This window comes from Hibiscus syriacus, unplaced genomic scaffold (assembly GCF_006381635.1).
Source record: "Hibiscus syriacus cultivar Baekdansim isolate YM2019G1 unplaced genomic scaffold, ASM638163v2 tig00111220_pilon, whole genome shotgun sequence".
Taxonomy (NCBI): domain Eukaryota; kingdom Viridiplantae; phylum Streptophyta; class Magnoliopsida; order Malvales; family Malvaceae; genus Hibiscus; species Hibiscus syriacus.
In genome coordinates this window covers 1,056,938-1,129,026 of record NW_024063024.1, presented here as the reverse complement: position 1 = coordinate 1,129,026, position 72,089 = coordinate 1,056,938, and the positions used below count along the sequence as shown (strand labels likewise).

The window sequence follows — 72,089 nt, the reverse complement described above, 5'->3', positions numbered from 1 at the left end:
TGCACAGGTTCTCACTTGTGGCGAGGAGTATGATTTAGAGACAAAAAAGTGGACTGAAATTCCTAACATGTCTCCTGGAAGGAGTAGAGTTGAGGCAGATATGCCTGCAGCAGCTGTGGCACCCCCTCTGGTTGCAGTAGTTAATAATGAACTGTATGCTGCTGATCATGCTGACATGGAGGTTAAGAAGTATGATAAGGAAGCAAACTCATGGTTGACTATCGGAAGATTGCCTGAAAGGGCAGTATCAATGAACGGTTGGGGTCTTGCTTTCAGAGCATGTGGAGATCGCCTTATAGTGATTGGTGGACCTAGGGCTTTGGGTGAAGGTTTTATTGAGCTCAATTCTTGGGTTCCGAGCGAAGGGCCTCCAGAATGGAACTTGCTTGCCAGAAAGCAATTGGGTAACTTTGTGTATAATTGTGCTGTGATGGGATGCTAAGAGATGGATTGTGGTGGCATCTTGTGCAGTTGAACGGTATTGCACTGCCACCAGGGTCTGCATGGTTGCTTTTTTCTTCAACACAGAACTCCGAATTTTTACTATTGGTAATTTCCCCTTGTTTTTTACATCTTTTCCCTTTTGACCGGGAGACGATGGGGAAGAGTTTCAGATAACTCAAGATTCAATAGAACGCCTTATTGATAGGATGTCTTGAGTTTTTATTCCGTTTCCAAACCTCATTCAAAATTTCTTCCATTAAATTTGTGTCTTCAGTGACATGAGAACTTGCGGAGGCTGGCGTCATGTAGCACAGGAGTATGTTTAATAATTTGAAGTATCAACACATTGGTAGGTTGCCATTAGAGTTTGCTGAAGTTTTTTTAAGAACACAGAACTGGTCATACGGGTTCCTTCTTTAAATTTTCTCGGAATTGTCTTCAAGGGAGGAAATAAGTTCTGGAGGTGGTTATCTTTAGATGTTGGCTGATGTACTGATTACATTGATCATTACAATTCATGAACTGTATACTCCCAGAATTTTTCTTATGTACACTCTGGAATCCTTTATTGTTTTTAGTTTCTTTTGTTCAGTTGGATGGTGCCTGTTTCTCCATTTGCTCAACTTGCCAATTCATAAGTGATTCTTTTCGTGCAATTTTGTGGTTTTGTTGATGCCTCATAAAAGTAGTTGGGAACTAGTTTGGTGACAAGTGTAGTTTTAACCCTGTGTGAGACAGGAGGATGGATTACGTGGCATTTAATAGTCGTGAATCCCTGGTGCCAATGGTAACCTGCATTGAGTGTACTCATGATGGATATTTATCGACCATATTGAAATTAGACGAGTCCCTCGGGTAAGTTTGACCTAAGAGCTTACCCTACAAAATGTGGGCTCAAATCTTTCATTGCATCATGATGATGAAACCATCGTCCTCAAGGGTGTTAGGCCTACCATTATTATGTTTTCTCAGTTTCTGGTAAAGAACAATAAAATTTTGCTGTGAATGAAAGCGGTTGAAAAAGCTGATCCGGTCTGATTAAAAAACATGGAAAACAAAATGTTCGTCTTCTTGTGGTTTAGCAACGCACGTGTTTTGATACGATTGTACAGTCGTGGAATACTGTAAATCAGAATTAGGTGAAATGGGCTGAGAAATGTGTTTTACAAGCCATATTGAGTTGGGGGCACAAAGCCCGTATAGTTTCCTTCCAAAACACAAATGTCTTCTTCCCTTTAAAACTTCAAAGAAGCAGCATCTATCTCCATCAACCTTGTCAGGTGTGGGACTATTATCTCCTGAAAATCTAAAACGGCCAATGGTTGCGAGAATATAAGAATTGCAAATTGAGGTTTTGTTGAGTGCATTTTGGTGGGCCTAAGGCATGAAGTGCCAGCTAAAGGATTACTGAGTGGTGGTGGAGGATTGAATTATTCCCCTTTAACCATAATGGGATATCAATTATATTATATCCAAATGTCCTTCCACTAATTGCAATAATATTATAAAACAAGAAATGCATTCAAGACTTCATGTCGCCTTCTCTCGACCTACCTTTCAAGCTATTTACTTTCACTCCCCGTATTTTTAGACAACAAATATAATATCGATTATTGATCTCTTTTAATCTTGTAGATCAATAAAAAAAATTAATGAATTTTACAAACTATAAATTGGTTCTTTTCCTTGTACGCAGATTAGACAATTTAGAGGTGAGGATCGAGTGTTTGTAGCCATGTGTACGATACTCGTACATGACTAGTTTTTGTAACACTCCCAACTCGTACCCAACTCAGATATAAATCCGGTGTATCACATTAACTTTCCAAAACTTTTACTCTTTAAAAGCACATATAAAATTCAAACACTTAATATATTTGAGTGGTAAAACATTTATAAAAAAATTCTATTAAAATTCATAATGGAATTAAAACATTCGATAATTTACATAGATATAAATTTGTATGAATACAAAACGGATCAGATCATTACAATTTAAAATTTTATAATACATGCCAACAAAAATCACAAAATAAGAAACTTACATTCCAATTGTTCTGATATGTTCCTCTTCGATAGTATGTTGTCCTCTCCTAGCTTTAGTCCTCAAATTTCTTTGAAACTACGCGTGAAACATCCACACGCGAAGTTGTTGACTTAGTGAGACAAGTACGAAAACATTTCATAAGAAATTCAATTTACATTTCATAAGAAATTCAATGTATACTTTTATACATTGTTCAGTTTATATCACTTTGTTTTTAATAGCTCAATACATATTACTGAGAAGGTTGTGCACTAATGCAGTCACCATTGCTCACATAATTTGCACCGAAGTGCGACATATTTGTTCTGAATGACCACATAGGTTTGTCCCGAAGGACCACATAGGTTTGTTCCGAAGGACCACATAGAACCCTCGACTCTTGACATGCCAACTATACCTCTAATTCTCATACATATACCTTGGGCTTTAACCACATATTTATTTCTCATTTCATTATTCAAAATGTGTCTTATTCTCATAGAGTACATTCACATAAGCAATTACACATCGATCGTTTTCATTTATCACATTTTAACATTAAACATTTTCATATAAAACGAAACCATATACATATAAAATCAAAAACAATATATTGAAAATACACTTTATCTAAAACATAATAAAAATAATTGTTTCGATCAAAAACTTCGAGGTTGGCTTATCGCAAGCCGTCCTCATATCTTAATATAAAAATATAATTTGCACTCACCTTTGCCTCACGTAAGTTCTAAACGAATACTTTTTAACTATCGATAAATCTCTTTGTTATATCGCTTTTCTCGGTACGATTCCGATCCAAATCTACACATAGATATATCCAACATTAATAACGAATTTCCATTAATGGTTCATCAATTAGTAATTACATAAACGGAATAACAACTCCTAATTAAAATTTCAGACTGAACAATATCAATACCACTCCTACAGTACTGATACTTCTCTTCTATGGTACCGATACCCACTTCAGTATCGATACCATTTTAGCATTCTGGAATTCCATTTTCAATTACAATATCGATACTTTCCTCTTGTTATCGATACCTCCACATCAGTATCGATACTTTCCTCTTGTTATCGATACCTCCACATCAGTATCGATACTTCTTAAATCAGTATCGATATTGATCATCCGATTCATCTCTTTTCCAACAAATTACCTTTATAGTATCGGTACTGTTCTTCCAGTACCGATACCCTTACCCATAATTCATATTTTTCACTTTGAATTTTTCCAAAATTTCACCAAAATCTCATACTTTTAACTCCAAGTAAACCCTTAAACTTTTTAGCACTTATACCACACAACTTATGTCCATTAATCCTCTTATAACATCTAAATTTCTCCATAGAACACTTAGAACTAAAAATCACACCAAATATTCAAACATGTTCTTAATCATTTCTAATACTTCTAACTTCTTAATTAAACTCTTGACAAGTCAATTATGTCATTAGAAATCCAAATACTACTCAATCTCATCAAATCCCTTAACAACCCATTTTACTAATCCATTAATAATTCACTAATCCATTAATAATTCACTAATCTCTTAATTTTATTCAACCTTAGGCTTCTATATCACTTAAATCTTCAAAACCAAACCAAAATTTGAAGAAACAACCAATTTGAAATTAACTTACCTTAACAATGGAATTCACGGGAAGAGAAGGAGAAGAACCAAGCTTCCAGATATTTCTTTTCCCTCTCTCTCCCCTTTTCCCCACATGTTTTATCTCTTAAAAATGAATTTTAAATTCATTTTCTACTAAGAGACCTCTTTGCCCTTCCATTATTCCATATTTTACAATAAGTCTCAAACACAAATTTCTAAAATTAGTCCTTGAACTTTTCAATTTATTCCAATTAAACCACTAAATTTTAAATTCTTACATTTTAGTCATTGCCCGATGTTTGGGGTATTACAGTTTTGATTCGATTTGATTTTATTAGATTATTTTTTATATTAAAAAAACCGAATATAAGTTGGTTTGGGTCATACTTTTTGAAATATAAAACTTGATCGAGTTTGGATTTAAAATAAAATCTTTAAGCTAGTCCGATTCAGGAAAATAGAAAGATTATCTCTTATAAATCTAGATATATTTAAAATAATATCATTCTTTATATTTCTTTTTAATTAGATTTCCGTTGTAGCTAATAAAAATATAATATATATTTATGTGGGATCAAATCATGTGAATGTGCAGATTTTTATCTTCAAAGTCAAATTAGGTGGATTTTCCTTAAATACAAGTCACGTAGAATGGCAGATGAAAGGACATAATATTCGGATCAGATACGAAATGGCTAAAAACTCGACTCAACTAACCTATATCCATCTTTTAAGTGCTTGTTAGGGTTTGAACTTAATACTTTGATGCTTCACCGTTGTTTTCTTTTAATTATGTGCAATCCTTCTAAAGGTGTAGAATCGATCTACAAGACTACAACTCCTAGTGGTTTTTCAAATCAATGGGGTAAAAAAACACTGTTCCTCATTTAAAAAAACCCTTAGCCCACAAGCTTTTGGAAAATTGGCGTGTGCTTTCCTCCAAAGTTTTGAAGGACAACAAAATGGTTCCATTTTTCTCATTTTAGCAATAATTATGTGCCGAGAACAATCTTTTTTACGGTTACATCAATGATGTGTCTAAACTCCTTTTCTTATTCGATTTGATATTGTATACAGATTTTTTTTTTATTTTGTAGGTTTTATTTATAACTTTAAATATATAATTTTCTTAAAATAAATTTATAAAAATAACGAGTTAAAAATTAATAAAATAATTTGAAAAATTAAATATATAAATAACTATCACGGTCCACAATCAAGGATAAACATCACTAGTACTAGAGACGAATGTAATATTTTATGTTAGGAATGAACTTTTAAAATTTTACAAAATACGAACTTATAAAATTTTAGAGTGGAAATATATTATCAATTGAAAATACAAATGAGATATTTAAAATATAAGTTAATTTGAAATTTTCAGGGAGCAGATGGAGCCCGTCCATTGACAAGTATAGTTTATGATGTGTCACAGTACCTCAAAATTTAGGGGGTCATACTTCAAAAAAATATTTTTTTCATGATAAAATTTAACAAAAAAATCTTCTAATTTTATCTCTTATTATCTCAAGAATTCAATTGAATTTAATTTTTTCTAAAAATTCATCAAAGTTTTGGTGTTTAATGGGAAAAAATTATTGTTTATATCAATCCTAGTTTCAATCTTCTTAAATTTTGATATTTGACCATTTCATTTTATTATAAAATATTTTAAAGGCATCATTTTAGAAAAATAACACAAGACTTACATATCTTGTGGGATGGGTCTAATAACAATATAATGTTGGTGACAGATCTATAAATATTTTTTAGTTATGACACACACACACACACGCACGCACGCACGCACGCGCACGCACGCACGCACGCACGCGCGCACACACACACACACACACATATCAGCCACATAAAATTTTTGTAACACACACACACACACATATCAGCCACATAAAATTTTTGTATGGGATAACGACAAATAAAATTTCAAGATAAGTATAATTAATAAAATACATAATTATCTGATGAAAATTCAAATTTAATGATGGATATGTGCTCACCCTAAACCTTAGTGGATCTGTCATTGTATAACGTGATGACTTTATAACAATAAAAATAAAAGAACCAATACAAGACTAGGGGTGTTCAAAAATATTCTACTCGAACTATCTGATCTATTAACTTGCCGACCCGGTTAAAACTTACTAGGCATATATAATAAAAATACTCGATTTTAAGGGTTGGGTACCCGACCTACTATTTTTTCGAGTTTTCGGGTCATGCCTAGGTCACAAAATATCCTCTAATCGGGTACCCGCTGACCAGATACTTGATTTCTTATATAATTTTTATTTTCATTTTATATTATATTTTTTATTCTTAATTCTCAAATTATTTCACCATAATATTTTAAATTCCTAATTTCTTAAACTATTACACTATAACATTCTAAATTGTTAATTTTCTAAATTATTTCACCATAGCAATCTAGATTATTTCTTTTAACTTCAAAATATTTTAACTTTAATTGTATTTTTAATTATATTTTTAATAAGTTTCATCTTTTAATTTTATAATTTAAATTTTAAAAATTTACGAGGATATTAGTATTATAGATCTTTATATTTTAAAATTTTAGAATCTTTTTATGTAATTATTTGTTAAAAATAATATATTTAAAGATATATATATATATATATATATATATATATATATGAACCGACTACCTGTTACTCGAAAATACGAGTACCCACACTTAATGGGTCGAGACACGGGCCGATATTTATACCTGAAAATTTCAGGTAATCGGTTTTGAACACCCCTACTCAAGACCAACAACCAGTTGGTTTAGTGGAATGAGACACTAGATTTGTTAGGCAAAGGTTAGAGATTCGAGTCTTGACGTTTGCAAATTGAACAAATTGACTTAGGAGGATCACCATCGTCTTTGTCACTAATCAATCTGAATTAGTCGATTAATAGAAATTGAAAACCGATAGAAATAAAAAAAACTCAAGACATATTAAATAATTTTTTAATTATTTCTTATAAAAAGGTAAATTATCAACAATACATAAAACATACTATATTTTTTTTTTAATTTCGCCATTAAAATTAAAAAAATATAAGCCACATGTATATCAAATAATATTTGACAACGAAATAAAAAAGTGAGAAAAACTTGATTGATTCGAAAGTTGAACGTAATTAAAAAAAAGTTTAAAAAAATTAAAGGATAAAATATGATTCGTTAGCTCAAGTAATTTGAAATTTATTAATTTGATTAGATCGAATATTTATTATTAATTTACTCATACATTTAATTCATCTTTTATTTTAAGTCTATCAACTAAATTTTAATAGCGTGCCCATCTTCCGCCATATAATATTTATGTAATTTGAATTCTTATTTTTAACAATAAATGTATATTTTTTTAAATTTAGTCTCTCAATTTTCTAATTTATTCAATTTGGTTTTTTTATTATTTTTTTTACAATTTCTTTATTCTCATGAATTTTTTCTCCGAAATAACATTCTTTAATAAAATAAATTTATAAATAATTCATACTGTAAGTTAATAAATAATTATAACTAGATTTGAATAAAGACTCGAACAACTTGACTCGATTTGAATTTCGTAAACTTAATTGAAAAAAAACAAATAAAGTTTAACTGATAACATATGACTCATCAATTCGACTAATTCACAACTTTTTATCTTAGTTTAACTCGATTCAATCAAATACCCATCTATTCGATGTAAATAGTATGTTATCTTTCTTTAATTTAAATTACCATAAATTTCATCGTTTAACGTAAGACGTTTTCTTTCGTTATCTTTCTTTAATATATAATTTTAAATTTTAAATTTAAATACATTTAATTTGATTTTAGATAAATTTTTATCATTTAATTTATTAGCAGTGTATTGAGTATAATTCGTATGAATTATTACCCCGTTATAGGTTTGATCACAATACCTAAAAAAGAAGTGGAGTATGTTACAAAGTACAAAATGTATTAAAATAAACAAACTGAAATGGTCCATGTGCCGAGTAGTTGAGTCTTATTAACATTATTGAAACTTATAGCACAATAAGGGAATTTAAATCTAATTTGAGCAAAGTACACTCATCATTGAATTATCTTAAAATATTTTTTTTCGATCACTATTTCTTAAAAATTATAAAATAATCACTAGAGTTTGCAAACTGTTACAAAATAATTATTAATTTTACCAGAATTTTATAAAATGGTCATGTATCTAGCTTTTACAATTTACTACAACATGGAAGTAACCATATTATGGAAATTCGATAAAATCAATGATGAGTTGATAATTTTTAAAGTTTGGTGAGTAGAATGATAATTTGAGTATAGTTGAATGGCCCTTGGATGTCTTTAAATAATGGTAGGGTTGGGGATGGTATAGTGAAAAGCAGTGATTGTGGGTGTTGCCAGCTCAAACAATTGGGGCAGAAGCTATAAGGGGAAGGCGAAGAAGGAGCCATGCAAGATGGGAGTCCTAATTAGGTGGACGAACCACGTGAATGCCACTATCAACCCCACATGCTTTCTTTTCTTTTCATCATTGTAATTAGGTGAAGTACCACATGGCCTTCTCTCCATTTCTTTATTTTATATCTCAATTTGTGTTTTTATTATTTATTAAGTTGTTTTCTATATAATAATAATAATAATAATAATAATAATTAAATTACTTATATTTTTATTTTTAAATTATATTCGCCTCAAATAAATAATACCATCTAAATTCAACTCCATCAACATAACTCAATTTGAATGTATTGTTGAAGACTTAAATGTCATATGTAATTTAATAATACTACTCTAATCTACAACCAAAACTTAATATTGCACTCAACCCTAAATAATACAGTTGGATGTCTCTATCATCAAGCAAGTTCTCAAGTAAATCAAGGTTTTTTTAGGCTAAAATACTTTTCAGAATTTATTTGACGATTATTTTTTTTATAAAATAAATATTGAAAATTGTAAAAATATTTTACTTAAATCATAACTTGATGATTATTATCACAAGTGTTCCCTATTTTTCAAAAATGAACAAAGCCAGGATTAAATATTAACATAGATCGAAATATTAATTTTTAAAGAAAAATACAATGACTTATTAGGTATTTAAAGTCAAAATTCATAAGACAATATCTAATTTGTTTAATATTTAAACTTACAATGACATAAATTATTATTAGACAAAAAATTAAAAATATTGAATTATCCTTCTTTAGTTCAGCTCATACTTAATTAAATATTTATTTTTATTTTCTAATTTAAAGATTTATTTTTACATGAATTAAAATATTATTAGACTAAAATTTATCGAATATATAAAACTTTTACAATAAATTAGGCTTCTTTAGCCCAACAAAGCTCCGTCTATGGTCAAACCAATAAATATTTTAAGAATTTAAAATAATGAAACGGAGATCTCTGCATTATCAAAGACAGTGCAGCATCCACTGCGGGAGGTGTTTTCATTATACAATTAGTTGCAACTTCCTCTCTTATTTTTTTTTAGAAAAAAAAAAAACTAACATTTATTCGGTAAAAACGTGGCTTATTTACTTGAACAATACTAAAAAGTAATTTCTGAATTAACACTTTTTATAGAATAGCTTTTAAATTGATGGTGTTAAATAAGATTATGTTACGCCACTCGTATTCTTTAGAAACATAGCATTTTTTAACTTTTGTAACACAAAAAAGTATCAATTCGAAAATAATAAAAAACGATATTAATAGAATAACTTTTTAAGATATATATATTTTTATTAAAAAGGCAGAAACGCAGTCAACAAGTTGGTGTTTCTGCAGTTTCCTTTTTAAAAAATTAATACAAATACAAAAAGTATAAAGAGAAAGGGTTAGATCTCCATTATCAATATAAAAGGGGATTAGAACTAAAATTAGACCAAGAGTTCTTTAATTTAGCCGGTACACGAATCCCACCCTAACATGAAAACGTTAAAGGATATATATCACACCGTTTTTGTACAATTTCAAGTTACTTTTACTTTTTATATATATATAAATTTAAAAGGGATATAAAGTAATATTTGTTTAAAGATTCTAAATTATTTTATAATAAAAACTCATATTTTTGTATATATAGTGTTTAAATTCGATATATTAAGAGATAACAATAAATTATTTCACTATTAAAACTGTTTAGTTCATATTAAGTTACCATTATCTTAAATATTTTAAAAAATATTATATTGAATAAATTGCTTTTAATTTTGTCAATATTATGAAATTGAAGGGAATGTTTTCTTTTTAGATGTCTTTGGTTTAAGTAATTACGTTCGTAAAAAAGTGGACGAAATTATATGGGACGTGGGAGGCGCAACCCCCTACCCTCAACTTTGAAGGTTTAATTGATTTTAGGTCTAGTAATATTTTTAAAATAATTACATTTATATTATTTTCATTCCCAAATTTATTGGTTTAATTATATTTTAGGAAGAAAGTTTGACTTTCAATTTTTATGGTTTGTTCAATTTCAGAGAACCTGTTTATTTCGAAGTTAAACAATTTGCCCCTCATAGTTAAATCCTGCCTCCGTCCCTGGTAGAGTATATATGTTGTCAATGGTTAAAATAAATTATAAACATATACTATCTCGTAATAACCATAAACTATTAAAATACAACTTTTTTTAAAAAAAAATAAATTAGTAATTTTTTAAGAGAAAATAACTTCAGTGACCGAAAATGACCAACAAATTCGCAACGCGAACTCCAATTTCGCAAACCATTTTCCAAATTCGCAACTTAGTTTCTGCAATCGCAACGCGATTTCCAAATTCGCAACACGGAATTTCAAATTCGCAACTCGATTTCTGAATTCACAACGCAAATTTCTTTTTCGCAACAAGATTTTCTAAATCGCAACACGAATTTTGTTTGTGCAACTCGATTTTCGAATTCGCAACACAAATTTTGTTTTGGGTATATAAACTATGCAGCAGCAGTAACTCATAACCTAAATCCCTAAATCATAACTCATAACCTAAATCCCTAAATCACAACTCATTCCATCTCCATCTCTCACTCTCTCCGGCGACATCCGTTCCTATATCCAACGACATCCTTCTCCATCTCTAATTTTTTTAACATAATTTTATTTCTATATAATTTTTCAATGATTTCTCTCCCAAATTATCAAATATCAACTTAATAAAGGTATGTTTTTCTCTAAGTTAGTGATGATATCTAGTTTATAGCTCGTTTGTTTAGTAAATTAATTTACAATTTGTAGAATGAAATCATCTAAAGTTGGTCATGTTTGGATAGATTTGTGTTTTGGAGGGTTATGGGAGAATGTTAATGGTGTTTTACAATATATGACTTTACCCATGAATCTTCAACTAAAATTATCATTAAAAAAGTTAACTTATAAAACTCTAATGTTACGTGTTGCAAAGAAATTGAATTTAGAGCCTCTAAGTGGATTTAGGTTATCTTATCAGAGAAAATGTAAAGTTTATTTGTTAACCGACAATGAAGATGTTGAACGATTCATTGCTTATATTAGTGTTTCGCAAGATGATGTTACATTGTATGTTGTTAAACCTAGAAGTAGTGAAGTTTGGTCAGTAGCGGGTAGTAATCAACTAAGTTCTTCAACCCCGGTTTATGGTGCTCACAATGTACAACGTTGTTATCAACCTCAAAATTTAATGGTTTCACCACAATTTCATCACCAAGAAAATTTTGTTTCACCACATTTCCAATACCAAACACAATCTCAAAACCCACATCCAAATCCCAATCAACTTTCAGCACCAAATTCCGGTTTTCGTATTGACCAGTTAGACGATGATGAGCCAACAGAAAAAAATTGTGAGTACTAGTCAGTATTCGAAATTTGATCTTGGTCAATACCCAGACTTTGATCTTGGTCAATACTCGAATTTTGATGATGTTTCAGAAGAAGAAACAGACCCTACGTGTAATGATTTTGATATTGGTCAATACCCAAATTTTGATGATGAAACAGCCGCTGCTGAGGAAGATGTTATTGATGATAATGAGGATGAAGTTACGATTGTGAATGAACATGTATAATTGGAATATGCCAGAATTACTTCAGATACCGGAAGAAAAGTTGGTAAAGATATCAGTTAATTGTTACACAAAAGTTATTTGTATCAAGAAAGATGATTATTTTGATAAAAAAGAAGACTTGAAGATAGTTTTGTATACGAAATGTATGGAAGATGGCTATCAACTAAAAGTTAATAAATCAAGCAAAGATCGTTTCGAAATAAAGTGTATGATTGACAAAAATTGTACGTGTCGTATGATTGAAAAGAGGATAAAAGATTGCGAAATTTTTAGAGTTAGGATTTTTATTGATAAACATACATGTTCAAGAACCCAAGTTCTTCCTCACCATAGACAGGCAAACAAAAATGTGTTGGGTGGTTTTCTGGCTGAGTTAATATTTTTGAATGGCAGGGTATATCGGGGACATGAAATTATGACTGACATGAATGCTCGGTTCAAGATTAGTATCTTATATTCTCAAGCTTGGAGAGCCAAATGTTATGCCTTGGAATTGTTGAGGGGCTCGCCAGAAGCATCGTTTGCCCAACTGTCGGCTTATTGTCATAATTTAAAGCTGAAAAATCCTGGGTCGGTAACTCATATCAAAACAGATAGAGATGGACGTTTTGAGTTGATGTTTCTCGCCATTGGTGCTGCGATTAGTAAATCAATATAATTTTGTTGACTTATTTTTGTTAGTTACATGTATTTCACATTTAAATGATTATATTTCTTATGTATATTATTTTGTAGATTCGTTCGTTTATTACTTGCATGTGCCCAGTTATTATAGTTGATGGAGCACATTTGAAAGGTCGATACCTTGGAGTAAACTTATTAACAGTAGCCATGGATGCTAACAATGTGATACTGCCAATAGCTTACGGGGTTGGCAAATCTGAAACCTCTTATTCATGGACATGGTTTATGGGGCATCTTAGGGATTATATAGGTCCTATTAGCAATCTGAAAATCATATCTGATATGAAAAACTCAATTGACAACATTGTTAGAAGGTGTTTCCCAGATGCTTTTCATGGACTTTGTGGTGTTCATTTGTACAGAAAATCTAAAATCAAGGTATGCTGGTATAAAAAAATCATAAATGGACATACTGGAAGGCTGTAAAAGCTTATCGAGAAGTGGATTTTAATAAGCATATAAATTGTTTAAGACGTGTTTTGCCTCAATGTGTTCAAATGCTAGAAGATGTCGGGTTTGAAAGATGGTCAAGAGTACATTAACTTGGAGCAAGATATGGTTTCATGACGTCTAATAGTGCAGAATCAATCAACGCTCTAAGTCGTTATTCCCGAAAATTACCCATTACTATGTTAATAGAGTTTTTTCGAGCCTCTATTCAACAGTGGTACTATAAGAAAAGAAACCATGCATGTATTATTTCTTTAAATTCGTAACTTATCACATTTAATAGATTTTACTAAGTATTATTTATTTAAATTTACAGGAAAATTGGAACGTCGTATTACACCATGGACTGAAAAAAAGATAATGAAACGTGTTGTGAAGTCAACGTCATGGAAAGTTGAACCATGTTCAAACACTTTGTTTGAAGTATTGGATAATAACTTAAATGGGCTTATCGATCTAAATGCAAAGATGTGTAGTTGTATGAAATGACAAACGTATGGTTATCCATGTGGTCATGTTATAAAAGTTGCTCTTCATCTAAACCAATATGATTCAAGCACATACGCTATGGATTGCTACACTACAGAAGTATATCGACAGACTTATGACGAGATTGTCTACCCTATTCCACATCCTTCTGAGTGGGACATACCAGATGACTTACAAACAGTTTTGCCACCAGCATGGACAGAAGGCTACCTGGCCGACCAAAAAATCACGATCGTATACCATCTAAGGGTGAAGAGAAAAGGATATCGACATGTAGTCGGTGCAAGGAAAGTGATCATACAAGGTTAACCTGTGGATCACCAGTGCCATCACAATCATCTTTTCCTCTACCAAAATATGGATCCTCATCAAAATCCAAAGCTCATATGGTGCAAAGCAAAAGGAAATCAAAATCGCAATCACAACCGGCTTCACCTTTTGGGACTATTAACTTAGGTGATTTTTAAATGCAAACGTTGTATTATGTGTATTTTATGTGTGAATGCATACATTTTCAGTTAGACATGCATTAGTAACTTGAGTTTGAACATTGCTATGATCTGTTCACTTGTTATCACTTATCCGATTGTTGTCTGTTATCTTTTTGAAGGTGTTTTCCTTGAATTCACAACGCAAAAGTCAAATTCACGTTGCTATTATTGCGAAAGTCAAATTCGCAACGCGAATTTGACTTTCTTAAAGGTGGTGTACCTTCAACATGTCTTTTTTGCCTTCAACATAATGCATATTGAAATTAAACAACAAATCAATTAAACAAAAAAAAATATTATTTACATTTGACAGCATATTGATACATCAATTAGCCCCAGACAGTACATCCAAATGCTCCTAACAATAGGGAGCTTACATCCAAATACATCAATTTCACGCAGCTCACTTGAAGGATTAACCTGCAGAAACGTTATGGCCATGAGATTTTCTACACATCTAAAACCAACAAATATGAGATGAAATTATTGAATTCTATATACTTAACCAAACATTTTCAAACCAACAAAGAGTATATATGTTAACAACACTTGCTCAAACTTACCAATAACAAATGGTTATTTATGCACACTTTCAGCACACGGATGCATGTAGGCAACGTCTCGCATATATCTCTCCAACTATAAAATACTGAAACCATAACCCTACTGCACCTCTATCTCTATCTGTGGGAGGGAGAAACTATTTACCTCCTCTCTTCATACGTTCCAAGCACATGCATACAAGAAGACCACAATCCCCTCTGGTTTCCGACGTTTGTTGTGGCACTGTCTCGTCTCTAATCATTGTAACTTTTAACTTATTTGGCTTCTTGTTTCCTGAATTAGTCCAATAATTAATCGCATCCAAGTATTTAGCCAAATGATCGCTCTATCCCCTATAAATAATATCTTTCAAACCAGACAATGGTATGTAATTCAACATACTGTCATATATTATCGTCTTCAGGGATGGGACGAGATTCCATAACAGGGATAAACACATGCAATCATAAATAATAATTCAATTACGCACATCAAATAAAATTTATGAACACTTTTAAATATGCAAAAATAAATACTAACCTTATCGACCTCCCACCACGCAGGATAAATGATAGTTTTCCATTACCCAACGCATATGAAGCGTCTTTCTGATCCTTCAAGTGAACTGTGTGAAAAGACGAAGGCATAATACTCCATTGCATTTTTTTATTTTTTTCAATTTCCTTATAATCAGAAGACGTGACACCCATGCATCAATATGTTGTTTTATAAAAAAAATACATATATTAGTGAATTTAATAAATTTAAAAAAATAATCAAAATCAATATAAGAAGAATATAAGACTTACCCCCTACTCGAAATAGCCATTCTCTTCAACCCCTAATAAAACACCCCACCAAGACCGCTCAAGAAACAAATGTATTTTTTCGATTTTGCATATGTCAGTGTAGAACCTCTGGCTTCGCTCATGTAGATAAAAATCAACTGCGGACTTAGCCCAAAGGGTATTATCCATAATTGTGTCCGGTAGTGTTCTCATCTCATGCTAAGGAATGGTACTGGCCAGTAACTGATACGAAAGCCAACTCTGATCCATCATATCAGGCACGAGAGGGGGTTTATTAATATGTCGACATAGTATGCCATGTGAATCGGGCTCTTGAACGGTGGGAGGGGCCTTTTGAACGATGGGAGGGGCCTCCTGAACGATGACAGGTGAATCAAGCTTCTTCTTATGCAGTCTTGGAACTATTTGGGTGAAAGGAGACGTAATGTCACGTCCACGACATCTGATGCGTAAACCCCGTCGTGCAAGAAAAACCCGACGTAAAGTATTTACCTTATCGGGCCGCTAAAAATAAATTAATACATAAATAAATAAATAAATAATGCCGAAAAAAGGTTATTTGCATTTTTAGTATAATATTAAACAAACTTAACTCATTGTGTAGAGTATGAACCTCATTTGCAACGATGAAACAATCTCACGTAGAGCGGCTACCTCATCACGTAAAGTAGATACCTCACCACGTAAAGCACCATTGTCTTCGCGTAAAACATCTACCTCACTACGTAAAGATCGTACCTCATCACCCCATGCACCATTGTCGTCACGTAAAGCACTGACCTCATCACGTAACTCCCCTAACTCATCCCATGGAGGTGGATAATGGGGAGATAAATGTCATGGCATCTTTGTCGATCTCTTATCATGAGGTGATGGTGGAGAAGAGGCTCGATGATGTGATGAAATAGGTGATGGCTCTCGGTGTGGAGGTATATAATCGGCTCGATCAGGTGATGACTCTCGGTGTCGAGCTGTAAAATCTGCTCGATCAGGTGATGGCTCTCGAAGTGGGGGGTACTCATCATCCATCCTATAAAAAAAATGCCTATTAGCTTGCCACCAATCAGTGGCAAGCTCAACCTCTATGGGTGTTAGCCTCTGTAATGGATAGTTTACCTCCTAACAATATAAAGGCTCAAACAAAGTCAAACGCCCACTAGTAATAACTTGTTTATATATGGTAGTATTTATGTTAACTTACATCATTCATCGTCGTATATGGTAGTAAATCTTCCCAATCCAACAACCGGATTCTCCTCCAGGTAATATCCGTAGGAATATCATTTGAATTTTTTTTGGCATATGTCCGCATGCTGGGAAAAGCCTCAAATATCCAAATCTACAAACAATATAATACACAAACATTAATTTTAGTAATTTTAAATAATTAATTATAATTTTGGAAACATTATATAGATATTCTTACCTTAAAGGCCCAAATAATGCATACCAAAGTGTATTTGAAACCATGGCCACGCAAACTACGACGGTCCTCAAAGACAGACGACAACTTTTTCCAGGTAGCTTTTCATAGATATGAACCCCACGGAAACAAGTTCCATGCATTTAGGTCCTCTACCAATAATATTAAATCCTCAGAAATAGGTTGTCTGCCCTCTTTGCCTAAAAAGTTGGCATTCAAAAGTAATAAAAAGCATACTCGAACAACATCAAGGTCATCCATCCGAGTAAAACCATCTTTAAGAAGTAATCTTTTCAAATCGTCGACGTGTAAACTGGGTTTCGCCTTTAACAGCTCAGGAAAAACCTGAAATAACAATGATGTTCGGGCGATATGACTAGTGTACTGACCTACTTCATCGTGTCGTCTGAAACATAGACCAGTGATTAAGCAAAACTCCTCCCGCCCAAAACAAGTATACGCCGGTGGAAAATAAAATCATATCTCTTCATCACCACGTTGTATCCTCTCGGGTAGATTGTTAGTCATGGTCTGAAGAAACAAATGGGTCAATATAGCATCTCCACCTGGATGTTGTACTTTCAGCCATGGACCGAAACAAGTTTTTTAAAACAAATTTCTTTGTACAGGTGTAAGTGTCGACGCAATTGTAGTAGCTAGGCTTAATTTATTCCTTAAAGTCAATGAAGCCGAAAAAAATTCCTAACAAAAATAATAAACATACCAAGTTAGATATACCAAAAACTACAAATCATACACTATAAACAGACATGATATTAAACAGGGAAAATATAGCCAAATATGTTTCAAACTAGCACGATATTCACCCAAGTCATTATTCTATCATAGTTCACAAAATGCATCAGATAACATTCCAGAAGTAAGCACTTATATAAACATTTAAAAGGACAACATATAGGTTTAGTGCAGATTCAAGGACAACATAAAGAGTAGTAGTTTATTCTTGAAACTTAAATTTGCAACACTGTGAAATTAGTATTTGTCTTTGTTTTTTGGTTGAAGTAATGCAATTCATTCAAGTTTCAATTTGCAGAAGAAGAGTAGTTTTTGAAACTTAAATTCGCAACGCGAAAATGACTTCAACTATTCTTCTGCAAATTTAAGATTCAAAAACTATTCTTCTGCAAATTGAAATTTGAATGAATTGCATTACTTCAACCAAAAGACAAATACTAACTTCACAGGGTTAAAGACTAAACATTTTAGCAGTATTGGCATCAACCGAATGAATTTACTAAGCAATCTAAGTGAAATGGTTAATCTATATATTGAAATTACCAGTAAATTTATCATCAATTTAAATATGAAAAATCTAATAATAATACAAAAATTTCAAATTAAAAATAATTAAAAAAACTAACCCTCGGTGGTTGATTTTCTATTTGTGGCCGTGAATGGTTGTGAGAGGGTGGCTCTGAGAAATGAAGATAGAGGGGGTCGCCGGATATGGGGACGGATGTTGCCGGAGATGGGGACGGATGACGCCGGATAGAGTGAGAGATGGAGATGGGTATGAGTTGTGATTTAGGGTTTTAGGTTATGAGTTGTGATTATACTGTTTACATTTGTGTTGCGAAATTAATATTGTGTTTCGAAAATAAAATTCGCGTTGCGAAAATAAACGCGCTTTGCAAATTTGACCTATGTGTTGCGTTGCGAATTTGTTGGTCATTTTCGCAAATCCAAAAAAAATTGATTAAAATCATATATTATAAGGCATTTCGGTCACTAAAGTTATTTTCTCATTTTTTAATTGGTATTTTGTTAAAAATTAAAATGAACAACACATGTGATTTAAATCCTAATCCAAAGGTAAAAAATGGGTTAAGCTTTTGCTTTTCTGAAAGTTCATTTACTGTCGTGCTTAAGCAGTAAGCAATCAAACATGAACCTTGCCTTTGCTTAATTACTCTAATTATATGGTTGAGAGTTCGATTCACGAAAATCGCGTATCCAAATTCGATATGAGGTCTAAAACAGGGAAACTAGCATAATAACAAATAAACGATATATTGATCAATTATTAGGATGTCAAATCTAATATTGAGAAAATGGATAAACGAAAACAAATATCAAACGATAAAAAACATGTTATAAAGACAGAGTTATTAAAGAGTTAAAAAAGTAAAGATTTGCTATGATAAAATAAAAATAATGAATATTGTCAGTCAACGATTAGTATAAAGACGGATGTTATTGTCGATCACAAAGATAAAAAAAGAAATTAATAGCGACCAAAGAAAAAATAAATAAAACTATGAGAAACCCTATTGTTGTTTACAATGTAAATACTTTAAACAACATTTTAATAGACACACGAAATATATCTAACTTTTTTGGCGGTGAGATCTCAAAGAAAATTAGGTTTCAACTTTCATTTAATGTCGCACAAATCAATTGAGTGTATATTTATATATATATATATTCATGGAGGATGGAAGACACTCTGTTGTGAAATTAAAGTAATTTTATAGTTTTTATAGTTTTTCTGTAATGTCATTATTTTAATAATTAATAATTAAATTTTAAAGATATAATTTTATTTTTTACGTGAATAAAATTTTGAATACACAATGAAATAAAAAAAATGGCATGCACAGTTAAACTAAAATTAAAATTTTGCATAGATAATTAAGTTGAACAAAGTTCATGTATTATATTATACATTAAATAAAAAATTATATCACACTATAAATTATATCTAAATACTATTATTAATAATAAAATAATATATATACTAAATAAATATTATATGATGATGTTTTGATTTTTTTATATTTTTATAAATTTTAATAAAATAATAAAAAATATTTATTTTACAATTAAATCCGAAATTAACAAGAGTCTATGTTCATTTTTTGTGACTTTATTTATAATTAGGTAAAGTATACAAATAGTTTCTTAATTATAGGGTGTTTTTTTTCAATCATCATACTATTAAAAATTATTAAATAATCTCTGATTATATGACATTATTATGTTGAATTTATGACTATTAAAAATTACAAAATAGTCATCCGACTATTTATATGTTCAAAATTCATCACTTTTTGTTAAAAAATGACGACCACGTGAGATGGACGTTATATTGGTGACTTTGATATGATAAAATTATATTTTAATTATGTATACTGACACCGTCGTTGGTTTCAAGAATTGATTCGACGACATAATATTTTAAGTGTTGACTCAATGACATAATATAGACGAAGAGTCAATTCATAATATATAGCTCAAACGGTTATGAGATCATATTTTATTATATCTCATGCAACAAGTTAACATTTAACTTAGATGGCCACTAATTTTTTAATGAAAAAACGAATTTGAAACATATAAATAATTGAATTATCATTTATAATTTTTAATGATCAGAAAACTCAATAAAATATCATCATATGCTCGGGAGATTATTTGTCTATTTTACTTTATTATTAAATAATTTGAAGACAAAAAATCTTTGGTAAACTTGATTGACGATGTTGGGACATGATGCGTTGCGAAGCTTCCTATATGTTGAGGAATAACAAAAGATGGGTGGATTCCTTTGTTTTATGTGTGACTTCCCTTTAAAGAAATTTAATTTTCATACTCTACCTATGGTTAGGTCAGCCAATTGCTTTGCTCGCTTATTTTCAAATTTATCGTTATCTATGCCTTTCATTTCATCCCTTCCAATTTGTTAATCTTTTGCTATTTATACAATAATGTGCATATGTTTGTTTCATTTTAAATCATTCTATAAATATATATTAAAAAATTATATTTAAGTATTTTTTTTAAAATAATATTTAATTAATATTGAATTTGATAAGGTAAATTTCACATTAATTAGATATTAACTTTTTAAAGTGTTTAAATACTCGTTGAGTTATTGAGGTCCTGAGGATAAGACTCACGTACATCATCGTCCAACTTGACTCGTATTAACACATATCACCAAACACATTCCTTATTTTTGGATAAAGCAAAAAATGCTTAATATAGAAACAAGTGGCCAAGTTATATCATTTTTCCTTTTAGGTGGATAAATTATATTTTGATCAATTCAGGTGTATAATGTTATAAATGTTATCATTTTAAATATTACGACCATAACGACTGTTATTAGATCTCATTAAGTGGCATGTGTCATATTCTGATAATTTTAAATATTTTATTTTAAAAAACAAACTTAAAAATAAATTATATTTAAACAAATTATAAAATAAACTTAACGGACGGATTCGTTGATCGCTGCATCCGTCGACCAATGAAGCCCAAACTTTTCAACTTGTACATTCCTTTAACGTAATCCATTTCATCGAAAAACGCCTCAATCTCTTCGTATCGACGATAAAATTTTTGATTTTTTAATCTTTTGATCTCCATAGTCTACCATTTGATAGGCCTGAAACTGTACTATTTTGACTAACTCGTCATTCTCTTGTGATCCACCGTTCAGATTGATTATCTATTCATCGGAGCTATGCCAGGTAAACTCATCTGCTAAATTTTTAACGACGAATACTAAAATGAAATAAAAACTAAACATAGATATGATTTTTTTTTAAAATAAAATAAAATTTAGACATTAAAAAATACTAAAACTGATAGTTTAAATATAAAAAAATAATTTAATCTTATAAATTTTAGTGTCGTATACAAAAAGAGTTCATTTGTTCGCTTGTATATTACTTTTTAGTTAAAATATTATTTTAATAAAATAGTTAAGGATGAATATTTTTTATATTTATTTTTAAAAATATATATGTAGACTAGAAAAACAGAGGATAAAGATGATCTGAACAATCCCGACACTTTATTTATTTATTTATTTAGGGGGTGTTTGGTTCAAAGATTATGGGATTCTCATGAGATGAGAATCTCACATTCCCATATTTGGTAGGCTGGGAATCTCATTCCCGGTAATATTTTATTACCAATAGTAGATTTTTTAGGGTATATTACCGGGAATGTCATTACCTCCCTTCCCTTAGGTATTGTAACATTACCGACGTTTTGGACTAAAATGCCCTTAATTTTTTTTTTCAAAAATATCATTTTTCTGTCATTGAATAATAAAAATTCTACGAATGTTAAATTACAAATTTATTCTTAAATTATTTTAGATTTAAAAAAAAAGTCTATAATTAAAATTTTATATAAAATTCAGAGATTAAATTTTTTTTACCCTTTCATTAAACCTTTTTTATATTTTTAATTTTGTAAAAAAAGTATATAAATATTATGAATTTAATTTTTTAAAGAAAATATATAAATATTTTACAATTTGTAATATTATAAAAACATATAATAAGGATAATTTGGTCAAATATACATTCCAATAATCTTTTATTCCTTTAACCAAACACGGTAATCTTACATTCCTGCTAAATCAACCAAACACAAAATACAACATTCCCAGTAATCTTATTCCCTAATAATCTTTTATTCTCACTGATAATCTTATATTTCGTGAATCAAACGCACCCTTATTGTTATGTCATTTCAATGTTGTGTACAAACTCACAGCTCCTCTTCTCTTTTATGTTTTGCAGTTTTCTTTTTCAGGCTAATGTTGTATAACCTTCATTTTAAACCTTTGATATGAAACTCGCGAACTCCGAAACATCAATCCAACGGTTTAGACGGAAGGGACACTTATTCATGCAGAGCCAAAAGTAATACTTCATCTCTCTCTTGTATTATTATCATTATAATATTTAGTTTATTAAAAATATACTTCCATTTTGACCGCAAAACCACTTTCCTTCCTTTTCCTCCATCCTATATAATGGCTATTTAACATAACTGACATTTTTTTTTTAATTTTCTCTTTCTGACATCGTTGATCAATATTTTCAGAAGTAGCACTCTTTCTGTTGAGTTGACAAAGGCGCGTCTCCGGGGACGCGCTTTACCCGTATTTTCGCTGAGTTGGATGCCACGTGTGGAAGGCGCATCCTCGGGGACGCGCCTTTGCCAACTCAGCAGACACGTATTTTATTTAATAATAAATAATTTATTTTTATTATTATTATAAATTAATAATATATTATGTAAAATGTTTCGATTATAATGTAAGAATTATCAAATGTATTTTGTTAATGTGTGTTATAGGAAAAATGTATGAAATTATAATATTACACATATGGTTATATTATTATTTTTGATTTTGATTATCGATCTATTAATTTTATCAGTTAATTATTTAAATGTTATCAATCTAGTCATCTCATATCAATATTTAACGAAAATATTGATGTATAAGTTAATAAATTAGTATAATTACATATTTAATCTTCAAGACTTACATATTTTATAAAATTAGTCTTATTGAAAATTTAATTTAATAAATTTAATCCTCCAATCAGAACATGAAATGTGTCATCGTATACATAAATTTTTTAATAACTTTTAATTTGTTTAATTTAATATTTTTCTCTACTTAGAAGGTGGATTTATTAGTATATTTTAAAAAAATTATAACTAATAATATTAATTATTATATTAAATAAATATATTAAATATATTTATGTATTTAAAAGTTAAAGAAAATTATTTAGGTGTACATACATTGACAAATTATATAAATGCAATAACATTAAATTATATAAAAGTCACAGTAGATATTTTGTTGTATGTAGTGTGTTGGCATGTAAGAACAGTGTTAGTTCAAATGCTCTGATTAGTTTTGTCTTATTTTGGTTAACTCGTGTGCAGTGACAATGTTATTTTAATCAAAATTTTAAATTTCATTGGTTTTCGTTAAAAGATTAAAGTTTGAAAAGTCAAGGTGACACCTCAGACTTGTATCCGGGTCGGATACGGGTTAAGGGTGTTACATTTAATGGTATCAGAGCTACGGTTTAGTCGATTCTCGGCATAAACCGGAGTTCATAGTGTCTTAAAAAGTGTTCATGCCAACACAGTAGTAAGAACTTCTGATCTGATACGAATAATTAGTATGTTGTTTAGCTAATAGAAATATTTGGTTATCTCTTATTAGATGTCCGGACAAGATAGCTCTCGGGGTGAAGCGAGAGATGATAGATTAGCTGAAAGTAGTAATTCACCTGCCCTGGTCAGGCAAGGTGAAGGACAGGCACCCTCTGGAGTGCCTGTACAAGATCAAAATGTATTTTTCAGGACGTTGGGCACTATTTTGACACGTTTCCAAACTCATGCATCCTCAACGCAGAGGATTAATATAGCCAAAGAGTTAAAAGGATTGGGAGCTCCAGAGTTCAGAGGTGAGGCCGAAGAAGGTCCTGTTGTTGCGGACCTTTGGCTTAATGATGTAAAGATCATGTTAGAGGGACTCCACTGCTCTGATATGGAGAAACTAGATGGGATGGTCTCTTTGCTCCGTGGGCAAGCAAGAATCTGGTGGACGAATGTTATTCATAGGATGCCAAATGATCAGAAAACATGGTATTTATTTTTAGAAGAGTTTAAGCACAAGTATATAGGAGATCAGTTCATCAGGGAAATGAAGCAAGAATTCTTGAATTTGAAACAGCTGAATCGCACAGTGTATGAATATGAGTGTGAATTCAACAAGTTTAGTCGATTTGCGGCCGAATTGATTCGGACAGAGAAAGAAGCATGTGAGTGGTTTATTGAAGGACTACGACCAAGGCTAAAAGAGATGTTGATTGTTTTGAACTTGTCCTCCTTTCAGGAAGTAGTAAATCGTGCTAAAGCTCTAGAAAGAGCTCAGAACGAGCGGTTTGGGGGATCAGAAAGCTCAATCCTCCAAAAGAACGGGGGCTTCGTCGAGCTCTGTACCACCCAAGAGAGGTAGAGATTCTGGGTTCCAATACCAAGTAAAGCCTGAATCAGTGGTATCCTCTGCTAGAGGATCAAATCAGATGAGAGCTAGACAGACTCAATTAGGAAAGTCTGGTGATGGAAGAGCACAACAGAGACACTATCAGATTTGTGAGAGATATCATGGTGGGGCATGTAGAGTTGAATCTGGAGCCTGTTTTCGATGTGGGGAAATAGGACATTTCATGAGAGATTGTCCACTGGGGACAGGAAAGCCTGTGCAGTCGGAGCGATCTGCTTCGATATCCCAGAGAGGACGGGGTAGAGGTAGAGGAAGAAGTCGGACAGAATTTTCTACTCAACAGGAAATGCGCTCTACGGCTAGAGTATATAATCTCAATATCAGTGAAGACAATGAGGATCCAGAGATAATAGCAGGTATCTTCTATTGTACAGTAAATGCTTTATGATATTAGTTAATATGAGCTTGTATAACCATATAAGAGTAGAGAATGGGTGAAAGAATTGAGAATTCAATTAGAAATTATTCATAGTAATATGACAGTGACAAATTTATTAGAGTACAGTGTGTGGATAAGTAAGATATATTGAAAGTGTCCCATTATAATGTTAGAGGATTTATATCGTTCTGAAATAGAATAGTTTCTTTGCTGCATTGATAAGATAAGGTATAGGGGATGATTCTTATAAGGAGAATATTAAAAGATCAAATGATGCAGAATATTGTTATAGAAAAGTTTAAGAATATGTACATCAGTGATCAGTTTATAAGACAAAAGAAAATGGAATGGTTGAATATGAACCATAAAAAAAACAAAAAAAAAATATAAAAATAATAATAATAATAATAATAAATATAGATGGATTATTGGTATGGAGTGATGAAAATAGAGGTTACTGTCTATATAATGAGTTACATTATATGGATTTTAGATAGGTTAAAGTAAAATGCATTGGAGATGTGTAGACAATATCTTATCTCCTGGTGCAATGAAAATTCGAGGACGAATTTTCTTAAGGGGGGAGATTTGTAACATCCCAAAATACGGGTTAGTGACCAAAAGTGTAAAATTTCAGAATATGGTGATTAAAGTATAATAGTTTAATAGTTTAATGATTTGTTCAGAAATATTTCCTAAAAGTTTATAGTAATTATCCAAAGAATTAAAGGGCAAAATGGTCATTAGACTTGAAAATTATAATTAAATGATATATATATATATATGGATAAGGATGGGAGATTTTCCAAAAAAAAATCTATTCTCTCTTTTCTTCTTCATTTTCTCTTCTCCACGTGTGAAGCCAAGCAAGCAAATGTGAGTTTTCTCTTGAGCTGATTATGTGCTGAAATTTAAGTTTAGTTTTGATTATTAGATGCTAAGTAAGATTAAGGAAGGATTAATTTGCTTTAAAACAACAAAATGAAGAGTTTATGAGGATTTAAAGATTTGAAGTTTTTGAATGAAATATCGAAATAAAGTTTATATTGAGAATTGGAAGTTGAATTTGACTTGTCATCAAGTCAATTAAGGATAGGAAGTGTTAGAATAGGAATTTGAACATGTTGCAAAACTAGTATAATTTTTGCAATTACATAGGAATGACTAGATTTGAAGTTAAAGAAGTGATTAGGGAATAAGAATAAGTTTAAGTATGTGTATTAAAGTTAGGAGTATTAAAGGAAGTGAAATAGGAAGGTTTGAGCTGAAATAAGGTGATTTTCGAGCTCAAAATGAGATTTCTGGGCTAGGGGAATCGGTACCCATTCAAGGGGAATCGGTACCCATTTAAGGGGAATCGATTCCCCCTCAAACGAGTATGAATTCCAGAATGCTAGAGGGGAATCGATACCTCCAGGGGGGGAACCGATTCCCCCATAATGAAAAAAAAAGAAGAAAGAAGAGAGATTAAACTATTAATCCCTTAAATTGGTAGGATATTAGAGGTTAATTTCAAGACTTGGGCATCTGATAATCATCTTGAAAATTATGCTTATGTAGATATTGAACGTGACTTTGTTTCAAAGTAAACGAAGGGTTAGAATTGATTCAATTCAAACAAGGCTAAGGTGAGTGCATATTAGTATTATATGATGTTAAATGGAAATAAGACTTGCGACAAGTCTATTTCCATAGTAAAATGCATGAATTCATAAATAGAAATATATATGTGATTATGAATAGGTAGAAAGGAAACAAATGATGATATAAGAATCTATTATAAGATATATGATATGAAAATATGATACGAGCTATGTGAGATATGAATATAAAATCATATGAGAAGTGAAAAGAATTACATGAAAATAGACTAAGTGATTACATGTATATGTGAAAGAAGCTATGAGCTTTTATGAATATGTGATATGAATGAAGCTATATGATACGATCTATGTGATTACATGCACATATGATATATGTTATATGAAATGACATATGAATAGGCAATACGTGATACATGTGATATGATATGGAATACATGATTACATATACATGTGGTATGTGACAGAAGAGAAATGACAAGTGATGTGAACTGTTAAATGATAATGCCCATATTATGTGATATGAGAGCTAGGGTATAGTTGGTATGCCAAGAGTCAAAGAACTACCTATGTCTGTCGAGACATATGGACAGTATACCTATGTTCTAAGGAACATATGGATAGTTTACCTAGGTTCTTCGGGACCTATGGATAGTTACCGAGGATCTTTATGACCTCTGGATAGTTACCGAGGATCTTTATGACCTCTGGATAGTTACCGAGGATCTTTATGACCTCTGGATAGTTACCGAGGATCTTTATGACCTCTGGATAGTTACCGAGGATCTTTATGACCTCTGGATATGTCCTTCGGAAAATTCATGGAGCTGTGGGGACAGCATACGTGTGCACAATCTCATAATACTCGTATACCTTGGGTTCTCAATAGTGTATGTGGACTTAAATAAGACATAACGAGGATGTATATAGTTGTATCTTAATATGGTATTATTACGATTTGTATTGGCTCATATGTGGTATAATAAATGATGGTATGATAGTATAATTGTGTTTGGATAGTAGACGACATGTTGATATTTTAATAATTCTTTATGATGTAATTATGCCTCACTAAGTCTATGACTTAGCGTGTAAGTGTTTTTACACGTAGGTTTCGAAGAGCAGGAGAATCAAGAATAGGAATTTGCAGATCAACCTATCTCTACTCAGCGATCAGATCAGAAGTAAAGTCACAGTAGGTATTTTGTTGTATGTAGTGTGTTGGCATGTAAGAACAGTGTTAGTTCAAATGCTCTGATTAGTTTTGTCTTATTTTGGTTAACTCGTGTGCAGTGACAATGTTATTTTAATCAAAATTTTAAATTTCATTGGTTTTCGTTAAAAGATTAAAGTTTGAAAAGTCAAGGTGACACCTCAGACTTGTATCCGGGTCGGATACGGGTTGAGGGTGTTACATGACTTCTCCCGAATATCCATATCACAATGTATTCTAGTAGATTTTGGACGACCTGAGTCCCTCAATAGCAATGGATCTGGTACAATTGTAAGCCAAGTTTAAATCTCATTTGGGTCTCTTTCGTTTCCTATGGGCGGAAACTCAAATTCATATACCTTGAATACTTGTGAAAGTTGGTATACGGGATCAACATAATTTTTGTAGTCCAAATGCGAATGTGAGCAAGCAGCAATGACATGAGAGCATGGATATTTGAGTGCTTGAAAGAAACCACAATCGCACCACCTCTCTTGCAGATTAACTCTGAAAGAGTTAGCTTCAATCCCTTGCAGGGGACGTGGCATTTCGGTTACACGAAACAATTCACGGGTGCGAGAAAAATTTGTAACTAACATCCCATTTGATGCAGCCACTTTTTTCTATAAATCAACTACTAGTCTTAGGTGGTAAATATGTCCGTTTTGCATCCAAGTAAGAGCTTGTCCACCGAGCTTTGCAAAGAGTTGACCCAAACGAAAATAAGTCGTTTTAACCAACGCCGTGACTGGTAAATGACGCGCCCCCTTTAAGGTTGAATTTATTGCTTCAGCCAAGTTTGTTGTCATATGACCATAGCGTTACCCCCCGTCATATGCATTTGTCCACATTTCTTTGCTGATGTCCATAATGTACTCGCACCCCTTCTTATTTTTGCCAAACAGCTCTTGTAGCATCGACTCAAACCTTTGAGGTAAGAGTTCGTAACCTAAGCCATTAGGAATATGTAATAGTTAATATGAAGTATAAATAAGTAATAAGAAATTGATAGAAAAATTGGGAAAAAGTAACATACCCATCCACACGACTAACTGACGTTCATCGTTCTTCTTGTATTTTCCGTAATAGTTTGCAGCAATATGACGGACACAATAACGATGTTGAACATGTGGAGGTCTATACATTGTACCCAAAGAGTCCATTGCTGCTTTTATCCTGGCTCCTCGGTCTGAAATAATGCATACTCGTTCCCTGGTGACAACATGTAAACGTAAATTTTTAAGGAAAAAAGCCCAAGACTCAGTGTCTTCTCCTTGAACGAGGGCAAACGCAACAGGAAGAATATTGCGGTTTCCATCTTGGACCACAGCCAATAATAAAACTTGCTTGTATTTCCCATACAAGAAAGTACCATCAATTTGGACAATTGGTTTATAGTACTTGACTGCATTAATACACTGAGGGTAAGTCCAAAAGACTCGGTAAAATTGGCAGCGATCGCGAACCATTCGATCATTCACGTAATGATGTTGAGTTTCGAACTCAACAATTGTCTCGGGATTAAGTCTTTGCACAACATGAAACCAACTGGGCAGCTCGTTGTAAGAGGAATCCCATTCGCCATGAAGTTTGCAAATGGCATTCTGTTTTGCCAACCACGCTTTTTTATATGAGACAGTGTACCCATATTGTGACTGTATAGCAGAAATCAACACTGCAACAGATATATGAGAGCTTTGCTTCACAATGGGCATGATTTCTTGACAAATAATGTTAGAGTCCAAGTTGGGATGATCCTGGTTTATACCTGTTGCACAACATGTATGAGGACCGTTGTATCTGGTTAGTTCCCATAAGTTGTTCTTCCTCTTCCTCTTTGATACACGGACCATCCATTGACATCCGTTGTCACGTTGGACGCAGTAGCAGACATATTTCTCCGTGTTAGATCGATCAACTCGGGATTGAACTGAGTTACGAATATTGTAACTCTTTATTGCCATCATTGCTTCCTCCTTCGATGCGAACTCCATTCCAATATGTAAATTACTGTCATTGACTGATGATTGAAGTCCATAGTTGCCAACATCAGGAAGATCTGGAAATTCAGGCTCATACATTGCATCATAATCAGCCTCATACATATGTGCAGGAAGTTCGGCTGGTGTTGTATTTATCGGAACGTCATCCTCGTCATCATCAGAATGTACGTTAAACTGTGGTGAGTCAGGTTCAACGAATAATCCCGTTTCAGCACCATCTGCACCTGGCTCCCGAAGAGGTTCTTCTGGTGGAGATGAGGGTTCCTCCGATAATCTAATGTTGAGGTCAAATAAGTTCCCGCTTGCGTGTCCTCCCCTTGAACTTGAGGCCATTGTATCATGTGGGATGTGAATAGACTGTCGTCTCGTTGGCATTTCCATATGTAAGTCGAAAACATTGGCAGATGAATGTCTTCCCCTTGAAGTAGAAGAGATGTTGCCATATGGATTATTGGTGAAGCCACGTGGGTTGAGATCATAAGCAGTTGCAGATGAATGCCTTCCTATTGAACTTGATGGCATGGTATATGGCGTTGGATCCGCCATTAATGATGTGAAATCATTACAGATCAGTTGTGTCGGGCTATCAACTTGATCAGTTTGATATGCAATGCCAAAGTGAGAGGAATATGAGAGACCACGAGTTGCACGAACCTCAATAAAAGTGGCATACATTTCAATAAGAGATTGTGAACTCCCCATATGAGCATCAACCATCATAGAAACATCATCATCGTTTGAAAGCTGAAATGATGTATACGTGAGCGGAAAAAGTTCAGTAGGAAATCTGTACTGAAGTGAAGATAGTCTTCTCTGGCCTGCTACATTAATCTTTAACGAAATTTTTGTGATTAACTCCTCAATTGTGATGTTTCTCTTCAAGGTTAAGGGGATATAATGATCTGACTCAAAAACAACCCCCTCTTCAGCTTTCTTAATTTCTCCATCATACAAAACAACAGCAGAAAGATGACTCATTTTCAGAGAATTTGAGAATTTAGAGTTTGGGAATTTGAGAATTTGAAAGATTGTGAACTGAAGTTTGTTTTGAAAGTTTATAATACGTTGCATATAATAGTGTCTATAATCGGAGTATTATTCACATGAAGGCGCGTTCCCGGGGGCGCGCCTTCCATTATTTCGTCAGAGAATATGTTATCATTGCCCTATTATGTCACTCATGTCCCTCGGGGACACTAGATATATCAGTACCTATTATTTCTCAGGGGACATGAAGGCGCGTTCCCGGGGGCGAGCCTTCCATTATTTTGTCATAGAATATGTTATCATTGCCCTATTATGTCACTCATGTCCCTCGGGGACACCCGATATATCAGTACCTATTATTTCACTATTCACATGAAGGCGCGTTCCCGGGGGCACGCCTTCCATTATTTCATCAGAGAATATGTTATCATTGCCCTATTATGTCACTCATGTCCCTCGGGGACACTAGATATATCAGTACCTATTATTTCTCAGGGGACATGAATGCGCGTTCCCGGGGGGCGCCTTCCATTATTTCGTCAGAGAATATGTTATCATTGCCCTATTATGTCACTCATGTCCTTCGGGGACACTAAATATATCAGTACCTATTATTTCTCAGGGGACATGAAGGCGCGTTCCCGGGGGCGTGCCTTCCATTATTTTGTCATAGAATATGTTATCATTGCCCTATTATGTCACTCATGTCCCTCGGGGACACCCGATATATCAGTACCTATTATTTCACTATTCACATGAAGGCGCGTTCCCGGGGGCGCGCCTTCCATTATTTCATCAGAGAATATGTTATCATTGCCCTATTATGTCACTCATGTCCCTCAGGGACACTAGATTGTATGGATAAATTGAATAAATGTGAAGTGATAAGTTGATTGTGACATTGAAATTGTATGAAATGAGCATTGAAATGTGACATTGAATAAATTGCCAATTCACCCCCTCTTGGCCGATTCCGTCGATCGATGAACTCAACATAAGTTGATTTTAATGTATACGTTTTAATATATATGTTAATGATAAAATCATATGTATGGATAAATTTAATTTCAATTTAAGTATTGTGAACTATAATTGGAATATAACTTTTAATTTCGAATACAATTGGAATATTAAGTTGAAATTTAATGTTAAATTTCGAATACTATAATTTATATTTTAAATTTAAATTTGAATAATATTATTTTTATTTTTATTTTAAATTTCGAATAATATAATTTGTATTTTAAAAACATTTATCAAACATTTAATGTTAAATGTGAATAAAAAATAACATTAAAAAATATGTATGTAACAACCATGAAACATTTAAATAACATAACCAAATTACATAAAATTCTGAAATATAATTATTTAAATAACATTAAATATAACTGGATCACCGATGTCGTCTTCTCGAATGAGTTCCACATGGCGGTGGTTGTCTATTTCGTGGAGGATTTCTTCGTGGAACTTGTTCTTCAGTCTCCTCATCTTCACTATCATCATCAGCAGCATTTTCTTCATTTGGTGTAGATGACGCTGAATGGGCTGAAGGGCCTGTATAAAATAACGACCCTGGAGGAGTGCTAGTAACAATCCCACCGCTCCCCGGGAACTGTGAAAACTGTGGAAACATTGGCATCGATGTCTGTGATCCAGATGGAGATTGAGGTGTCTGCGGAGAAGCACCACCAGCCAAATAAGATGCATATGAACCATATGCTGAATCATTAAACATAGTCGTATATGCACCTCCATATGGTATAAAACCCTGCGGGCTAGGCATGTAACCTGGCGGGCTAGGAATGTAACCCTGCGGGCTCGGAATGTAACCCTGCGAAGATGGCATATAAACTGGTGGGCTTGGCATATGAAGTGGAGGGCTGGGCATGTACCCCTGCGGCATCGATGAATAAGGATGTTGTGGTGGGACTGATGCAGAACCGGTAGCGCCTTCTCTCCGTCCACGCGTCGGGGGACGATGATATTGAGACGGTTGACGTTTTTCTCGGCGCCTAGGAATGTTAACCCCTCGTGCTTCCGCCGAAAGTAGAAACGGCTTCCCATTTTCATTAAACCAATCCATATAGTTATCCGTAACCATATGACCAGTTTCAGCGTAATATTGTCGAGGGGCCACCAGTGTATATCGGTTCTCCCAAAGCGCAATCCAATCTCTGTGTCTCACCACCCAGTTAACATCTTTCTTCCCTCGTCTATCTATGTTATGCACGTCGTCTAAATTCCTAGGAGCTCCAGGAATATATTGCGTACAACCATACTGACGGAGCACGCGATCAACTGGATGCCACTCAATAATAGCATAACATATAAGAGGTATAACCGATATCCATACCTCTAATGACCCACTAAGGTGGGGTGGGATGCAAGCTTTCACTTCATCGCTCGCATAAGGTATCCACTGAAACTGAAATATAAATATACAATTCAAATAAATAAAATATTCTAATTATATCTAACATTTTAAATTAAAATATTAATAATTAAACAAATTTAAAAACATACCTCAGACCCAGCTTTCGTATCAATAAGTAAACGAATTTCTTCTAACCCAGTAGGTATACTTTTATGGTCCTTTCTTTTCATCGACCACCTATGAAATATAATATAAACTAAATATCACCCTATTTAATTGAAAATATTTAAATCAAAATTTAGTTCGAAAATTACATCAACAATAAGGGGGAATACGTATGGTTCATTCACGATCGGGCATAAGAAAGGCATGCGGAACCACGCCCATGATTGTAGAAGCAGAAGACATCCACCGATAGCAGTTTTCTTATAATTCGTCGCCCGACACATTTCTCTAAAGAGAAATGCCAAAACTGCAGCACCCCAACTATATCTTCCAGCTTCATCAAAATCAATCAGATGCCGCAACCACATACAATGCACCTGGTTGTGAGATTTGTCGGGCATCAATATTCCTCCAATTATTCGTAGAATATATGCCCGAGCACATGCCTTTGCTTGATCCTCTGAAGCATTTTCATTTAAAACCTCAAAATTAGCTTTCAACCAAGATAAAGCTATTCTACCTCCATTAAACTCTGGCGGAGCAGCTCCAAGATAATCAATGCACATTGATTGCCAATCACCATCCGCCATACCACACATCATATTTCCGTCAACGGGAAGCTCCAGATGCATAGAGACATCCTCCAATGTAATTGTCGCCTCTCCACATGGAAGGTGAAAAGTGTGTGTCTCGGGCCTCCACCTCTCAATCAGTGCAGAAATTAGGACATGTTCGAGTTTGCAACCGCCTATAATTGTTGCAATATACCCGAACCCGGCAGAAGCCAAATATGGCAAAATACGTTCCGGTGTCGGTATACGTGGATTTTTAATAAAAGTCTCTAAAATACGATCAGCATCCTAAATAATATACATTATAAAAAATAAAAATTAATATAAATTCATAATAACTTTAAAATAAAAATAAATTTAAATATTAACATTAATTATAAAAAATATTACCATATCGCTAAAATGTCTGGAGATATGATCAATATCCAATCGCAACAGCATTTCGTTTTCCATTATAACTGTAGACAAAACAATATAATTAGTAAAAAAAATTAATAATTCTAAATAAATAATAATTATATAAATATTATTTTAATAAAAAATATAATATTTACATAAATATATTAATATAAAAAATAATAACTATTTAAAAAAATACTAACATAAAAATAAATTTCTTACCACTAATAACAAATTTAAAACTCAAATAGTTGGAGAATTTGAGTTATATAAGAGAGGAGAAGATGATTTTGGTGTGAAGAATGAGGGAGGGTTGAGGGGGTTTATATAGGGTAGGAGGAGGGGTAGTTAGGAAAAACGGATGGGGCATTTATGACATTTAATGGAAGGCGCGTCCCCGGAGATGCGCTTTCCACACGTGTCTGCTGAGTTGACAAAGGCGCGTTCCCGGGGATGCGTCTTCCACACGTGACATCCAACTCAGCGAAAACACGGGTAAAGCGCGTCCCCGGAGACGCGCCTTTACCAACTCAACAGAAAAGGTACTACTTCTAGAAATATTAGTTAAATGGTGTCAGAAAAAAAAGTGTCGGTTATACCAAATAACCTTATATAATTCCTTTCGACCATCCATCTCTCTCCTCATCCTCTCTTTTACCCTTCTCTTCCATCTCATCACCTTCAAAATATCCTCTGTTTCCTCTTCTTTGCTGTAATGGCTGAGCAGATGCCTTCAAAGCGCCAAAGAGAAGAAACCCAGAGCTCAAACGAAGAACTCGTTGAAGAGACAAAACGCCACAAATCATACAATCATACACTCTCTTTGCTCGAAGCAGAAGAGGTGGACCAAAGCCAAGACGTTTCTTCTCTCATCACCTCTTTACAACAACAGCTCTCTTCGGATTCCGTTTTAGACGTCCCTTTCCCTCCGACGACGACGCCCTTAAAAGCCCACGACCAACAGAACCCTGCCGGGATGACTAACAGCAACTGCATGGTCAGCATAGAAGACCGCACGACGGCAACTTCTTCCTTGAAAGGAGACGAGGATTTACGGGTCGATGATAAAGAGCAAGTCATTAGGCATTTGCTCGAAGCTTCTGATGATGAGCTTGGGATTCCGAATAGAGAAAGTGTTTTGGGTGTTGAGTTCGATGAAGGTTTCGACAATGGCGGAAATGGTTTTGCGTTGTGTGATGGGCTATGGGAGCTTGAAGATGAGGCGGCTAATTACTATACTTTGTTACAGTCTGAATTGTTCATGTAGTATTATGGCCAAAGAAAAAAAAATACTAAGATGAAAGTAACGGTAGGAGTGAAAATTAGATAAATGGGAAAAACTGGGGAGTGTGGGGGCAAACATGAAAAAATATCCTCCCTTAGAGAGAGAAACAATTCACTTCCTTCTCCCCTCCCAACTAAAGCAAAGTCTGCAGCCCCTCAACCGCATTAGAGGTATATTACCCCACCAAATTCAGGCATTTTCGGGATTGAAGGTGTTTAAGTTTCTGGGTTAATTTATTTTGGACCCTCTCTCTTTGAAAATATCAGGACTTTCCCTATGTTCCTTTGTTCATTACAAAATTTAAGTGTTTTAGAAAGGGAAGATTGTTCATATTTTTTCTCGAATTTCCTAATTAAATTATCTCTCATTGAGATGATGAACAGCATTTTGAAAATTAAGAATTTTCTTTTAAGGCAAAAAAAGAAGATGCAGCAACCTGTACGTACGTATAGTAATAAAAAAGCCTTTAAACGATGGTACGTACGCATAATAAGTATACCCATTTTAATGACCAAAAACAAATAAAAATACATATTTAAATCCCCAAACAATTCATATTATTGCCATTAAAAATGTCATTCGAAAGTATCAATACATATATTATTTTCATAGATGGTCCAACTTTTAACAAATGTTTGCCAAAGATTTAAAATTATTTTTTTATAACACTTCACTTGTAGTTTAACCAAATATCAAAACATAGTAATATATATTGTATTTGGTTCATTTGTGCACAAAATATAACAGGCTTTGTTCTAGAGTTTTTCTCTGTTTTTTTTATAGGAGCACAATGACAATAATTTCCGAAGACGGTGATAATATATTAATTAAAATATTATTAATGATAAATGATAAATGAAAATATTTAATAATAAAACACGTATCTCGAAATTAATTTTAATAATTGCCCTTATCGAGGAACGTTTATAAGGATGCTTTTGTCATTGGATAGCTTTAATTTGGGGGTAAGGTTTTTGTTCGTTAATGGTCACCATATCTTACTCTCCGACCAAGGACGTGGAGGCACGCTCCAAGGTGATTGGTAAACGGTTCTGAGATCCAATCACAGTCCTCTCTCCTCTTTGATTGGAGGTGGTGACTGTCACTTTTTTCCACGGAAAAGTTAAAAATAAGAAGCAAAAAACAGGCAATGAGTCCAAAAACTAATTAATTATTGGCCCGTGACTTGGCGTGCAGTATGATGAGGAAATAAATAAAAAGGAGTGGGAACCGAGAGGATAATAAAGGAAATATCAAACTGCTGATGTCGGTGTTTGGACAGTGATGGGACCTACCTTCGATGTGAGATGACGATGATGGGTTCTCCCATCCATCCATCATAAATACATAATGCATGATGGATGTGGGATGGCTCATACACTTTATACGTATCATCATCATTCATGATGCATAAAAACGGTAAGGGTAAAGTATAGTAATAGTCACTGAGCATTTCTAAATATTTTATTTAGGTCTCCTAACTTTTAAAACTTGCAATACAATCCCCTAACATTTAGTCTCTTTGCAATATGGTCCCTCAACTGTCGAGGACCATATTGCAAACGGACTAAAAGTGGAGGGACTTTATTGAAAATTTAAGAAGTTAGGGGACCTAAATGAAATATTTAGAAAAGTTCAGTGACCATTACTATACTTTATCCAATATTTAATTATAAAAAAATTATTGCTCCTTTCGGCAACCTGAAGCCTCCCTTTAGAGCATCATTTTCACTGGCGTAATCCTTGACCACTCCCATCAACTGATGAGCCAACGCCTCCCTGGTCCGATTCCTTCCACGAGACGGTGTCGTGGGGAGAGAGTAACTTTGTCGGAGTCAGACGACAGTTGAACCGACCTCTGTTATCTCGAGAAGTAGATCATTTTTCTTCAACAACAGCTTTACGGCTACCAATATTAATAAATGAAGCCTCTATAGCACTCTGCAGAGAACGTACCATTTCAAATTCCTCGAAACCAAAACAAAACCCTTTCTGGGCTTCTGGCTTTGAGCTTGAATACCACCACTCTTAATAGATCCAAACTTCTGAAATTCATTCCCCGGCATGCTTGGTGTAGCTGTAGCATTCCAAGGTAGACCTTTGATGTAGACAGAGAGACCTTGATTGTTGCTGGAAATTTGTGAATGAGATGCTGTTGCAGGAGCAGCCATTGGTGCAGTTGCTCATGAGATTTTGCTGAAGACTTCACAGGGAAATTTGTAGGGATTGATACATGGATTGCATTCTCCTTCTTAACCTTCAGAATAGATGCAAATGACTTCTTCGATTTTGGAGCTAGAATCAGCGACCATCTGTGAATCGTCAATAACCTCATCAACAATCTCGGTCACTGGCGCTTTCTCTTCTTCGTTAGAACCATCACAAATCGATGAACCAATTCAGGAGATTGATGTAAGATAAGGTAGTTTTGATGGACAAATGCTTTCCTAACAACATCGGGAGCAAGAGCTGTAATTCCGGCAGCGACTTGCCGTGTAAAAGCCCCGATTTAAATGTTTTATTTTTTAATCATTAAAATATTATTTATTTTATTTTTTAACAGATTTTCAGATTACAAAAAATTGAAATTAAGTTGTGACATGCCGTATTATGATTCGTTACTGAATTTTTTCTAACATAATTAACGGATTGGGACATTTGAAGTACCAATTTAAAATTTAGAGGGGTATAATGTTTTGAATAATATTTTAGATAATAACTCGATATAAATGATATAGTTTAGGAGGTAATGATTCATGTAAGCCAAATAATCAAGGAAATTATATTAGTTCTGTAAATTTGTCCAAACAAAATAATACTACGTGTTTAGTGCATAATTTATTAGTTTTAATTTGTTTTAATATTTAAACTTTCAATTTTTTAAAATTATGTCTAATATTTAGTTTTATATTTCATTTTAGTACCCTACTGATGTAAATATAACACGTATAGTATATAAACTACCAGTTTTAGTCCGTTTTATTAACTAAACTTTCAAAAAAAATTCAAAACTTAATGTTACGTTTTTAACGGGTATTGAAATAAAACAAAAATTAAACGATATATATGATTTTTAAAAAAATTAAAAGTTTAGGTATTAAAACAAACAAAAAACTAATAATTAATATACTAAATGTGTAGTTTACCCAACAATAAAACTGTTAATACACTTTAAGTAATCTTTTGGATTAGTCTCGCCTTCATTCTAAATATGGTATTGGATTTGAGAAAAACTATTGTTGTTTCATTAATCGGGTAAACTCAGTATTTGGTCACTTATTTTAAGGGTAAAGTATAGTAATGGTCACTGAACTTTTCTAAAGCTTTCATTTAAGTCCCTCAACTTTTAAAACTTGCAATACAATCCCTCAACATTTAGTCCATTTGCAATATGGTCTCTCAACATTTAGTCCGTTTGAAATATGATCCTTGAAGTAACTGTTGGGGGACCATATTGCAAACGGACTAAATGTTAGGGGACTGTATTGCAAGTTTTAAAAGTTGGGGGACCTAAATGAAATCTTTAGAAAAGTTTAGTGACCATTACTATACTTTACCCAAACGGTAAATACTCTCATATAGCGGGATTAATTTCACGCCTCACATCTCATACAATATATTCAAAATACTCTAAACACCAATAACTGAGCTCTTTGTGTCATCAGCAAAGCATATATATGAAACTTGAGCTTTTATGACGTTTCAGATGTACACTTGCTGTTTAACAACCAAATCCAAGAGCTTACATAATACATTCATGACCAAAACAGGACAATAAATCTCACTGTCTGCTGCATTTTTCTCCCTTGAAATACCCTATCAAACCTCAATTAATTAAATAATAATAATAATCTAGGATAAGTCAAGCAAGCACCAATACCATTGCACAAATTGAAATGGGAAATTCGTAGCTTTAAAAGATTTGACTAATGGAAGTCGTGTTTGTTTTTTATTTGGACATTCAAATACCTTAAAACTTGTGAAAAGAGAGTATAATACTTTTTTAAAAGGCTATCACATAAATTAAAGGACCAATTTTAATGTTGACGTTTTAAGTAAAAAAAAAGGACCAAATTTTTGTCTTCTTTGTTTGCATTTCGAAACTCACTATAAAAATTGAAGTCATTTTTAATTTTTGTTCGTGTTTTTCACATTTTTCGAATATGTCTGATTTTTTAAGCATGTTTTCATATATTAATAATTATATCATTTATATATATTAACTACTTTGATGTTTAAAATGGTCTAAAAGTACCCAATTGCATTATTGAAAATAATTGCAAAAGGAGGAGGAAATGGGGCAGTGGTACAGCAATTATGTGGATCATAAACTAAGAAAGAAGGGCAGCACAAGTTGGTTGGGCCTTTGGCATCAAAATGTCCCATCCTATTTACTATTCCTTCCTATCTCCACTTGCCCCATTCTTTCCGTCACCTTCAACAACGCTACTTCCAAGTTTTATGTATATTCGGCGATGGAATCATAAAATATTTTGTGTTATAAATTAAATTATTCAATTTTTCTCGAGAGTTAATCATGTAATTTAATGATTTTATAGGTTCCTTAAGAATTAAACCATAATTTTATTATTATATAATGGATAAAATACATTAACTTATAAATTTACAATTTTAAAAATAAATTTATACAATTTTATTATTTTAAAGGGACCTAATTTTCCCTGCGTATATCTATCTATTTGTAAAATTGGGTCAAAAGATCTTATCCAGCCCATGGGTCAGACAAACTAAATTAATTATTTATAAAAACAAAATACATATTTAGAAGATAAGAATTTTATTTGATACATGTATAAAATTATACATTAACAAAATAAATACAATTTTAATTTGATTTAAATAATTATTTATTTAATGTTATGATAGTATTTAATTTATATAGAATTGTAGGAAGAAAGTGGTTGGTTGAACTAACATCATTGGTTCAAGTGATAAACAGTTTGATATCAATGAAGTGGATTTCAAGTTTGAAAATTTATGCATGTAGAAAATCTTCGTTGAAGTACTTACCTACTAAAATCAGGTGTGCGATACGATTAATCCAAAGAAGTCTGAAAAAGGGGGAAAAAGTGGTTGGTTGAGTGGTGGAAATCAGGTAGCCAAAAACCACAGAAAGGAGGAGAGTACGTGTGGAGGTATATAGTTATACAGGCTGGCTTTGCTTGTTTTTCTCCATCTCCTTTTGCTTTTCTAGAACCTCTAGTAGTTGGGTTTGTGGCTCCACCATGCAATCTATTCCTAAGTTCCCTCTCTCTATCTCCGCACCAAATATCCTAAATCAATACCCCACCAAATTGTTATTGCTTCAATTTTTATGTCACCTATATATTATTTGAATTTTGATTGGATGTATCAATCCAATTTAATTTAATTGATATTATTATTGTTATACTTTAAATAATGGTATAAATTTAAACGTACTTAAATATTCTCCAATTAAAATAACTCATTTATTGTAGTGAGAAATTGCAATTAAGCTTTCAACAAATTTATCATGCCAAATATATCCATCTGTGGTGCTGAGAGTGGTCGCCGATAAAAGGAATGTCGTCAATATGCATTTAGGTTGGGCTAACAAGGTTGGACCAAGCTCTGCTCCATGGCATAGAAACCTGATCTATAGTTTCTATTTGGACTGTTAATGAGATTGATTACACCCTTACTAGCCCAAGAACCCAATTTCCTATGAATATGCTGAAAACGAAGAATCTTTAACTTGGCTACTTTCAGCTTCTGTTGCTACTGAAACTATACATACAGGGCTTTGCATTGGTAAATTGCATTGCAGTTTACTTCATTTGGAGCAGACATTAGGTTGGTGGTTATGGGGGATCACGAGATCTTATGTTATGTTAAGAGAACGAATTTAAAAAATTTTAAAATAAAAATAAAATTATAAAATTTTTGAGACGAAAGCTCCACTTGCCCGCTCGATTATAAAGTTTATTCTGCCTCGATGGAAGCATGACAGCCGTCGGCTAGTATTGCATTTATTATAAAATATTATATTAATTATCTCCGAATTGTGCTGTAAAAATATTAGCTTTCCAAACGCTGATCGTACAAAACAAAAGAAATAGAAGAAGATCCGCATATGATTGGCATTTCTTACAGCAAAAGAAAGTTGATAAATTAAGAGATCAATATCTGTAATCATCATCAAAGATCATGTAATTGTTGCTGCGTCGTACCCTCTCTTCCTTCTCAGCCTGCAAATCAAGTATAAATAATACTACATTTTAAACTCATAAAGTAATTAAGTTGTTACTTATGTTAATACGTACTTATATAACCAAACCGCATGTGTTGATGTTACCTTGGTTATAAGCCTTTCAAATTCGTGAGTGCCATGCTCTTCAATGTACCTCTCGGCAGCAGTTAGAATGTCATCCTGCTTGCTGAAAATACTCTTCTTACGAGGTACATACCATAATGTACTGGTGGCGCGTTTAGGGTTCATGTAAAATGGCCTTATGAAGTGACGATAAACGTAGGCCGCGCCATTGAAGTGAGGCAGCACCAACCAGCATGTGAATATCAGCTTCGCGTATGGCCAAATCGGAAACCTGGGATTCAACCACTGCTTCAGTTTCTTCTTACATAAAAAACAGGCAGCTTGCTTTTTCGCTTACTTACCATTCAAGGAGTTTGGCAAATGTGAGTTCGAAAAGTGTGATGAGAGAGTAAAGGACCCAATAGGTCAGCCATTGTTGATCATCGTTGTTGGACCTCGTCTCTATGGCCTTAACCGAAGCATACCTGCCACGAAAAATGGCAATCTTGTTAGTGATAACAACGTCACTTGGTTCAAAGAAGAGAAAACATACTTACAGAGGGTAAACAAGAGTGACCAAAGGCCTGTAATAAGCCAGAGCAAAACAAGAAGCCAGTTAGAAAAAAAGAAAAAGTGGAAAATGAAGTAAAGGGTTGGAAGGAAAGAGACATACAAAGCGAGAACATCAAAGTTCTTGGCAACAACTTGAAGAAAGTTCTGCTGGTTACCCATCATTCACTCACTCACTCCTTTTGCTTTGCAGATTGCTTTAAAGCTGTGAAAAGCAGGAGGAGAGAAAGTGCGGGGGGTTAATGTGAAAGGTTTGTGGATTAAACTTTGAAAGTGAATTTGTGGGGTAAAGGTTGAATCGGAGAATCTTATGCTGCACGGGAAAAGAGGCACCGAATTTCTTTGAATATCATCACCTGTGATCGTCTATCTGTTCCCTCGCATCAAAACACCAACATAAACATGCCACATATTGGATGATAACACCCATTAAACATATGAAGACAAGTTTTAATACATTAGATAATGATATATTAATCGTTATTAATTACTTTTTGAATACATTAAATGTAATCCGAATGCTTTTTTTTCCTACATATTTTTTAATAATTTTATCGAGAAGCTACCTAAAATCACGGTCTGCAGTGCACTAAGCAAGCAAGGCATAGGTTACGGCCTTGGTCTGGTTGGGCTTCCAGAAATCTTTTGTATTCACGTTGGACCATGAATTCATGCAACATTTTGGGTTTATGTTTCAACTTTTAGGACCCTCAACTTATATATACATTTTAAGCATACGTGCATTTACCAAATGTATCTGAATGTTCAAATGTAATATATGGATATTGTTAATCTATGATCTTAACCATGCAATAAAGATTAGTCTGGGTCATACATATTACAGAGAAAAATATTGCCAAAATCATCATTCATGAGAGACAATTTTGATAGGAACTGCTAATCAGTTTTTTATGACGACGGATGGTGAAGTAGCGATAGATTTAGTAGGATGAGATGTATGGATGGACTAAGTGTGGGTTGCGTTGAATGAGTGAGAAACTTGTCAGTGGTATAGATTGAAAATTGTACGGTCGTTTCAACGAGACGTATGATAAAAGCAGATCGGAAGGCTCTGTTGCACTTGACAAGCAAAGATGGCATCTTAGTTGGAAAAGTCATTGAGTACTGGGCAAATGCACCACTTCACGCTGTGTTTTCATTACCACTCAGTTTAGACTTTAGCAGCACCATCGCCAGCTAAAACGCAACGTGCATATATAATTATCTCTAAGATTTATATTTAATGTTTTATTATCTCTAAGATTTATTGAATAATTTATGTTTCAACCTATTTCTTTATATAAATATTTACAGTGATATACATAAAAAGCTTGTACAACGTCAAATATAACTACAATCCTTTTCCTTGTTAGACAGTAGTAACTACGAAGTAGGTACCTGACTCCTTAATTAAATCAATCATAACTACCCTACACTGACATGTATGCAGCCCAGTCTTGAATTATTAGTTAATGCTGCAAAACAAAGCAATCTGACAGGGATCTAAGACATAAATAATAGGATTCATGAAGGACCAAAATGTTTATTATTTCAATATTTACCGATGCATAAGCCGTAATCATCAGGCGGTGCAAGTCACAAAAGAAGCCCTAGTTAGTTATATAGTTAGAGAAATATAAGAGCTACTCTTTTTGAGAATGGGAATCTTCATAGATATGCTGCCAGATAAAGGTTTCCCAATATAGAAAACCTAAATGAAATCACCATTGTAGTAGCTTCTACCAATACAAATAAGAAAAAGAAGGAAGACGAAGAAGAAAATCCCCACTTGGGTTATGTAGGGCTTCCATTAACAAACAAATAGAGTTGACATGATGAACGGTTCAAACATGAGTATAAACATACGGTATGAGTTGATATATATGGTGACAGGTGTGTGTACATTAATAATAAATCACACAATGAGTCTGTGTATAACCAGCAGATTACTTCCTTATATGAAGAAGAAGAGAAATGGGTCTGTTTGTAGTTAGTGATTGCTTACTGCTTTCAGAGACCAAAAGGTCCACCTGAGAAACAATTAATCTCTCATCACGTGTGGCCCTTTTCCTCTCTATTTCTTAATGCAAACCTCAAAAGCAGTTAATCAGTGATTAATGCACTGAAAACCTCACCATTTTAGTGAACTAATGATGAGTTTGTTAAACCTAACCTAATGAAATCTACTCTTGGAGCATGAAGATTAACTTTGTTAAGTGATGCTGAAAATGTTTAATTATCTAATTTATACTCACACCAAAATCAGTTTCATAGCATTCAAACTTGAGCCTGTGCTGCAAATTTCACATATATGTACTACTAAAAATATATAAGTGAAAAAAATAAATAAAGCATGATCAAGCCATACACTTTGTAGTTTGCTTTAATGCCATGGCCGAACACTAGCTAGTTGAATCATGCCTGTTTTCTCCGCCGTGGTGTGGAAGTGATCCGCTGGCAGGAGACTCGGAAGCGTTGGTACCCGGAATCGGTCTAGAAGTATTAAGTGACGCGAGCATGCCTAAATGAGTGTCGGTAACTGAATCACCACCAGCACCATTTCCTGAACCAAATTGTTGGCCAGATAGGAGAGTCATTGGGGTAGCAAAGTTCATAAAATGTACCCCACTAGACATAGTACCTCTATACATATTAGTATTAGTAGCAAATGGAAATGTCCACGCGGGATCCCCGGCGCCACTCCCGCCTATGACTTGGTTTCCGGGGTTAGTCACCATCCAAAATGTTGTCGGATTCGGATTATGACTCGCCGGAATTGAACCAGCATTAGATTGTATCAAGTAACTCCCCATCTGACTTTGTTGCAATTCTTGCTGCTCCGGCATCCTCCTTTTCGCTATGCTAGTATCTGCTGTCTCAGCGACGTCGACGCTAGCATCCCGAACCTCTTGCTTAGCTTGCAAGAAAGCGTTCAAACTAGTGCTACTACTACTGAGAAAGTTTAATGAACCTTGGGACGATAAAGCAACGCCCGGAAATAAAACCCTCCTTTGCTGTTGAGATGAGTCGTCAAGGGCATTCCTTTGAGTTTGATCCCATTCACTTCTCATCCTCAATTGTTGTGTAGTAAAATTTGGATTGAAAAAAGTATTCCTCAAGTGGGAAGCCGACATGCTAGAGCCTGAACTTCTCGGTGAAATATTAAGGGACGTAAAATTAGCAGGGATAGTACCTGTCCCCGTAGCAGCAATCACCGCAGGCTCAGCTTGTTGAAGCAACCATTCAATGGTTTCGCCATCCGATTTGTGACCTAGCTCTCTCGTTAACTGGAACACCCTAGTGGCACACGTCGCGGGCATACGGATGCGGCGGCCACGGCCTTCCACCTTGGTGTGCCTGTCTTTCGTTGAAGTCCTCTTAGGGGGAGGTTTCTTGGGCTGTTCCAAGGTCGTTTTGGAGCTCGTCTCGGCGTCGGAACGAGGTTGTTCCTTCTTTTCTAGGAGCTGAAGAGGGAAGTTGGGCCTGCAGATCCCATTTTCATCCATGATCATGTGTGGGAAAGAAGGATTATATTTGTTTTTGGCTCTCCTAGTACATGATCTGTATGTGACCCTCAATTCAGTCACTTTGGTGGCCTAGTGGGTCATTTTTTTTTCTCAAAAACGTTGTCATGTGTTTGCTTGCAAATTCCTTTTAGATGGAAGAGATTGCAGCTGAGTTATTTTTCTTATCTCTGCAAACACCGATGAGAGAGACAGAGAGAGACAGAGAGAGACAGAGAGAGAGGATAAGGGAAGGGGCCAAGCTTTAAGCAACAAATACAATGAGTGAGAATTATAAGGGTGGACTATGAAAGTAAAGCACTGATTTTCTCTTCGGAAATATTTAGTTTCTTTGAGGATCTGTTTGTAATTTTATGTTTTTTCCCTTCTAAATTCATCATATATATATAATATCTACCTATATATATATATATGTATTTTGTTTTCATTATGATATATCATCCTTTTATTGTGGATGGACAGTCCTTGATTCAAACTCCACGTGCAGTGCTCTTTGTCATTCACTCATAAAGACAGTGGAGGATGAGAGTTTTACAGTGCGACACCTTAATATAAAGTTAAAATAAGGTATTATCGATTTTATTATTATTTAAATAATAAAATTGGTAAAAAAATTACCCATAATATTATTATTTTTACCTAAAACATCATTTTTCTTAATATTTTCGGTCATTTTTTAACGCCTAATAATATTTTCGGTCATTTTTTAGCACCTAATAATGTTTTCTGTCATTTTTTCAAAAATCCGGTCAAAAAGCCCAATAATAACAAAATCGGTCATTTTTTAGTGCCTAATAATATTTTCGGTCATTTTTTACCGGTTTTGTTATTTAAATAATAACAAAACCGATAACGTTTTTTTAGTCGTATATTAAGGCTACCGCACGTGAGTATTTCCCGAGACTCAGGCACATCCCCTTAACTCAAAACACTCTCTCTCCATCGTTGAAAAGTTAAGGGTAAAATAAAAACATGTTCAATGAACTAAAATGATTGTTTTGGTCACTAAATTTTTATAAATTATAAATGGTTATTAAATTATTATAAAATAGTTATTGTAATAAAATTTTGATAAATTTAATGACCATTTTATAATAATCTGATAAAATTCAACGATCCTTTTGTAACTTTTGAAAATTCAATGATTAAAATAGTCATTTGAGTATAATTTAGTGACCTCCGATGTGTTTTATCCGAAAATTAAAGAAACTCAACTCATTTTTTATGTATATTATCTTTATACCTATTATAATCAAGTGGTTCCATTAAATTCTTGTAATGATTGGCTCTTGCCTTTGATAAGAGAAAATGGGTTTTTCAAGTTAATTTCCCGTACATAATTCTGTTGCGGAAGACGGTTATCGGATAGAGCAAAATTGCAAGTGATAATTTGAGAAAATAAAGATAAAGAGGACACAAATTTTATGTGGAAAACCCCTAAATAATATAGGGTAAAAACCACGGGCAACGGTAGAAGAAATTCACTATGAGAAAATATGAATTACAACCTTTCTCAATCTAACAAGGAGAAAACAATTATAATTCTCTCTTGATAAAAAGGAAAAAAAACAACTCTCAAGAAACTCTCTAAATTCTCTAGTATTGGGAGAAAGCAAGAATAATTTGGGATGGTTTTAAAGCTAAATAGGTTAGGGTATGTATAGTTGAAGCTTAAGGACTAATCTTGAAAATACCCTAAAGTATAATGACTAAATGTGAGATTTTTCCTTTATCAAAATTCAACAAAACCTACTCTGCACCTTTCAGTGCTTTAATGCATCACCTAAAATAGTCTTGACTTTTAGCAATCTCTCACTTGAAGATTTGATCGGAACAATCATGTCTTCACACCATTCTTTCTACCTTGTTTCATTCATGTTGCTTATGTCTCTAACATATCACAAGAGGATCGACACCAGGTAAATTTATCAATATTGATTGCCTTCGCCATGAAATCTGCTATGTTGTCTTTGGTATGGATTTTCTGCATATCTACCATCCATTCTTCCACTTTTTCACGGATGAAATGGTACTGAACTCGTATGTTCTTTGTCCTTGAATGAAATGTTGGATTCCTTGATAGATGCAAGGCGTTTTGACTGTCACAAAACAGAGAGACATACTCTTTATTGTGCCCAAACTCCTCCAATAGCATCTTCAACTAAATTGCTTCTTTACTGCCTTGTGTAGCTGCTACATATTCTACCTCTGTTGTGGATGTAGCCATAACTGAATGCAATTTTGAAACCCAGCTTACATCTCCACCAGCAAGTTTGAACACATATCATGTAGTAGATTTGCTTTTATCCAAATCCCCTGCATAGTCAGAATCTACATACCTATTGATTAGTAGGTTTGATCCTCCGTAACATAATGCAATATTTGAGGTCCCTTTGATGTATCTTAGGATCCTCTTGACTGTATTCCAATGCTCTTTGCCTGGATTCACCATGTACCGACTAACCACTCCCACTGCTTGTGCAATGTCTGGTCTTGTGCATATTATAGCGAACATTAAACTTCCCACCGCTGATGCATACGGTACTTGAGACATCTCCATCCTCTCTTCTTCACTGCTAGGACTCATACTGGAGGATAATTTGAAGTTAATAGGAAGAGGGGTAGAAATTGACTTATAATATTGCATGTTGAATCGTGACAAGATATTCTTCAAGTAATTCTTTTGTGAAAGCCAAATCTTCCTATTACTTCTGTCTCGGTGAATTTGCATCCCTAAAATCTTATTTGTTGATCCCAAGTCCTTCATTTCAAAATCCCTAGCCAGTTGTGCCTTCAATTCTTCAATATGATCTTTGTTGGGTCCTGCAACCAAAATGTCATCCACATACTGTAACACCCCAACCCGTACCCGACCCGAATACGAGTCTGAGGTGTCACATTGACTTTTCAAACCTTGACACTTAAATAAAAACCCCGGGGAATTTAAAACTTTGTTTAAAACAAAATACTTTAATTTACATAAAAGAGACCACAAACTACAAACTTGATCAGAGTACTCATAATTAACGACTTATTACATGGCAACACTCTATACACACCAAAATACATACTTTGTCGATTACTTCTTATCTGATTTTCTAGTAATAATATTGTCCTTGCTACTTCTATTCTTGCTCTTCACGTTTCTTGGTACCTACGTGTAAATCACTTACACGCTAAGTCATAGACTTAGTGAGGAAATAAATAAACATGTAACAGTAGATTTCATGAATATGCATTCTTACCATTTAATCATAACATTTCAATATGCATGTATATATTTCAATATGCATTCTTACCATTTAATCATAACATTTCAATATGCATGTATATATTTCAATATGACATATATATAAAATCATGTCATGCACATGTGAAACTTACCTTCTTGTATCACTTTCACTTTAATTTATCTTGCAATTGTATTGCCCATGTATATTATTGAGAATAGAGGTATACGAGTACACTGAGGTTGTGCACACATATGCTGTCACCACAGCTCGTACAAATATCCCGAAGGACCTATCATCCCGAAGAATGTCATCTGTGTCCCGAAGGACCTGTCATCCCGAAGGATGTAATATGTGTCCCGTAGGACCTATCATATGTCTTATATGACATATGTAACCCTCGACTCTTGGCATGCCAACTATACATATAACTCTCGTATCATATACTATGGGCATTTATTATGAATATATTTCTCATCACTTGTTCTTTCTCTTCTGTCACATACCACATGTATGTGTAACCATGTATTTCATATCATATCACATGTATCACGTACTGCATATTCATATGTCATTTCATATTTCACATAGCTTATTTCATTTCACATTGGTCATATCTCATAGCATATATCACATATGCATATAGTCATGTATATCATATCATATCACATGTATCTTATGTTTATGCATATCATGTATTTATGTACATATAAGAATCACATATCAAATAACATTTTAGGAGTCACTTCTTACCATATTAACTCCATCATTGGCTCATCACAAGCCAATGTTCATTCAATAATATAAGTACAATTAAAATTGCACTCACATTCGCCTTGTTTGATTTGAATCAATTATAATCCTTTGATTATTCCAGAACTTGTTTAGCCTCAATATCTACATAAATATAACATTTCAAAACAACTATCAGAAGCCTAAACCTTAACCTTGATGTTAACAACTTAAACCGGTTTAATGAATCAAATTTCATTTTTTCATTTAGGGGGAATCGATACCCCTCCAGGGGGAATCTGTTCCCCCTGCACATACTGGAATTTTCGTCCAAGAGGGGGAATCGATTCCCTTCATAGGGTATCGGTTCCCTCTACCCAAAAATTGTATTTTAACCCCGAAAATCATCAATTCTTCACTTAATTCTTCTATTTTAAACCCCTATCATGCCATTAAACTCAACTACCATTACTTAAACCAACCTATATCCATGAAAATCATCTATAACTTCAAAATCCTATCCTTCATATGTAATTCAAGAATCATACTCAAATTTTAATATGTTCTAAATATAATTCTAACACTTCATATTCCTTAATTAGCATGATGACAAGTCAAAATTAACTTCAAATTCATCTTATCAACTCTTTTCCATGATTTCATATAAAAACTCATTTCTTAAATCTCTTATAACTTCTTCATCTTTTGATTATAAGATAACTTAAGCTTTCCTTAAGCTTAGTTATCATCTAATGATCCAAACCTAACCTTTAATTTAACAAATAATCAACAAATCAGAAAACCCTTACATTATGCTCTGCACGTTGGAGAAGAAGAAGGTAAGAAGAAGAGTTTTCTAAATACTCTCCCCCAACGTTTATCTCTTCATAAAGAGATAAAAATATATTTCATGATAAATGACCATTTTGCCCATTAATTCCTTTGATAATTACTAATAACTTTCAGGAAATATTTCTGAACAAATCATTAAACTATTCAAATATCCTACTTCAATCACCAAACTCTGAAGTTTTATACGTTAATCACTAACCCGTATTTTGGGATGTTACACATACGACATCAATATAACAAAATCATTATCACTAGACCTCTTGAAATAAGCACAAGGGTTTGCATTAAGTCTGTTGTATCCAAGTCACATAATGAAGGAATCAAATATCTTATACCAACACTTCGGCGCCTGCTTTAGACCGTACAGAGATTTGTTCAACCTGCAAACCAAGTTATTCTTTTCTTTTTCTTCAAAACCTTCAAGCTGGAGCATGTAAATCTCTTCTTCAAGATTTCCATGAAGAAAAGTTGTTTTAACATCTAGCTTCTTTTTGAGCATATCATTTGACCACCAGTCTTGCAAGATACCTCTCAACTTGATCGTCACCATTTTGCTTGATTTTGAACACCCATTTGTTACCAATTGGTTTCCTTCCTTGTAGTAATGTCATAATGTCCCATGTATTATTTTTATGAAGGGTTTCAATTTCTTCTTGCATCACCATCATCCACAGTGAAGCATTTGAGCTGTTTATTGTCTCCTGGTATGTTGATGGCTCACTGTCCTCTGTTAAAAGGTAGTATACAATATTACCTTCTATAACATAATCTGAGTGCCAATTGGGACGTCTTCTCACATGATCTGATTGACGAGTTGTTGGAGCTTCAGAACTTTCTGGTTCTTGTTCATCATGTGCTAGTTTAACTTCAGAAGAATCTCCTTGTTCAAACTCCTTTTCCAAATGTATCTGTGTAGTCTCTGACTTTTCAGCGGTACCATCTTCTTCTTTTCTCTGTAGCTTATCTTCTACAAAGATAACATCCCTGTTAATGATCACTTTGCGGGCAGTGGGATCTCACAAGCAATACCCCTTTACTCCATCAGCATACCACAAGAATTTGCATTTCCTGGATTTTGGATCCAACTTTGAAATTTCTTGGGAGTTGTACATCATGTAAACTATACATCCAAATACATGGAGGTTTGAATAATCAGCTGATTTACCAGTCCACATCTCCATTGGTGTATTCAGCTCTATTGCAGTTGTTGGAGCTCGATTTACCAAATAACATGCGTTATTGACTGCTTCTGCCCATAATGATTTTTCTAGGCTTGCATCCCTCAACATTTCTCTTGTTCTTTCTAACAAGGTTTTGTTCATCCGCTCTGCCACTCCATTTTTTTTAGAAGTGTTCGCCATTGTGAACTGTCTTTTGATGCCTTCTTTCCTGCAAAAGTCATCAAATTCTTCACTTGTGTATTCTCCTCCATTATCTGTTCTGAAACACTTGATCTTATTTTCAGAATCAAGTTTCACTCGCGCTTTAAAGTTTTTGAAAGTTAAAAACACATATGACTTTTTCTTAATAGGGTACACCTAACATCTCTTGGAGTAGTCATCAATAAATGAGACAAAATATTTTGCTCCGCCTAGGGATGTAACTGGTTCTTGCCATACGTCAGAGTGAACCAATTCTAGAACACTTTTGCCTCTAGAATTTGATGTGTTGAATTCCAACCGGTGCTGCTTACTTGTTATACAATGCTCACACAAAGGAAGTGTTACCTTTGTTAAGCCTGAAAGTAGTTTTTTCTCCACAAGGACTTTCATTCCTTATTTTGACATGTGTCCAAGTTTCTGATGCCATAGCATTGCAAAATCTGAACTACATAAGGCAACAGAGGCTTCTGCTTCCAGCAAAGTCTCTCCCTTCAGTATGTATAAGTTTGTTGCTATCTTTTCGCCTTTCATCACCACAAGCGCTCCACGGAACACCTTCATGATTCCTTTTCGTGTTTCAATCTTGCTTGCATTATTATCCAACAATCCGTAGGATAATAAATTTTTCTTTAGGCCTTTCACGTGCCGTACATCTCTAACAACTTTAATTGTTCCGTCATACATCTTCAATTTAATGGTTCTCACGCCAACGATCTCTAAGGCATGATCATTGCAACTATACACAGATCCTCCTGAGACAGGTTCATAATGATGGAACTATTCTCTTCTTGAGGTCATGTGATATGTTGCTCCCTAATCAATGAGCCATATATCTGCAAATCATTTTCTTCCTTCCACGGTGGTTAACCCTTCACAGCATAGAGCGTCTCCATCATCTGAAGTGTTTGCGGTATTGCCTTGTGGATTGGAGTTTTTATTTAGACTCCAACAATCATTCTTCAAGTGACCCTTCTTTCCACAGTTGTAGCACTTTAAATTCTTCTTGCTTCTCGACTTCGATATACCATGTTTGTGACTGTTGCTTTGGTCACGTTCTGTTAATCTTTCTCTCATCGTTGTCAACGCTTCTGCTTGTTGCATATTTACTAGTCTGTCTTCTTTGTTCTTGCGTCGATTTTCTTCTTATAGAACAACAGTTGCAACGTCATCGAAGACTAGACTGGTGACATTACTATTTGTCAAGTTGATGATGAGTTGATAATACGAACCCGGTAGAGTTTGAAGTAGAATTTCAGCACGTTCTTGTTCTCCTATGTTACATCTTAAGGATGTAAGCTGAGAAAATAAAGTGTTCAGCGTGTTTAAGTACTCCGTCACTGAAGTAGATTCTTGCATACGGAGAGTGTACAATTTCCTCTTAAGGAAAATTTTATTGTGCAACGATGTGGCCTCGTACAATTTGGTGAGATGATCCCATATCTCCTTAGTTGCATTCTTCTCCTCGATGCTTGACAATACTTCATCTGCTAATGCTAGATGAAAGTTTTTCATAGCATTCCCATCCATTTTGATCCATTTATTGTCATCTGTTAAATCCACCTTCCTTTCACTGATAGTTGTTAGACAATCATCTTTCCTCAGAATGATCTTCATCTTCAATTTCCACAATGAGAAATTTCTCTCATTGAACTTTTCAATATCAAATTTCGTTGACATAGCTTCTAATACAGATAGCTCACACTATTTCACTATCGTGAATAGCTCTTTGAAACCTTCAAAGAATATATAATACCTTCTTACTTTCTTATGTTGGAGGATCCACCTTTTGGTGGCAACCACAAAGACAATAAGTAGATATTACACACTCTAATCTGGCTCTAATACCAATTATTGCGGAAGACGGCTATCGGATAGAGCAAAATCGCAAGTGATAATTTGAGAAAATAAAAAATAGAGATAAAGAAGACACAAATTTTATGTGAAAAACCCCTAAATAATATAGGGTAAAAACCACGGGCAACGGTAGAAGAAATTCACTATGAGAAAATAGGAATTACAACCTCTCTCAATCTAGCAATGAGAAAATAATGATAATTCTCTCTTGATAAAAAGGAGAAAAACAACTCTCAAGAAACTCTCTAAATTCTCTAGTATTGGGAGAGAGCTATAATGATTTGGGGTGGTTTTGAAGCTAAATGGGTTAGGGTATTTATAGTTGAAGCTTAAGGACTAATCTTGAAAATACCTTAAAGTATAATGACTAAATGTGAGATTTTTCCTTTATCAAAATTCAACAAAATCTATTGTGCACCTTTTGGTGCATTAATGCATCACCGAAAGTAGTCTTGACTTTTAGCAAATTCCATTAGTTTTGATGATGAAGATGATTAAAACTCTCACTCTAGAATCCAATATGTTGCATGTGAGAAGAAATGGGTTTTGAAGCAAAAATTTAAACCATGCATGGTCTCTTAATCTTTGTCAATGACTTGAGAGTTTCTTAGTTTTAAAGAATGAAATCAATGGTGAAGGATAGTTGATGGAAAAATCTTTTAGTAGATTTTTCAGGTCTCCATCTTTTGAACATGTGAACCATACTGTCTGTAACACTCATATATATATATATATATATATATATATATATATATATATATATATATATATATATATATATATATATATGCAATAAACATATCTGGTCTTTATAAATATTGTTTAAAAAGCTCATATATCCATAAATGGGTTTCTAACTTATTTTACTTTAAAGTTGTGTATGAGTAGCATCAATGGTATAAATCTTGTGTTCAAGAAGGGGAAAATTAATTAAGTTTAAAATAATATAGACTTATTAGATATTTAATCTAAAAAGTAAAATAAATAAAAATCTGAATTTATTGAAGTTTAAATTGATAGAGATCTAAAAGGACATTGGACCAGAAAATTTAAGAAGGGCAACAATCCCTCCCACTCTCATGTACCTTCGTCCCTAGCTAAAGGTGTATAGTTTTATAAATTATTAGTAGTAAAGTAAATAATAATCCTTCTTTTTTGGATCTATATTTGATTTTTTTTATTACAAATAGTAAAAAGGATATATTAAGAGATTCGTAGACCATAATCACTAATCATATCGTCGTATAAAACATGCAATTCCCGATCCGGAGGAGGATTAGATGTGCACAAATCCATATTTCTGCACATTAAAATTCGCTATAGAGTTAGCTAAATGAATGATATGCATATCTCAATCTTGACCTGACAACTTTTTTACCGTTCTGATCGGCATATGATGATGTTATGATTTACATTTGTAATCAATTTCTACTATTCCGATAGTGTAATATGCATATATGTGTATATTTTGAGAAACATATTTACATCAAATGATGGAACCACAATTATATGAGGATGAACATATGTTGATCCTAAAATTTAATTTTTCCCGTTAATTATATATTTTTTTGATAATATTCATTAGAGATTCAAAGATTTTATATTATTAACATATGTGTATCTATCCTACAAAAGACTTTTGGATCCATCACCATCACTGTTTAGCCTTACCATCCATAAAGCAGGAGTGAGAGAAGCACGTCTAACCCATGTGGGTAACAGGCCAAAGTGTAGCTTAAAAGGGGACAAAAAAACAAGCACATTGCCAAAACCAACACATAGCAACAACGAACTCTTATCATTCATTTCCCTCTAAAACTCCCACTACTCACTGCTTCTTATTTGGACTATGACCCTTAAACCAAGAATCTAACTTTGATTTAGTCATTGTTTTACTATAAAACTTTGCGATTTAGATCCAAAAACACACAGTATAACGTTGTCATTTCGTCCACGAAAATACGTGATGATTACAATATAATATATATTTGTAAATTTTTTAATTATTAACAATAAACTCTTCAAATATAACTGTTCGGACTTAATACCTCAAAGAAGAATAACACCCCTTTTAATAACTGAAACTACTCAATTAGTTCTTATATTAAGGTAATTTGGACCACCACAGTCGTTACTAGTTTATAGTATATGCTCAAAGAAATGATAGTAAAATTGATAATATATAGTAAAATGTAGAGATATTTTTTATTATTATTGCTATGTGATTTAATGTTTTGTTTTTCTTTGTGCTTTGGTCAAGACCGTTGACTTCATATTAAATTATAAAATTTTAAGTTTGATGGAAATTTATGTTTGATGAAACGCCTCTGACACTTTAGAGACTAGAGATTTGCAGTCCAAAAAGTCAATTGACAAGTCAACCAAAATTATAGAGAAATCTTTCATGTTTGAAAAATCAAATGCAAATAAGTGTGTTTTTGACATTATTATTTGAACAAGGTTCAATAACTAATAATTAAGAGTTATCTTTAAACATATATTATCTTATACTTATTTTAAATTAATGAAAAAATCTATAATTTTTTTTACTTTACAAGACCGGCCTTAGGACTTCCTTGGTGCTGCTGTCGGGCATGCCACAAAATATCAATTGAAAACATAAAAAAAATAACAATAAATTCAATTAATGAATTAAAATATTAAATTTTTTAAATAAAATTAAGGATTTAAATTGTGAATAAAGTAAATAGATCTGAATAATCACTCTCTTAATAAAAAGTATATAATACTTTATATATATTTATTGATCAATAAATTAAATATCTATTGAAAAAACAAAAATTAAAATGTTACTAAGAGATAAGCTAAATTTAAATTCGAGTTTATCAGTTTGATATGATTTGAATCAGTGAAAGCGGACAAAGGACGGGAATTAATGGGTTTGGTGTAACATTGAATTTTATTGGGAAAAAAATGAAGAAATTAAATTAGCAAAGAGGGTCATTTTATCTGATCTTTATGCCCCTTGGCCTGTTGACCATGGCATTCTCCATATCAACACCACAATATTGTTTGCATTCAAACAAATCAATCTAATTATTAAAAAAAAATCCACGAATAAGAAATTCCATGACAAAGGTCCAACGATAACTTTCTATCTCTATTTATAGACTTTTTAAATTTCATTGTTATTTTAACTGATTACAAGTCTTAAATCCTTCAAGTCCATTCCAATTATTTTCTATAACTATAAACATATTTCTTAAAATATTTATTTAATTCAATAAAATAAAAGTATACATGTTCCTCTAAATAAAGTGAGTTTCATAGTGTTATTGTATGTATTATACATTATGTAATTGAAAATTTTAGTTAAATCAAATTGATCTCATTTTACTCAATTTTTATTACTAAGGTTAATTTCAATGTGTTAAGGACCCCTACAAGTTATATATATGCAACTTTTATAAAAATTGAATTTAAATTCTAAAATATCTTAGTATCCAACTTAAACAATTATTTATAAGATAAATCAATATTAATAACTCACATCTTGTAAGTTTTAAAAAACTCGAAAATTTAGAAATATATGAATTTCAACAATTGTCGTTCATATAAAGTACTAGATATTTGTGCGTGTTATTAGATAGATGAATAGAGGGGATCCAACAGTTCAGCTCACATAATGCAATGTCCTCTAGTCCCTCTGGCGAAGTTGGTGGGTGGGCTGACAGTGCCATGTCACTCTCGACAGTTAGATCCACATATACATCTTAACACGTGGCACCACAGCCACCCCCTATTCTTCCCTCCAAAATCTCAAGGCTTATATCATCAACACAACCGACAAAACAAAAAAAGAAAAAAGTATATAAAAACCACCGAGTTGGATAGAGCTGGGTATATGGACTAAGGCTCACGGGCTACCCGTATAACCTGTGGCTCGTGCGGGTTTTGAGCCTCAAAAAATAAAGTTCGTTTAAATTATGAGTTTCTCGTTTAATTTATTTATTTATTTTCAGTTTATTTTATATTTTACGGAAGACAATTCACGTTTAGTCCAATTCACGTTTTATGTGCATTTTAGTCATAGCTCACTTCACGTTTTATGTGCACTGAAGTCTGAAGCTCAATTCACTTTTTAATTTGATGATATGCAATTTTGAAGTATGAAGCTCAAATGCCCACAACCCCATTCACATTTCGAAACCCTACGAGTAAAAGTTCTCAATTCACACTAAAGCAATCAACTGAAGGAAGACCCCAAACAATTCACACTCTCACTCTCAGTCTCTCACGAACCAGCAGCGCAACATCGTCGATTCGAACCAGCGTTGGATCTCCTCGCCACGAACCTGAACCAACGTCGCGGCTCCTCCACACGAACCACTATCGACACTTGTGTCTCCTCCTTGAGAATGAATAAAGAGCCCACTCCTCATGTGAATAAATTACTCGTGTGACCAGGAGCAACGAATGAAAGTGAATATATTACTACGTTTGCTGCTGAAAATACAGCCATTTAATGTGGATCGTGTTTGCTGCTGAAAATACAACCATTTAATGTGGATCGTGTTATATAACTTATATTGAGACTTCTATTTTGTTGTTGTTACCTTCATTTTCAAGTTGCTGGATCATTTTTTAAAGGTGTAGTAAATTAGAACATTATTTATTATTGCATTTAAAGTATTTAAAATTGTTATTATTTAACGGGTCACGGGTAAACCCATTAGCCCGCGACCTTAGAATTCAAGACCGTTTTTTTAAACCATTCCGTTTAAGCTCGTATACCCAGCTCTAAAGTTGGGTCACATCGAGCATGACTCGTCAGCCACCTGCTGCTTTTATGGTATGTGTGAATGAATGTAATTGGGGGCTAGCTTAGGCACCTTGGCTAAGAGTCTAGATTACTAGTATCTAAATCAACTAATTCAGATATAAAATGTTATGAAGATTCATTATGAATGACTCATATCTTAATGTGTCATGCATCTATAGAAAATCATATACACCAATATTCAGTCCACTCCGCCTCTAAATTTCACATAAATTCCAAAATAGGTGAGTGTCACGTGATTGACCATAGATTGATTTAGGAATGCCATTCAAAATTTCCCAACTTCAGCTATATACAAAGTACTATTATTTTTCTTTTCCTTGAAGAACTTTATTCGGGTAAATTCCAAATAAAATTGTCTCAAAGATATAAGTTACACATCCAAAATTGAAATAAAGGCCATCCATGGTTACCTCTATTGAAAAGGCAAATATGGAAGTCGGCCGGTGATTTTAGGGAAACAATGTCATAAATACAGAGTCAATAATGAGTCGGATTTTTTTTCAGAAAAGGTTTGGGTAAAAGCGTTGTTTTCAAGGGGACAAAAGTTTGTGTATGTGGCCAATGATTGATATTGAAGCAATCGTTTATTGAAAACAAACACTCGAGCAATTTATACCTGGCACCAAGGAAAATGTATGATTTGATGTGATGAGTCATTTCAAACTTATTATTATATATCTTTTCAAAATCACTATTGAAAGAAAACCACAGCCCAAAGATAAAAAAAAAATCAATACATGACACGCACGTATAAAGGTTTACAGTTTCTAAACAGGGATACCGACGTCCATATCAAAGAACAGCCAAGGCATATAAACGTCGGCGTTTTGTTTCATGAGAGAAAAAGGGACTTCTTTACCTGCCATTTACAGGCCTTTAGCACATCTCAATTGGTAGGGCCAAAAAGGCCCCAGTCATTTACTTTGAAGTTTGAAACGGCTAGCTTAAAGATTTCGACCATCGGCATAAATCCAGATTGCATAGCGGGGGTAGCTAATCCTGCACCAACTGCACTAGCACTTTCGCTCAAAGGACTGCCAGCATAATATGTAATGGCAACGGTGTTATACAAAATCGATGGAATAATTCCGTAGTCAAAGAGGAAGTGAAATGTTGAGTAAAAGAGATATGGCTACTGAGACAGATTTTTAATATCATATTTTCTTTCAGAGTCTCAAATGACAGAAAGGCAATGAAATGATATTTCTTTCTTTTCCTATTGAGAAAGAACAGCAGCAGTGAAGCTTTGACACTTACTTTATCAAGATGGGTTCATATGCAGTGATTAGAACATCTGTTCCTACTTCCTTAAGACGTATGTTTGCAAGATAGACCTTCATGGACATTCATTAAGAAACAGGTTATCAATTTAGAATAACTGAACCTGTGAAAGCTGAAAACACATAAAAAGTTGTTACCTTGATAATATTTTGCGCTTCTCTTCCTTGCCGTCCCTTTGAAACAGCCTATGAATAAATAAGAAAATTAATCATAGAAGATATTAAAAGATATGAGAGACAGATAGGGGATAATGAAAGGAGAGGGCTAAGGTGAAGCATTAGTACAGAAAAATCTTCAATTTGACCATTTATGTAAAAGAAAAAATGCTCATAATAAAACAGTCCAACTAGTAACGGATAAAAGACAACAATCAACACATGCTATAAAGACGATATATTTACCAAGTGTCAGATATGCATCTACTCTGTTTTAACTTAAAAAACGCCTAAGTTTTAACAAATCAACCTAGATTGTAGCTTTTACCCCAGCGCATGCATACATATACTAAAAAATACAACGGAAGGATCGCATTATTGATCACATCAATAAGTCTCATGCTTAAAATGCCTTTCACTAGAAAAGCCATAAATTCACATTTTCATCAAGTCCTACTAGAAAAAATAACAGAACACATAGTGTACAATCTGACACCATCAGGCAGAATTTGAAGGTTGTTGTACCTAGCATGTAAAATAAGATAATAGAAAGCTAAGTGTAAGAAACTTCAAGACTCAAGGAAGAGCACAAAGTTCAGTAAGGAAAAGATCTCTAGACAGCAGAAAGTGAAAGTTGAAACTAGTAAGATTGAAACTCTAGGCATATCCCTTCTAAATGACTCATACCATTTGGCCAACTGCAGTTGTAACAATGGCTGGAATGTTTTTGTAACACAATCCAGGAGCCTCGACCACTGTTGACTGCTCAAGCAACTGAAACATATAGCAACAGAGGAAATGTAAGGCCTACAACCATATCAAGTCTCCAGCAGTTGCCAAGCAAAGAAAAGCATGTAATGTGCGAAAACAATTTTCTGGATGTCTTCAACATCAACTGCTCCCGGGGAAGTAAGAAACAGAACCACACCAATGCATAAAGAACAGTATCATAATTATCATAATTATTTTAGCAACTTTAACAATGGTATAGCCATGTAGGCAGAACCAATCATTTTCTTTTGTAGGATATATCCCATAATCTAAAAATAAAATAACAGTAATTATAAGTGTAATACAGGAAATCAGAACAAGTTAAAAATGTTGAGAGATATAGGAGAACTAACACAAACTAGACATCTCACTACTTCTAAACGAGAAAATATATAGAAGTTCGAAGGTCGTACTAATAGCTACATAATAGTGCCATAAACCAACGAATTGGATTATAGGCGCTTCTTCATTTTAAAAATTCTAAAGTCTGTAAAATCAAAACAAACATAAAATAGAGAACCATGACGAAACTAGTTCAAATACATAATTGCTTCAAATTACAATTTACTAGCCACAATAGAATCGATAAACTACCATAAGACAGCAGAGAAGATTACCGCGAATCCTTCACCGTCTTGTTCAATGGAAAGATCACGAAGAAACCAGACAGCGCTACCATCATCACCAACTTCATGCTTGTAATCTAGTAACTCAAAGATTAAGCTCTCATCACGGGCAGGGTCCACAAACACCTCCTTTAATTCACAATCAGATAAATAAACAAATTAACAATAAATAGCACCAAAAAATAACGGAGAACGGTGAACCAACCTGATGATCGGGAACTTGTCTGACGTTACTAACATCCTACAATAATGAACAATGTAAAAAACGAGGAATTAGTTATAAATTGTTATAAAAACATGAAATTAAATGAAGAAGAAAGTTACCTGAAACCTAAGAGGAAAAGAAGTTGAGATTGCTCCACCAAACACAGGCCTTTCAGATACAAAATCTGCCGACATTTTTACTCAAAATATTCAATAAAAGTTAATGGGCGAAGAGCAAAGTTTCAGTGAGAGAAGAGGCGAATACCAATAGGGTCTGGTATTTTTCCGCGGAGAATTTTGTAGAGGGCGCGGGATTTTTTTATGGTGCTTTTATAAATGAGTGTTTGGGAAAAGCGTTTAAATTACGCCATCCCAGCTTGGAATTTAAGCTTAATGGTAAGGGTAAAAGAGGGAAAGAGGGACTTTAGTTGAAATAACGAGCCCATAAAACAGACGACGTCGTACTCTGAAATAAACTCGTTAGTTTGATTAATCACTTGTAATTTATGCTTTACTAATGGTATGTATCATTTTTTATTTATAATTATAATACATTCTAAAGATTTGTTGACCACTTTGCCAGTTAACAATTAAATAAAAATAATCTTTTTTGTTTTACGTGATGTCGAGTTTGTAACACTCTTAACTCATATATCTATTCATATACGAGTTAAATATGTCACGTTAATCATACAAAACAAATAATGTTCGAAAATTGAAAAAAATTGTTTCTTTTAAAAGTCAACTAATATAATTAAAATAATATCCATCACATTTAAATTAATCATTTGGTGATCACTTAATCCAAATCAACCATCTCATTTAACCAATTTCACAATACTTTCAAACAATACTTCAACATTGTCAAATTCTTATTTCATCACTAACCTTTCCAAAAATTGCAACTTGATCCCTAAGATTTATTTGAATTCTAAAGCAACCCAATACAACATTCCATGTTAATCTAGATGCAAAATTTCATCAATCCAACCATAATTTATAGCATGGTACTTTAGTTTTCAAACAATTGCCTATTAATCCTTCACTTTTTAAACCATACAAAATAGTCCTTAAAACCCAACAAAGTTCCAATTTGATCCAAAACACAATTTCCAAGCATCTAATATCATTCTAAACCATTTATGTTATCAAATATATATTTCATAAAGTATATTTATATATCGTGTCTTACATTTATATAATATAATTGATCAGAAAATATGAAGATGTATTTTACAAAAACATATCTTTATTAATTTTTTTGTTTTCAAGTTTAATTTATGTTGTTGATTTGTGATTCTAGGGTTGTGTGGTTTTAAGATTTTTAAATTAAATATTTTGAATGATTTATTTGAGGTTTTAAATTTTATTGATTTTGAGATATATAATTGAGTGATAACTTTGGACTTAATTGTGATGAATAATAAATTATAAGAAAAATACGTATAAATACATGATACACACACCAAGTTCAGTTGTTGGATAAATATGCTCTTAACATTTTTGTTAGTAAAATAAAATAAGATATTAGCCTATATATGAATCTGTTTTCAACCTCATAATTTGATTATAAACCTTTCAAATTGCTAGGTAATTAGAAGTGTTATTGTATTCCACTTTTGATAATTTACATGTACCATAATTATATTCAGAGTGATACATGATTTTATGTTGATGGGTGAATTTGTAAAATCTTAAGGAAATACGTATTTATAAAATTTTATGGGACGGAAATAGACTTTCAATAAAAAATACAAAGAAAATATCTTAATATATCAAAATTTGAAAATTTTAAGGACAATCACTCCACTTTTCGATTAATCTCCGAGCATATCCCCGAACATAGCTGCATTAAATCTCAAATATACCATAGTTAATGGAGGGTTGAGATACAAATGGAGATTAGGAGGAGTTTTTGGATTGTGAAGAGAACATATATAAAATTAGAAAAGTGAGACTGAATTATGAAGGTTTTATTTGGAAGAATGATTTAAGTGTTATATACGATTGATAAAAATATGGTTATTTATTTAGTTATCGAAGACAAAAATTCTTACGAGCATGTGTATATTAGGTTTATTTATTTTACTGAGCATCATCATTTTGAAAATTGTTATTGTGTTTAAAATCTTTGTATTACGTTGTTGTTTAGGGCTTACTTAAGGGTTGTTGAAACAACTATGTCATTTTATAATTAGGGGTAAAAGTTTTGATTGGAATAGGATTTTGACTATCAGTGGAAATGAAAAAATTTGTTCTTAGTATCTTTTTCTTCTGATTATCAAATTAGATATCCGATAATAAATAAGTTAGTAAAAACAAATACATTAATGATTATTTTATAAATAATAAACAACATAGTTGATTAATATATAACTTTTCAAATGTACGAATCAAACGATCTCAATAATTAAGCGATTTGTGATCCCTTGATATATTAAATTTGAGAATCGCTTATACAAAAGTACGAGAGTTTATTATCAAAAGGTTGAGAGCTTTTAATAAAATTCACCAAGACTTATAAAAAAAAATTTTCAAATTAAATGATTAAAATAAAAAAATAAGAGATAATAATCCTGATATTTTAAATATTTTAATTTAATCTTTAAATTATGACTACATTCTAAATTAATCCTTAAACTTTTAAATATTTCAATTTTATTAGACATATGACGTAATTACTCACGTTTGAAATAAATTATTTTTTAAATAATAAAACCAGGAAATTATTTGACGTCATCGCAGATTGATCTATCTAATGTTGGTTTCCACCTCGCTCAAACTCGTCAACATCTTCGGGATCATCAAAGATTTCCGGTAATTGGTATCCCATTTTCAGCAGACATGCTCACAACTTATCTCAATTTGCTTTTACCTATTTCATCTACTATATTTTATGTTTATAAATTTTCGGATATAATACTTTCAAATACTATTAGCAGCTAATCATATAACTATCATATTATTTTTAAAAAAATTGCCAAAACGATTAGCTTTAATTCCATTTGAGAGAAAATAAAATTTCAATAATTTTTTTGGTAACATATTTATTCAAACTTTACAGATATAAAAACAAAAATGATATTTTAATAATGTGTTTCGTAGATGCTTCATCTGTTTCTCCATCATCTCTCCCCGAAGGGTATCCAAAACCCAACCGAAGAGGGCGAAGTATTCTTTATCTGTCCCTATGCCTCTTCGTCTCTGTATCCCAAATTAATAATAATTAGTTTTTAATTATAACTATAATTTATTCCTAATTATCTGTTTATTAGTTACATTCATTTTAGGGCATTACTGTTAAAATCTGTATATTTGCATATTTATATATATATATATAATCATTTGTAATTGAAATAAATATTACCATTTTTAATAAACCCTAATCGGCTACCCTCGCGCCACTGTCCGGACGCGAAATTTATCGGCCAATAGTTTTTTTATTGTTAATCAGACGTTTTGTAGATCCTTTTTTTTGGCCCTCTGTTTTTATTAGGGGTTAAATCGGTTTATTCTGGGCGGGTTTTCATTCGGATTAGATTTGGGGTTTGAAGTGAACAAGGAAGGTAGGGAAAGAAATGAGTAATCAAAAGAAAACGAATTTCCAGATAGAAGCGTTCAAGCACCGGGTCGTGGTGGATCCGAAATATGCTGAAAAGACATGGAAAATTCTCGAACATGCAATCCATGAGATTTACAATCATAATGCCAGTGGCCTCAGTTTCGAGGAGCTTTACAGGTTTCTGTTTCTGCTTCTTTTTTTTTAATTTATGTAATTTGATGTTCCAATTTAGTCGCTTATTGCTATGAATTTGATTATTTGAGTTATTGAAAAGCATTTCATAATTTTTTTTGAAACCGTGAAGAGTTTCTCATCTGATAGATTATGTTGTATATTGATTTAGGTTACGAAGTTGTTGAAAATACTTTTTAGAGACTACTGTGAAGGTAATCAGCGTGAAGGGATTTAATTAAACAATTCTAGGTGTTGTTTTAGTAACTTCCATTTTGGGAACAATAGGATTGCCCGTTCCTGGATGATCTTATGTCTCTGAAACTTCACCCCAAAAAAAAATGATAAGAACAAAACTAGATGGGAGAAGGTGAAGAAAGATTCTTATATTGCTTGCAGTGAAAGCATGAAATGTCTTTTTTTATTATAAACTCAATATTGATATGGAATTTTGAGTAATAACTGGCTTTCATTTGTGGTATTTATGCTTCTTTCTTCGTCCCCTTGCCTTTAGTTTTGAGTTGCAATCGACTTTTCTTCTTCTTGTTCTTGTATTTATACTTCTTTCTTCATTGCTCTTGCCTTTGCATGCATGCAAATGACTATTATTGATATGGTGTTTGATTGCAAAGAGCAAGTAGCGACTAGCTTTCTTTGGTATTATGCTTCATGTGGCAAGTAACAAATGACTATTACGATTTCTTTGTTCCCCTTGTATTTTATAGCAAGCAAATGATAGTTGAATATTTTGTTCTTTTGTTGCCTGCTTTAGAAAATATTTCGCCAAGTTGTAATTCAAATATAGTTGAGGGTAAGTTAAGATATTTGTATCTTAATTTCCCATAGTTGCTTATAGAGGAAGTTTGCATCTGTGCTGAACTTCTGTATGTGCTTGAAAGAGTGAGATCTCTCTCTTTGGCACCTAAGTAAATTTCACAGCAGCTGATTAAATTTTGGGTATTTTCTTTATGATGTTGACTTTTTTTTATATGAATTTAGGAATGCATACAATATGGTTTTGCACAAATTTGGTGAGAAGCTTTACTCCGGACTTGTTACAACTATGACCGCACACCTCAAAGAAATATCAAAATTTATAGAAGTTGCTCAAGGTGATTTTTTTCTCGAAGAGTTGAACAGGAAATGGAATGACCACAACAAGGCACTGCAAATGATTCGAGACATATTGATGTACATGGACCGGACTTATATTCCAAATACACGTAAAACCCCTGTTCATGAGCTTGGGCTTAACTTGTGGAGGGATAATATCATACATTCAGGCAAAATACAGTCAAGGCTTCAGAGCACGCTTCTTGAATTAGTGCACAGAGAGCGAACTGGTGAAGTTATAGACCGGGGTTTGATGAGGAATATAATCAAGATGCTCATGGATTTGGGTTCTTCTGTTTACCAGGAGGATTTTGAGAAGCCATTTCTTGAGGTTTCTGCGGAGTTTTATAAGGTTGAATCTCAGAGATTTATTGAGTTCTGTGATTGTGGGGACTATCTAAAAAAGGCAGAGATACGTCTAAATGAAGAAATCGAGAGAGTTGCCCACTATTTGGATGTCAATAGTGAAGCCAAGATAACTAATGTGGTGGAGAAGGAGATGATTGCTAACCACATGACGCGACTAGTCAGCATGGAGAACTCTGGCTTGGTAAATATGGTTCTTGATGACAAGTATGAAGACTTGGGTAGAATGTACAATTTATTTAAAAGAGTTCCTAACGGTCTCTCAATGATACGAGATGTGATGACTTCTCACCTCAGAGAAACCGGTAAACAACTGGTTACCGATGCAGAAAGTTCGAAAGATCCTGTGGAATTTGTCCAGCGGCTCTTGGATGAAAGGGACAAATATGATAAAATCATTTGTCAAGCATTTAGCAATGCCAAGACATTCCAGAATGCCCTGAACTCCTCTTTTGAGTATTTCATTAATTTGAATTCTCGTTCTCCTGAGTTCATTTCCTTGTTTGTGGACGACAAGCTTCGCAAAGGATTGAAAGGAGTCAGTGAGGAGGATGTGGAGATAATTCTCGACAAAGTTATGATGCTGTTCCGCTACCTGCAGGAGAAGGATGTATTTGAAAAGTACTACAAACAACACTTAGCTAAGCGGCAGTTATCGGGTAAAACTGTATCTGATGATGCAGAGAGAAGTCTGATAGTCAAGCTTAAGACAGAATGTGGATATCAGTTTACTTCAAAATTAGAAGGCATGTTTACAGACATGAAAACCTCACAGGACACAATGCAAGGGTTTTATACCAGCCATCCTGAGCTAGCAGATGGCCCTACCCTAGTTGTTCAGGTACTAACGACAGGGTCTTGGCCCACTCAGCCTACTATTACTTGCAACCTGCCCATTGAAATGGCAACAGTGTGTGAGAAGTTCCGGTCATATTATCTCGGAACGCATTCTGGTCGGAGGTTGTCCTGGCAAACTAATATGGGGACAGCAGATATAAAAGCCACTTTTGGGAAGGGTCAAAAGCATGAGTTAAATGTTTCAACGTACCAAATGTGTGTATTGATGCTTTTCAACAATGCTGATACGCTTAGCTACAAGGAGGTCGAACAAGCCACTGAAATCCCTGCTTCAGACTTGAAAAGGTGCTTGCAATCAATGGCCTGTGTGAAGGGAAAGAATGTTCTTAGGAAGGAACCCATGAGTAAAGATATTGGTACTGATGATGCATTTTTTGTCAACGACAAGTTCACAAGCAAATTCTACAAAGTGAAGATTGGAACTGTGGTTGCACAAAAGGAATCAGAACCCGAAAAGCTAGAGACACGACAAAGAGTGGAGGAGGACAGGAAGCCGCAGATCGAAGCTGCAATTGTTAGGATCATGAAATCGAGGAGGGTGCTGGATCATAATAATGTAATAGCTGAGGTCACAAAGCAGTTGCAATCGCGGTTCTTGGCCAATCCAACGGAGATCAAGAAACGAATTGAGTATCTCATCGAGCGAGAATTCTTAGATAGGGACAACAACGATAGGAAATTGTATCGGTATCTAGCCTAAAGACGGGGGATTCAATAGATCTCTGTTTCTTTTGGAAAAAATTAGTTTGCAAATGAAATTGTACCCCGGTTACTAAGTTAAAATTTGTTTTACATACAGCTCCGTTTGTTTGAACTTTGAATGGATATGGTTTGGTTGATGCTTCTGCTATTTTATTACACTGCTTAACCTGTAGTCCTACACATCCCTAGGGGCAGGCCCTGTATCTTTAGTTCAGCCAGCCTTTACTTGGATAGGCAACAAACTAAAACCAAGGGCAAGCAAAGCAAGTGCCTATCAACTATAGTTGTCATTACCGTACCTATTGATTGGTTAAGTAAAAATCAATGTGTTTTACTTCCAAGGTCAATACTAATATGTGTCGATGCTTATTTGTATCACACGTTTTTTTATAACTATTCTTGAAATGAAATTATAATTATTAAATTAAGTTGTTGAAATTAAAAAATTTAATATTTAAGTATATCTAGATGGACATTTGCATTTATATGATTTATAGAAACTATGAATTTCACTATTAATAGATATAAATATTAAAAATTTAAAAGAGTCAAAATGATACGTCAAAATATATTGATACCAATAGCGTAAATAATTAACTACTATTCAACCGAATTAATGAGAGTGTAACACTGAGTTGCTCACAAGAAACTATGACATCCTAAACTATGAGTTAGTGACTAAATTGTAAAACTTCAGAATTTGGTGATTAAATAGTTGAATAGTTTAATGACTTATCTGGAAATAGTTTATGAATTATTGTTAATAATTATTAAATGAAGTAAAGGGCAAATTGGTCATTTGACATGAAATATATTTTCCCCCTTTAATAGGAGAGAAACACGTAGGGGGAGAAGTAGCTGGAAAACTCTCTTCTTCTTCTTCTTGTTTTCTTCTTCTCCAACGTGAAGCACCCAAGCCAAGGTAAGTTTTCTGATTTGTTGATTATTTGTTGATTTTAAGTATGAGTTTTGATCCTTAGGTTCTACTTAAGCTTAAGGAAAGCTTAAGTTGTCTTAATATCAAAAGATGAAGAAGTTATGAAAGATTAAAGAGAATGAGGTTTTAAGTGAATTTCTGAAAAAGAGTTGATAAGTTGAATTTGAAACTAAATTTGACTTGTCATCAACTAAATTAAGAGATATGAAGTGTTAGAATTAAGTGTGGATAACATGGAAAATTTAGTATGATTCTTAACTTTAAGAATTTGGATGAAATGTAACACCCCCAACCCATATTCGACCCGGATACGAGTCCAAGGTGTCACATTGACTTTTCAAAACATTTATTTTTACAATATAATGAAGATTCTATTGATTAACAAAAGAAATTGTATACATACTCTGTTAGAGCATTTACAATTCAAAACATTAATTACATGCCAACTATTTTCAATGTACACAATATATCTAATTCAAAACTCTTTTCTGATCTGATCTTTGGTAAGAAGCAACTAACCTGTCTTGCTCCACTTTGCTCTTTATTCTTCTCGAAACCTACGTGTGAAACAATCACACACTAAGTCTATGACTTAGTGATGCAACTAAACATATAATGTAAACTATAACTTGTAATAATGTCGTAACAATCACTACTATCATACCATATCACTGCTATCATACCATATCACTCATATCCTTATTCATGTAACAAATACCTAGAACACCTATACAATAAATCATTACATGTAAGAACATACACACATATACTCATCACTCATCATTTCCATCATTAACCTTATTTCACTATCAATATTATTATCATTTATATCACTTAAACATATCCTCTTATACCTATCATTTTAACCAACATATGACTCATTCATTCATACAATCCAAATATAATCATATAAAACATGTAATACAATTCATAGCACAAAAACATATAAGTCACATGTAATATGGTTATTGTTATCTCTTTATTAGCCCATGTACACATGTGAGAACTATAGATATGTGAGTCTATAGAGGTTGTGCACTAATGTTGTCACCACAGCTCATGTAAATGCACCGAAGTGCCGCGTAAAAATACACCGAAGTGCCACGTAGAAATGCACTGTAGTGCCATATAATGTCCATAAGGACCACATAGAAATTCCTTAAGAATCATATACATATACCAAAGATCAAGTAGGTGTCTCAAAAGACCTCATACATGTTCCAAAGAATACATATATGTCCCGAAGGACCGCGTAGACCCTCGACTCTTGGCATGCCAACTATACCCCTAGCTCTCATGACACATAACATGGGCATTATCATTTATCTCATTTCACATGTTCATATATACACTGTTGAGTTAATCGAATGACGAAATTGGCCAAGAGGGGGGTGAATTGGCAATAAAAATTTTGTGGAAGCTTTTGCAGAAAATTGAAAGCAATTGCACAGCGATTTACAGTGGTTCGACTTTCTCAAACAAAGTCTACGTCCACTACCTTAGCTATCCACACTAAGGATTTTCCAACAAATTCACTAATTTGTTCTTTCTTTTGAGGCCAAAGAGATAACCTTACAATTCCCTCAAGAGTATACCCCAACTCTTGAGAACACTCTTTTCTCAAAGAGAAGATTACAAATTTGCAAACTTACAAGAAAACCTCACAAGGTAAGATGTTTGCACAATTCTAGAACAAAGAAAAGAACACTCAAAGATGAATACAATTGAGCACAAAAAGTGTTCTTGAAAGCAAAATGAATATTGAATGAAAATGGGCTTGAAATGCTCAAACTTGAGGTTTGATGCTTTCTCTTTGATTCTCTCTTGATTCTAGTTGCTTGATGTTTCTTGTTGTTGATCAATGGCTTCTAAGCTTGCTTAAATACACCTTGGATCACTTCTGAACGTTGGGGATAATTAGAGAAGATATTATAGCCGTTTTAGTGTGAAAACATTTAATAAAACAGCTTGGACAGTGGGGGGAATCGGTTCCCTATCATAGGGAATCGGTTCCCTAAGTGTAAAATTCAAATATTTCGACCGTTGAACAGGGGGGGAATCGGTACCCCCTTGGGGGGAATCGGTTCCCTCCGAGCATTCTGGAAATCTCGGAGCCAAACCATTCAGGGGGAATCGGTTCCTCCTATGGGGGGGAATCGGTTCCCTCTGAGTATTCTGGAATTTTTGGCTTTGAA

At 33.4% G+C, this 72,089-nt stretch overlaps 6 protein-coding genes across 11 annotated transcripts in view; 3 read left to right on the top strand and 3 right to left on the bottom strand.

The window, feature by feature from the left end:
- The window catches only part of LOC120156432 (F-box/kelch-repeat protein SKIP11-like), a 3,236-nt gene extending 2,201 nt beyond the window's left edge, over positions 1-1,035 (top strand). For 5 of the 6 annotated variants that reach the window (XM_039167747.1, XM_039167746.1, XM_039167745.1 and 2 more), the window contains one exon: positions 1-714. This exon is cut by the window's left edge. In XM_039167747.1, coding sequence (XP_039023678.1) covers positions 1-442 — 442 coding nt within the window. In that variant the 3' untranslated portion in view covers positions 443-714. The other variant, XR_005519063.1, reaches the window with a different exon arrangement.
- Positions 1,036-35,253: 34,218 nt separating this feature from the next.
- On the top strand, positions 35,254-36,243 carry LOC120156398. The gene has a single exon (XM_039167712.1). It carries the CDS (start codon positions 35,336-35,338, stop codon positions 35,885-35,887), a length of 552 nt encoding a protein of 183 aa, XP_039023643.1. The 5' UTR covers positions 35,254-35,335; the 3' UTR covers positions 35,888-36,243.
- A 5,719-nt stretch (positions 36,244-41,962) lies between these two features.
- On the bottom strand, positions 41,963-42,989 carry LOC120156378 (HVA22-like protein c). Its single transcript, XM_039167695.1, has 5 exons — positions 42,874-42,989; positions 42,758-42,784; positions 42,563-42,685; positions 42,243-42,492; positions 41,963-42,135 (listed from the first exon to the last, which is right to left on the bottom strand). Exons 1-5 carry the CDS (start codon positions 42,933-42,935, stop codon positions 42,067-42,069), a joined length of 531 nt encoding a protein of 176 aa, XP_039023626.1. The 5' UTR covers positions 42,936-42,989; the 3' UTR covers positions 41,963-42,066.
- Positions 42,990-45,036: 2,047 nt separating this feature from the next.
- LOC120156377 (transcription factor TCP15-like) lies at positions 45,037-46,519 on the bottom strand. The gene has a single exon (XM_039167694.1). It carries the CDS (start codon positions 46,280-46,282, stop codon positions 45,173-45,175), a length of 1,110 nt encoding a protein of 369 aa, XP_039023625.1. The 5' UTR covers positions 46,283-46,519; the 3' UTR covers positions 45,037-45,172.
- Positions 46,520-60,019: 13,500 nt separating this feature from the next.
- Positions 60,020-62,504, bottom strand: LOC120156464 (ran guanine nucleotide release factor). Its single transcript, XM_039167785.1, has 7 exons — positions 62,306-62,504; positions 62,187-62,222; positions 61,973-62,110; positions 61,272-61,358; positions 60,567-60,614; positions 60,406-60,482; positions 60,020-60,182 (listed from the first exon to the last, which is right to left on the bottom strand). Exons 1-7 carry the CDS (start codon positions 62,378-62,380, stop codon positions 60,035-60,037), a joined length of 609 nt encoding a protein of 202 aa, XP_039023716.1. The 5' UTR covers positions 62,381-62,504; the 3' UTR covers positions 60,020-60,034.
- A 3,054-nt stretch (positions 62,505-65,558) lies between these two features.
- LOC120156451 (cullin-3A-like) lies at positions 65,559-69,049 on the top strand. The gene is made up of 2 exons (XM_039167777.1): positions 65,559-65,924; positions 66,918-69,049. The coding sequence occupies exons 1-2, from the start codon at positions 65,764-65,766 to the stop codon at positions 68,953-68,955; spliced, it is 2,199 nt and encodes a 732-aa protein (XP_039023708.1). The 5' UTR covers positions 65,559-65,763; the 3' UTR covers positions 68,956-69,049.
- Positions 69,050-72,089: the final 3,040 nt, after the last annotated feature.

What these genes read in the sequence shown, in the direction of transcription:
- LOC120156464 (XM_039167785.1), bottom strand. Translation starts at nt 62,380, where the DNA reads ATGTCGGCAGATTTTGTATCTGAAAGGCCTGTGTTTGGTGGAGCAATC. An exon ending in AAGACGGTGAAGGATTCGCG is followed by an intron (nt 61,359 to 61,972) that starts GTAATCTTCTCT and finishes TATATGTTTCAG; the next exon opens with TTGCTTGAGCAGTCAACAGT. An exon ending in CAACTGCAGTTGGCCAAATG is followed by an intron (nt 60,615 to 61,271) that starts GTATGAGTCATT and finishes ATTTATTCATAG; the next exon opens with GCTGTTTCAAAGGGACGGCA.
- LOC120156398 (XM_039167712.1), top strand. Translation starts at nt 35,336, where the DNA reads ATGGCTGAGCAGATGCCTTCAAAGCGCCAAAGAGAAGAAACCCAGAGC.
- LOC120156377 (XM_039167694.1), bottom strand. Translation starts at nt 46,282, where the DNA reads ATGATCATGGATGAAAATGGGATCTGCAGGCCCAACTTCCCTCTTCAG.
- LOC120156378 (XM_039167695.1), bottom strand. Translation starts at nt 42,935, where the DNA reads ATGATGGGTAACCAGCAGAACTTTCTTCAAGTTGTTGCCAAGAACTTT. An exon ending in GTCACTCTTGTTTACCCTCT is followed by an intron (nt 42,686 to 42,757) that starts GTAAGTATGTTT and finishes TTTTCGTGGCAG; the next exon opens with GTATGCTTCGGTTAAGGCCA. An exon ending in TTGAAAGGCTTATAACCAAG is followed by an intron (nt 42,136 to 42,242) that starts GTAACATCAACA and finishes CTTGATTTGCAG; the next exon opens with GCTGAGAAGGAAGAGAGGGT.
- LOC120156451 (XM_039167777.1), top strand. Translation starts at nt 65,764, where the DNA reads ATGAGTAATCAAAAGAAAACGAATTTCCAGATAGAAGCGTTCAAGCAC. An exon ending in AGTTTCGAGGAGCTTTACAG is followed by an intron (nt 65,925 to 66,917) that starts GTTTCTGTTTCT and finishes ATATGAATTTAG; the next exon opens with GAATGCATACAATATGGTTT.